Raw genomic sequence first — 72,089 nt, 5'->3', positions numbered from 1 at the left:
GATAACATAGTACATTAAGGACAACAATCATTCATTATATGGTTTATGTTTCTATATCCTAGAGTTCCTTTCATTTAGCGTCCTACTATATGGCCTTTCGTATCAAGGTTTTGCTGTATTGCAAATCTCTGCTAGGAGAGCCCAAGGTTTCTACTGATTATGACAAATGAGGGAAACCATTGAGCCTAAGTTCCTTTGAGTCTGGCTTACAACACTTAATATGATCTTTTCTAAGTCTTTCCATTTCCTAACAAATGGGGCAATGTCATTCTTCCTGACAGCAGCATAGAATTCCATTGTATACAAATACCACATCTTGTTGATCCACTCATCAACTGAGGGACATTTAGGTTGGTTCCATATCTTTGCTATGGCAAATAGTGCTGCAATGAACATTGTTGTGCTGGTGGATTTAGTATGTCTTTGTTTATGGATGATTGGGTAAATGCCAAGTAGTGGAATTGAAGTCCATCCCCCTGCGCCGCCCCCAGACCTGGTAAACAAAGCTGCCCGCGGATCTTTCAGCTTTGTTTTACCAAACAAGCAATCTCATCCGAAAAACCGCAAAGCCAAATAAAAAGAGAAAAAGACTTTGTGAATTGTTTAGATTCCGAATTTAGTAGAGACACAAGTTTCCTAACCTCTCCCCCCATCAAAAAAAAAAAAACCTGAAGAATACCCTTTTTTTTATCTTTTTTTACCCCATTTCATTTGCATTTTTAAACGTTCTTATTTTTTTCTTTGCCATTTAACCTACACCTTTTTTTCTAATGTTATCATTCATTCTTTTTTTTCTTTTTTTCTTTTTTTTCTCCTCTCCTTTCCCGCCATCCTGCTGTCACTGTAGTGGTTCCTAGAAACACAGTGACAGCTCTGGGTACAGTTTGAACAAAAATGATATCCATATTGATACAGTCACCTGCTTTTTAAACTCCAGGTTCTCAACCCTAGTATCTCTTGGGTAAGAACTCAGAACACTGAGGAATCTCCCCCCACCTTTTTTCTTTTTTCTTTTTTTTTGTTTGTTTTTTTTTTTTTGTTTTCATTGTGTGTGTGTGTGTGTGTGTGTGTGTGTTCTGTTTTCTTTTATTTTGTTGCTGTTCTGTTTCTTTTTTCTTTTTTTTTTCTTTCTTAAATTGGTATCATTGAAATCTCCTGTATCAACCTCTCTCTATTCTCTATATATTCTTCTTACGCTTCTTATTTTGATAAGTTTTATCTAATTTCATCTACACTTTCTACACAAATACTCTACCTCTCTATCACCTTAGGTCAGTTATCTTTACACGATACCCTTTCTTCATTACTATAATATTCTTACACCCCTGTATTATTCTTTTCCTACCTCTTTTGTCATCTTTCATATTATTTTTCTATCTCTGGTCCTCTGTTCATCCTTCAAATCTTATAATGCATGGATCTACATTTGATGGTTGTTGAGCAATGCTGTGTATCTAGATGTTCAATTATACTCTAGGTCCAGAGGGACTTAAATATAATAGAGATTGGTTTGAGGGGCTTATTATTTTTGGTCATAAATTGGTCATCTGTGATTGTATTAGATTTGTATGTAAGTGTACGAAAAGAAAGAGAGAGGGATATTACCAATCTAAAAGAGCTAATATCTATTGTCAGCCAACAAAAAAAGGCCTAGGTTGGTTATATCTGAAAAATTATAATCTTTTTTAGTGTTAATCTTGCTCCCATCCTCAAATGGGCAGAAGAAGAAACTCAAGAAAAATGTCAAATCAAGTAATAGCATCTCCCACCCAACATAAACAGGCAATGGAGCAGTCAGTGGCAAATCTAGAGAAGAGCCTTCCAAGTGCTATACAAATGCAATTGATAAACATCAATAATGAAAAATGTGAAAACATAAAGAAAGAGATAAGGGAGGAAGCCACAGCTAAACAAGAGGAAACCATAAACAAGGTGATATGTGAAAACGGGGAAGCCATAAAGGAGGCCATAATAAAGGTTTTTCAAAGAAAAATGGACGAATTTATAGAATCCACGAACAAAAAGGTGACTGAACTCCAACAAATGTCCAAAGAGAATAAAGCTGCTGAGCTAACTACTCAAATGGAAATCAAGGAGCTAAAGAAATCCATACATGACCTAAAACAAGAGAAGCAAGGCATCAAAAATGAGCAATTAGAAGCAAGAGAGATGAAGAATAAAGTAGATAGCTTTGATAGCAGGTTAGACAATGCAGAGGAGAGAATTTCCGGGGTCGAAGATAATTTAGTTGTTATAGAAAAAGAATGGAAAATGAGTCAATTCAAATGTAGGAAATACGAGAGAACGCTACAGGAGGTCCAAGATACAATTAGGAAGCCTAATTTAAGGCTAGTAGGTATTGAGGAGGTCTAGAGAAAGAGGTCAATGGTATTGGAAATATACTTCAGGGAATCATCTCAGAGAACTTCCCAAATATCCAGAAGGGCAGGCCTATCCAGATACAAGAAGCTTTTAGAACCCCAAACAGACCTGACCAGAAAAGGACATCCCACTGCCACATTATAATCCAAAAACTGGATCAATAGAGGCCAAAGATAGGATCCTAAAAGCAGTCAGGTAGAAGAGAACAATCACGTATAAACGCAAACCAATCAGAATAACCCCAGATTTCTCAGCAGAGACCATGCAAGCAAGAAGAGATTAGAACAATATATACCATGCCCTGAAGTCAAATAACTACCAACCAAGAATACTGTACCCAGCTAAGCTCTCATTCATAACTGAGGGAAAAATAAAAACATTCCATTCCAGGGAAAAGCTGCAACAATATGTAGTAACAAAACCAACACTACAGAAAATTCTCAAAGATGTTCTACACATGGAAAACCAACACAAATGTAATACAGAGAAAGACATGGCACCTAAAACTCATAACATCTAAGTACCACAAAAACTATCAAGACACAGGCCCTAATGAAAGCTTGTAAAAATGGCAGGAACTAATAAATATTTCTCAATCCTGATTCTCAATATCAATGGACTTAACTCTCCAATTAAACGGCATATACTATCTAGTTGAATCAAAAAGCAAGATCCATCGATCTGCTTTCTTCAAGAGACACATCTTACCCCAAAAAACAAACACCTTTTGAAAATGAGAGGTTGGAATAAACTCTATCAAGCTAACAGCCCCCATAAACAGACTGGAGTTGCCATCCTCATATCAGATAAAATAGATTTCAAACTAAAATTAGTGAGAAAAGAAAAAGAAGGTTACTACATACTTCTAAAGGGATCTTTCCTCCAGGAGGACATAACCATCCTAAATATCTATACACCGAATCCCAGAGCTCCAAACTTCATCAAGCAAACTTTTCTTTCACTGAAACCATACATAGATCGAAACACAGTGATTGTTGGTGACTTTAACACACCACTCTCACCTTTGGACAGATCAACAAGGCAAAAACTCAACAGAGAAACCTTAGAATTGAACAACTATATAGACCAACAAGATCTAACAGACATCTGCAGATTACTCCACCCAGCAACAACACAATATAGGTTTTTGTCAGCAGCACATGGAACACTTTCCATAATACTACGTTTTTTATATTCATATATACTTTATGCCATTAGTATAAACCTTGGGCTCTCCTAGCAGAGATTTACAATAGAGCAAAACCTAGATACATAAGGTCACATATGATGATGCTAAATGAAATGACCTCCAGGATATAGAAACAAGAGCCATATAATGAGTGATTGTTGTCCTTAATGTACTATGTTATTTCTTATCTCTTGTGTTGTCCCTTGGTTATCTCATATTGTTGCAGTATCTTATGTTGTTATCTGATATATTGTATATATGTTTGTTTATTTGAAATAGGATAGGGAAGGGGGAAAACAAGATAGGAGTGGGCGTTGGGGGGAGGGAAATGGGGACAAAAACATGAGAAGGGATAGCAATGATTGTTAAGTAATGCTCCTTCTATCTGGCAAATATAATGTAATCCTGCTATTAATTACAATAATATATATGTATATACTTTATGCCATATAGTTATCGAGAAATCTTTATCATTTCTTCTGTCTCTTCCATTTTATTACACTGAGTGCTCTCTCTCTCTCTCTCTCTCTCTCTCTCTCTCTCTCTCTCTCTCTCTCTCTCTCCATTCATTGAGCTTGAACTCAGGGCCTGGGCACTAATCCTGAGCTCTTTCTTTGCTCAATGCTGGTCCACTTTGAGGCACGTGGCCACTTCCAGTTTTCTGGTAGTTAATTGGAGATAAAAATCTTACAAGAACTTTCTTGCTGAGCTGGCTTTGAACTGCAATTCTCACATCTCAGCCTCCTGAGTAGATAGTACTACAGGTATGAGCCACCAGTGCCCATATGGCTACTCTCTATTTTGACTTATAATTTTCCTTTCAATTTTAGTATTTCTTTGTACTCATAGTTTTTTGAATCATGGAGCATTCTGTTCTTTACTTCAGCTTCTAAGTCATGGATGTATTTATGTCCAGCATATTTCTCTTCATGAAATAAAGCTTTGTTCTAAGGTCAGATTTTATTTTAGTAATCTCTAGTGATGTTATAAAGCCACTTTACTGAATATGTCCCTTCTTGCTTTACCATGAAGATCTCAATCTCCCTTCCCATTTGTTCAGAGAACCTTTACACATTCACAAAATACATATTCTTCAGTCTCAGCAATAGACTCCTCAATCACCCTTGTCCTAAAAACAGGAGATTGTCTATTCCATAAAATCAGTTTCCTGCATTGCCACTGAAATTCATCTCTCTTTGTCACTAAGGTTTGGGAAAAAATTGCTCATTGGAGCAAAATTCTGCCCTAAACTCACTGATCTCTGAGAATCCCTAAAAGACATTCAAAGTAGGTGTATATGAATCTTTTAACATCAGCTTTCATCCTGTTACCATGCAAAAAATAAAATTTCAATGATACTCAGTGGCAGCAAAACATATCCCTCCTAGTGTTATATAGGTCTGTGTATATATGGCTTCATGATGTGTTAATAGCTTTTCCAGTTCTTTCATTCTCATGTGGAATTGTCAAGCCTTTGACAAATGTCTCCTGGACATGTTACATTAAATATTTACTATATATTTTATCTATTTCCTACAATTTTTCCTCACATAATTTTTCATCTTTATTTTTGGTGTTCATCCTGGAGCCTTGAACTTAGAGCTTAAGCACTTACCCTGAGCTTTTGTGAACCAGGCTCTACCACTTGAGCAACAGCTCTACTTCTAGGTCTTCTGTTAGTAAATTGGAGAGAAATTCTTTCCATGCTAGCTTCAAATTGTGATCCTCAGATCTCACCTCCTGTGAAGCTAGGATCACGAGCATGAGCTACTGGTACCAGGTGAAAACTTCAACTTTTTATCTTATTTTCAATTTCCTCTGTATGACACGAGGTGAACAATGATGGGAACATAGAAGCTGTGTGAATTTTCATAACTTCCTATTAGTTCCAGTTTCTCTACCACAGTTTTTATTTTTCTTCCACAGCCTTCAATGTGCAAGCTGTTCCATGCTGCTGGTCATTCTTATCTGTGTTTAATTGGACATCCTCATACTCTTCAAAAAGTCTTAATTAGAAGCAATAGTTTTCCACTGTATATATAAAACGAATGAATGGCAAATGTAAAATAATGTGAGAACAAGAGGATGGGGTTTTAGCACATCTTTGCACATTTTCAGCCACATCAAAGCATAAGAAGGACCTTAATTGGGAGGACTGCTCTCATCAAACAATATAAATTGGAAATAGATTTTTTTGCAGGTCCTAGGGCTTAAACTCCGGGCCTGGGCACTGTCTTTGAGTCTCTTTGTGCTCAAGGCTAGCACTATACCCCTTGAGCCATAGTATCACTTCCAGCTTTTTCTAAGTTGTTTAATGGAGATAAGTATCTCACAAACTTTTCTTCCTGAGGTGGGTTCAAATGATGATCCTTAGGTCTCAGCTTCCTGAGTAGCATGAGCCACTGGCACCAAGCTGGCAATGGATTTTATATATGCTCCCTAGATTGTCCTGGAGTCTCTGGCTGGATGTATGATTTAGGAAATGAGTAGAAATCATTCTTTGTTTCATAATCCTTTCTCAGTTTTACTTTGATAAATCTGCATAAAACTATCCCTCTGTGCAGCATCTACACTTTCATATATCTAGAAACCACAAGTATTTTTCCATCCCAGTTTTCATTGCTTACAGAATCGCAAGTAAAATGTCATAGGTGTGTCCCTAGCTACATCATATTGAACAGTTCTTTCATCATTTACCTTCTATTATGACTTAATGCCAGTCAGAACGTGACATTTTATATTCAAAAGAACATCACCAAGTTTGAGAGTGGATGTGGATGGAATAAAATGGAAGGACATAATCTATGGCTAATACTAATTTTACAATATATTGCCAATCATTTGAAAGAATATCTTCAGATTTTCTAAACAGTGACAATAAATCATTTCTACCATTCTACCATAGTGTTTTACTACACAAAGTGTTCCTTCTTAAAAGCATGAATATTTCAAGTGTCTTCAAAAATTCTTTTCAAGATGAAAAGCAACATACAAAAATGGAGTGATCATCCACTGAAGATCACAACTCACCACATCAATTTCTCCTTGGATATGAACAATCTCTAGTTTTAAAATAATTTTCTACTTGCTGAATTTTTTCAGAAATTTGTCCAGTGTTTTTCATGTTATTAACACACATAGGAAACATTACTTCTGATTATTTCCGTTGTGTCTTTATTCTTGTTGTAGTTAATCCGCCTCCTAAAAGGTTTAAGAGCACACAAAAATTCATCATATGCATGAGAAACTCAAACACTGGCTCATTACTAACTGTCTGTACTCAGTGCACAGGCAAAAGTTTACACCCATGAGGATCTTTACATTCAGACTATCCTGTCTATATATTATTAAAAAGTTGTTCTGTACCAGGTTCTATTGGCCCATGCCTGTAATCCTAGATACTCTACAGACTGAGATCTGAGGATTACAGTATGAAGCCAGTTTGAGCAAAAAAGTACAGAGAGTCATCTCCAATTAACTACCAGAAGCCAGAAGTAGAGCTGTAGCTTAAGTGGCAGAGCACCAGCCTTGATGGAAAGAAGCTAAAGGACAGCATCCAGGCCCTGAATTAAACTGCCAGGAATGGCACAGAACAAATTGTTCTTCGAGGAAGATTTATCTATTCTCCTGTTTATTTTTAATTTATTCCATAATTTATATCACTATAGACTCTAATACTTATCTGCTAAATTATGGTAATGCACTACTTTATCAAATTTACTTCTTAAATTTCTTATTGGTTCCTATCTTCCTTTCCTATAATGCCTTCTTTTGTGATGATTTTTTAGTATTTTTTGTCACTAGAAAATGATCCATGTTCTACTTGCACATTTGTTGCCCAGTTCTAGAATCAGCGATCTCTCTCAGGAGCTATAGCGTCTTTTATTAGAAAATGGAATTATTTGGGTGTGGATGATTAGTGTACCCATTGCTTCTGCAGTGTAGATACTTTCAGACTTGCTCGGCTTACAAAGCCAGGACATAAATGTGTGTATACTAACCTTTGTATCTTCATATACTGACAGATATTTCTGCACTCATTTATCAGTATCTTTACTAAACTAACCATGATTTTTTGTATGTGTGTGTTGGTTGTGGGGCTTGAACATTGGGCCTGGGTGCTTTCCCTGAGCGCTACCACCCTATCCCTTGAGCCACAGCGTCACTTCCTGTTTTCTAGTGGTTCATTGGAGATAAGAGTTTTACGGATTTTAGTGCCTGGACTGGCTTTGAACCTTGATCCTCAGATCTTAGCCTCCTAATTAACTAGGATTACAGGTGTGAGCCACCACGCCCGGATCCCTAACCATGATTTTTTTTTTATGTTTTGTTTTGCTTCATTCATTTTCTTTTGTTTTGAGGCAAGATCTTACTATGTAATCCAGGCTCACTCTATTTGCTATTATCTCTGCTTCGATTCAAATTCATCATCATCCTGCTTCCACTCTCTGAGTGCTGGGACTGAAGGCATTGGCATCCATGCTTGACTACACATGTATTCATTACGATGCCTTCAATTCTAAACCAGTATTGAATGGATTACTCTACTATTCCTCCTGACCTATTTGTATCCTTGTAACTTCACTGTAAGAATTCTATCATCAGTCTTTATTGAAGTGTTAAATTTGTTTTACATGTAGAATGTTTTTGATAGTGTTATCCTGTAGCACAATGGGAGACAATTTTCCAATGCTGATTTTATTGTTGCTATATAATCTATTTATAAAAATGTATAAAAGATGTTTTAATTCATGATAACCTGTATGTCATGAAATTCATTACATATGTCTAAAACTTTGATGCTTTCATGAAGATTAAAGCATGCATTATAGTCAAAATGATTGACAATTTTAAATTGTTCTAGGAAGTTCGTATAGCAACATCTGAGAGATTAAGTTGAACTATAAAAAGGGCTACTGATTGACTGAAACACAGTGATATATAAATCTTGACAAAATTCCTTGTTGGTTGATAATGCCACTGTCTTTAGTGTCTATATTAGTACCCATGCTGCCTTTCCAATTATTTCCTTTCCAAGTTAGATTCACTTAAGATCTAGTACCTAAAGGGTTAGTCAGCCATAGCCTTAGGGCATCTCAAGGTCCCAAACCATTTATCCATAGCTTTCTTTTACATTGTAGGACCCATTAATGTTAGAAATGCATATCTCATTATTACCCTGTCTCTAGATGAAACATGATTGTGTATCCAAAGAGCACAAGTGACTGTAGTCATAATCACACCAGAGGCATTGTTCAAGGCTACTTGGGATTGCTAATATAGTTGAACAAAAGCTTCCATGTAATTAAAAGAAAAGCTGCCACCAAAAAGTTTTCTCTATTTCTCGCTTAGTACGAAACTTTTGATTAGTACTTGATTTAAATTGCAAACTCAAGACCATGCCAATCAGTGGTTACTCAAAGCCAAGATACACTATCACAGAATTGTTAGTCTTAATCAATGCTTTAATAAAATTTATTAAAATGCTTTAATACAATTTATTAGAATTGTTATTTTTTTGCCAGTCCTGGCTTTAGGCTTAGGGCCTGAACACTGTCCTTGGAATTTTCTCAAGGCAGGTGCTCTACCACTTGAGCCACGGCACCACTTCTAGCTTTTTTCCATGTATGTGATACTGAGGAATCAAACCCGGGTCTTGGCCAAACTCTTGTTATTTTTAAGCTGTTACTAATCATATTTTATAAATTTAAAGGAATTTTAAAGACCTTAAATGTTCAGATAATTTAGTATATGAGTTGAGAGACTCAAAATGACAATTTATACCTTATTCATTGAGAAGTATTTATCATACATTGCAGTACTATTATAACATGAAAGCACTGAAGTTATAATGAAAAAAATTTTAATGTGTGGAACTTATGTAAAACTCATAACTATACTAACTTTTTTCTTTTAGTTTAGTAATATTTTGTCAGTCCTGTGTAAAATCATAAAAACTTTTATTTCATTTTAAACCTTGTGAGTGTCTCCTTAGTATAATCATGAATTTCCACTTACTTAAATAGTGATTACACAATTACAGAACAATTTTAATAAACTGGTGATGCTGAATCAACTTAGTTTAGTTCAAATACATATTGAATATCATAGATAGCCACCAGATTCTGTTATTTACAAGTATTTTATATGTGCATCTTCTTACTGATTTTGAAAGCAATAAGAGCATGTATCACATAGAAGATAACAGCAAAGCATTAAAAGCAAACCACCTGCACTAATTTTGACAATTGCTTAGTAAGAGCAATGTAGGAAAATTGATACTTTCTCTTTAGGGAAATTTCCCTTTACCTCACTATCCTCTTAAATTGATAGTTTCATATTTAGTTTGTTTTAAAGTTTTTATTTCCAGCAGCAAATGTTAGCTCCATTATTTTAAAAGCATATCCCCGGGCCAGGAGTTTGGCCTAGTGGTAAAGTGCTTGACTAGCATGCACGAAGACCCGGGTTCGATTCCTCGGTACCACATACATAGAAAAAAGCCGGAAGTGGTGCTCAGGCTCAAGAGGTAGAGCTCTAGCCTTGAGAAAGACCAAGGACAGTGCTCAGGCCCTGAGCTCAAGCCCAGGACTGGCAAAAAAAAAGTATATCCCATGTACCTGTGAAAGTTCTCTAAGTGCAGTTTTAGCACATAAGTGTTGGTAACTAATGGAATCTGACACCTCAACTTCTTATTGTTCTACAGCGCATTTGTTTATTTACAGCCCAGAGCTAAGTAAATAATTCCATCTATTCTGGAACCCAGTCAAGAACTTTATCATCAAATGTCTTATTGATATTCAATGAATTATAATTGATAACTCGTGAAGTCAACTCTGACCTGAACCTGTGGTACTATCTTTTTGTTTTCAAAAATCCTAGTTAGAATAGGTTTAATTCCAGATATTTCACCACATAACCACTTCTTTTCTTTTATAATGTTACATTAAACAGTCCTGAAATTGTCTAAGAGATAAAATGAAAATAACCCGTAAAAAGTACCTAGAGTATGTTTTAGCTCGCTTGTAGCCTTCTTCTGATACAAGTTCATTATGTAATTTCAAGGAATGGCTTAATGAAAATGAGCTTGCTGTGTTTATATGGGTTCATGTCATCACAGTAGGAGTTCTAGCATTTGCTTACCAGCAGGCTACAGATATGGATGCACATGACACCTTTAATGTCTATTGCCTCAGCTGTGAATTCTTGAGGATTTGCATTAAGATTGTAAGGATAAAATGACCTCCTTAGGAAACATAGCTTACAAATAATTTTTAGCTTAGCTTTATTAGTCATTATGAGGCTGATTGTATTACATTATCAGAGTAATCTACCATATATACAGTGTATACTCTTTGGGGCTTAACACAGTACCATTTATTTTAACATAATCTACATAGCCTTCTGCATACTTAATATTTGACTACTTGTAAAATTTTGTAGTCATCTGTTTCTCTTGTCTCTTATATATATACACCTATTTTGTTCTTTTATTCCAATCCATCCTTTTTCCTTTGAACTAAAATTGTTTTCAAACTTATTTTCAGATGTACGATATATTTTCCAATAATCAACATTAGATCAGAACATTTATTAAGATCAGGAATATATACAACAACATTTCACTCTTTTGACACATGACACATTTTAATACATAAGCATAGTACTTATGGGAAATCAGAAAATATTCTTATGAATTAGCATGCAATTATTTCTCTGATAATGAATGAGGAGATAAACAGCTAGTCTAGATATTTTGCATAATATTTCATATATAGTCAACATATCATTTAACTGTAAAATTGGTCCTTAAAACCATCATATGGCAGGATGCCAATAGCTCAAGTCTTTTATACAAGCTAAACAAGAGGCTGAGATACAGAAAATCTAGTGTCCAATTCAGCCTAACCAAAAGAAAACATGAAATCCCGTCTCAACAGAAAGGTTCAGATGTTATGGTTTATGACAGTAATCTCAACTATGGATGAAAATGTGAAACAGGAATATCACAGTCCATGTCCCCCTTGAACAAAATGGAATGACTGGAATAACTTCTCTCAAAAATAACCATAACAAATATTTTGAAGGCATGGTTCCAATATTAGTGAGTGTGACTAGCAGAACTCAAACCCCAGTACCGCACGCTCTATTGTGCAATTCAAACTTTTGATTGATGTATATTATTTTCTTTTATTAAGCCATTTCCGTATAATTCCCCCTTTTATAGTAGGCAGTGTCTTTCCCCCATAGTCTAGCAATGTAGTCTGTAAGATAGGATTAAGATATCATTTTATGCTTGTGGTTAGGGGAGAAATATGGTGTGTAGGGTGGGACAACATTTGATGCATGTTTGTGTGCATTAACATTAGGAAAGACTGTGTAATACGTGCCATGAAATAAATTTCCATTTTTATATTTGTTCAGTTAAACATTTGAAAATTCTTGGATCAAGTCCTAGTCAGCATCATAATTTCTCCATATCTTCAGAATATACATTCAAGATATCTAGTCAATGCCTGAAATTGCATAGAGAAATCAGCCTCTATACACCTTTTCTCCTATACAATGGCATCATAGTTTATATAATTTATCTATAAAATAATAAATATAAATTTATAACATTTATAAAGGCTCAATAAAATTAACAATAATAACTAACAATATAATGGAATAACAAGTATGTGAGACATACAACCCTAGTTCCAGCTCTTCAGGAGACTTATGAAGATTGAGTCCAGGCATTCATGACCATCCTGAACACTACTTCAAGATTCTGTCTAAAAAAAAGAAAAGAAAAGAAAAAAATGAAACATGTATTCCAATGAATTATATTGCAGTAGTCAAATAAAACTGCAGATTATGAAATTACAAATGATGAAAGACTGTTAAAATACGAGTGGAAACTTTACTCATATTTAACTAATTTCAAGCAAATATGTGCTTCATCTCTTGTAATTTATTTCTACTTAACAAAATGAATGGTGATGAGATATTTATGCATATCACAAAACAGAAAATATTTATAGTTGTCTGGTGAACAATGATGCAAAAAAGGATGTTCATATGGTTCATGGGTTACCTATTTGTCTCAAATGTTTCACTGAAAGAAAATGCTAATATCTCCATACACATATTTAATTAATATTTATGTAGAGACAACAAGGAAGTTTGCTTGAGCCTAGGCATTTAAAAACAGCCTGACACTAGATTTAACAAATTATATAGGTATAAATGAAGCAAACAAATCCATTTTTTTTGCCAGTTGTGGGGCTTGATCTCAGGGCCTGAGCACTGTCCTTGGAGTTTTTTTCTCAAGGCTAGAGCTCTATCACTTGAGCCACAACAACATTTCCAGCTTTTTTCTATGTATATGTTACTGAGGAATTGAACCCAGGTCTTCGTGCATGCTAGGCAAGCATTCTACCACTAGGCCAAACAATTATGTTGTTAATTTATATAATTTTGAACTTCATTTTGAAATCATGTGTTACTGAAGTTATCTGAAATTTATTTGAATTATCATATTTTGACATTTATGAAAGAAGAATAACAGCAACAAAATAGGCTGTCTCAGAAGTTCTAAAAGCACTGTTCATTAATCTTAGTGATCTTAGTATAGTAGAAAACTAAAAATCTCCATTTTGTAAAACCTAGGCCTTATGAACTATGTTATTAAAACCATGGTAATTGAACTATCATCCCAGCTAGGAGTTTATAACATTTATTGAATACTGAGGTATGACAGAAGTCAATAGATTCTTGTCATTAAACCCCGAGCCAAAGTTAGCCAAATGATTTGGTTGAATAAATTAACTCAAACCTGTAACATATTATCTCAGTGCCAGTGGTTCACACCTGTAATCCTAGTTATCCAGGAGGCTGAGATCCAAGGATTGTGGCTTGAGACCAGCAAGGAAGGAAAGCCCATGACACTTAACATCAATAAAATACCAAAAAAACAAAAATAAACATAAACAAACAAACAAACAAAAAACCTGAAAATGGAACTCTGGCTTAATCAGCAAATCTGAGTTAATGAGTAAAAAGTAATATATTTGAAAATAAATATTTTGCATATTTGTGCAGAGATACATCATAATAAAATGTGAAAGTGAGATTAATTCATTAGGAGAAAATAGAGCAATTATATGCTCATTTGTGATTCTAAAAGACTAATAATCTTAAGTAATTCCTTGGAATAATGTAAAGGATTTAATTTTCTGTATACCAAAGAACTGCCTGTATAAACTGAAGAATGATAATAGTTTCTGATTATTTTATTTAAGTGAAGATATATTGGAAATTTTTATTTGTAATAAACACACAAATTGACATTTTCAATTTCTCATAATTTTATAAATGACTGGCTTCTTTTTATCATGTGGTGCTGCTGTCCTTTCCTGTGCTGTTCAGATGGAAGACCTCATTCAGAACGTATTAACCCTGATATCTACTGGCCTATATACTTCAGTGACTAACTTTTTCAGAACTCTGTATTACAACCAAAGGTGGAGAAAAATAATATTGAATGTCTTGTTGAGAGGATTTGTAGAAATAAAATAATGTATATTAAGTGTTCAATTTAGGGGCTGGAATGAAGCGTGAAAGCCTATTGTATTGATCAAAATTTTTACATCAAAGCATCCTTCCTGCTATCAGGAATGTCCATCCTGATTTATGTTCAGTGTAATAATTGGATAGCACTAATGCCCAAAACTTGGCATTTAAATTTCTGGTTATCACTCATATATATAATGTTAGTGTGACTTTTCATTTCACTGAGAATTTTTGTAGTGAAGGCCCTGCCTCTAAATATTTCTATTAGGATCACCACAGGCAATCTATAAATATTATTACCAATGTTTCCTAAACAAAGCACCAAATGTATTTTAAGAAATGTTTTATTTATGAAAACATACAGAATATTACCAGCAACTCTTTTTCTGGTTTAACATATGTTAATATTAATGATGAATAAATTGTACACACATATATGCACATAACTCATATAATTTGTGTTAGAATATGTTCTCATATGAAAATTTAATCATATTTATTTTTGATTATTTAAAATTATTTAAAGTAGTTGTACAAAGGAAGTATAATATAATAAAGCAATTTATTAATGCAATGTTTCTTGATCAGTGTCACCCCTTCTACATTCTCACACCCGTTCGACCCACCACTTCCCTTACTTTTCTTAGTTTTGTAGTATATACAATGAATTCCAGACTACACTCTCCCTCCTTCCTTGTTTGATTCATCTTCCTGTCTCCTCTTGGCTCCACCTCACCTCTTAGAAGTACCAATTTTCTGATGTCAATTTTGTTAGGCTTTGATTTAAGTCTTTCCACAAATTATATTATTTGAGTACTCCATAGAGTCTATTATACTTAAGTTAGTTACTTTGCATCTACTGTACACTACCCAGTATGTTTTCCTTACAGATTTATAGAGACATTACAGCAAGTACAAATAAGAGAGATCATATACTCTTTGTTTCTCTGGGTGTGGCTTACTTCACTTAATATGATTTTTTAAGTGTTTCAAATGGCACAATGCCATTATTTCTAATGGATGAATAAAATTCCACTGTGTATATATACCACATTTTCTTGATCTGTTTGTCCACTGAATGGAAACTGGGCTGATTCTATATTTTGGCTATGGTGAATAGTACTGTAATGAACATGGTTGTTCTGATGGCTTTACTGTAACCTTATTTGTGTTCTATTGGATACATGCCCAGGAGTGAAATTGCTAAGTGACAGGGTAGTTCTATGTTTAGTTTTTTGAGAAACCTCCCATACTGCTTTCCAGAATGGTTGAACAAGCTTACATTCCTGCCAAAAGTATATTAGAGTTCCATTTTGGAAATATTCTTGCCAGCATCTGTTGTCTGTTTTCATGATGATGGCCATTCTTACTGAGGTAAGGTAAAAATCTCAGTTGTTTGTTTGGATTTACATTTTCTTTATAACCAGAGATGTGGTGCATTTCTTCATGTGTCTATTGGCCATTTTTACTTCTGAGAAGTTTCTCTTTAAGTCATTAACCCATTTATTAATTAGGTTGTTGTTTCCTTGAGGGTTTAATTTTTGAAGATTTAATTTTTTGAGCTCTGATCTATAACTGGTTCATATTTATTTTGTCTCTCAAATATCCTTCTCTCAAGTGTATCTGAATCCAATATGATCATTGTTAATGAAGTAATTTTAATAAAACAATTATTGCATTCCCCTTAAAATATGAAAACACTAATTACGTACAAAGAAACATTTGCCCTGTTTCCATAAGCAGAAAATAATATTAATTAGGAATCCTATATCTTTAGCTCATTTAAGCTGACTCTTGACTATAAATTTTAAATTTTAAGTATGGTTCCCTTATTTATAGAAGTCAGGATTTGCCTCCATGCCACCAGTCAATTATCCCAGTGCTTAAAATTAAATGGCATTCTGATGGTTCACCATATCAGCTATGGATAGACCTTCATTACTATTTCAATTAACAACAAAATATGCAATTTAGAGCCAGGCGATGGTGGCTCATGCCTGTAATCCTAGCTACTCACGAGGCTGAGATCTGAGGATCATGATTCACAGCCAGATCAGACACTTAAGTCTATGAGACACTTATCTCCAGTTAACCAACAGAAAACCGGAAGTGATGCTGTGGCTCAAGTGGCAGAGCGATAGCCTTGAGCTGAAGAGCCCCGGGACAACGACCAGGCCCAGAATTCAAGCCCCATGACCGACACACAAAAAAAGTTTAATACAACCAATACATAGCAAAAAAAATGACCTGCTGAATAATTAAAAACTGAAAATTAAATTTGCTAAACATACTGTGAAGGTGAAAAATGTTAAAACTTAAATATTAAATATATGCATGAATATTATTACATTGGGTAATCATTATCTGTCATCACAGTGTCCACTAGATGGAACCAGCATTTCATGTTTTGTTTTGTTTTAAATACCAATTCATTAAATTAAAAAAATAATCACATGTAGTAGTCTTGTTTACCATCTATGATTAGAGATTTCTCATTGAATTCTTTATTTTGCCATCAGTTGGCCATTACTCATATCCCAAACTGCTACAGTTATATATGATAACATCCATTCCAATATGGAGGCCATTAAAATAAGCTTAATTATGTGCTAATTCAAGAGCCCAGTTGTGTTGGCAAGATGCCTCTACGAGACACCATGAATAATCTATCGCATTCCAAAATTAAATTATGACACAGTATAGACTCTTGTTCAGCAGACATTTCAAACATTATTGTTTCTGCATAGATGTTTTGTTTGACCAAAAACCAAATAATGTTCCAATGAGCATTAAAAATCCCAAACTGAAATCTGTGGTTGACATCAGCTAAACCCTTTGCTCTTGTACAATATTATTACATAGAAACTTCATCAAACAGTTCAATATTTATATATTTTAAATACACAAATAAAAATGTAACTTTATGACCTCTGTATATTTATTGAACCCAGTTTTAATAATTAAAACTATGGTGTATTATGGAAATAAAGTTGTTTTTATCATTTAAATATCTACCTTACTTAATTGGTACTGATATGAGAATATAATTCAATTTACTCAAACATAAACCTCATAGCTTAGACATAGAGTCACCAGAAAGTATTCAATAAAATGCAATTTCACACTTTTTATAGGTTGGACAAAAACATAACTTCTGATCATTTCCTATTTTGAAAATTTATCATTGTGTCCTTGTACACATAAAGTTTGAGAACAACTTTCACCAAAGTTGTGGCAACATTGTTTCTCACTGCCTGTTTCCCACATCTACCCTCAGTGAGTTATTCATATTCTCCATAGTTTAGATAGTAATCACGCAAGTCACATAAGAAGCTGGAGCTTCTGTCCCAAACTTCAAAGCATGATAGAAAACTCAGGAGTTCTTGATCACAAGTGTGTTGTATGAAGTAGATACCTAAACAAATTTACTGTTGCTACATTCTTCTCTTAACTGGCCTTAAATTTACTGGTATAATTGTTTTAGTTGAACTTCTGGTTTGGTGGGCCAAATGATGGACTTCAGTCTCATGTCTCTATGCTTTTAGATTTTCCTCTTCAACCTCGCCCAGTTCCAAAGCCATCAGTTTTCTGGTATATTTTATCTATCTTAACAGTATAATATATGTGAAATAAATACATGTTTTATATAAAATATTTATAGATAAAGAAGGTCGTGCAAAGTCTGGAAAAATAAGTATGTTCCCTTCCCCAAGTGTCTATGTAAGAAAATTTAACCTTGATGAAACGTCTTAGCTCTGGAGATGCTGTGAACTTCCTAAGGGAACTAGATTCAAAGAATTGAGTGGATTTGGAAAAATGTCCTTTCCTAACTGCAGGTGGTTTTTAGAGTCATATCTGAATTTTTTTTAAGTTTTCTGTGCTTGAAAAATCTCTAACATAGCTATTTGATTGTTCCCTGTGAAGATAAAAAGACTGTTCATTTAAATTACAACTGCTCATGTGAATTAAAGGGACTTTTTGAGCCTTTCTAGTGTCTGCTCTTATATACTTACCTTTCTTTTTCTAACAGTCCATAGCATTGTATATACAAATAACCCGTTAGTGTTAATATTATTGTTAACATTTTCACTAATTAATACTTTTCACATACTGATTTCTTTTTCAATAGATAACCTATATGATATTGTGTGTTTTATGCAATTCCTTTCATTTCAATTGCAACATTAGATTACTAATTGAAATTTTATCATCCTATAATCATCTGCTCATTGTGAAGGCCGAAAAGTGAGCACTTTGTAATGTTAAGTAGTATATTTAATAAGAGACAGTACTTTAACTTGAATGTACTCTTACTAAAATCTATCATTGGGGGCCTTCTGTTAAAGGAATTCCTATTCTACTCAATAAATTCTTAACAGCTACTTTATTCTATTTCGCTATTATGATGAAACAATCACAATTTTATAAATAGAAAATACTACTGTGAATAGAAAATGTTACTTTCTTCATTGAGCAGCATTTTAAACATATTTGATGAATTTATTATTTTGTACCTTTAATACTAACTGAAACAGAATTTATAAGGTTTGTTAAATACAAATATTCAATGACCATTTGGGACACTGTGATATTCTTTTAGTAATTTCATGTGTTCTTAAAACTAATCTTGGAGTTTCAAATTTATATTCATTTAGTTCTTACAAATATGTCTAATTTTCTATTTCATTGAACCAGAAAGTAACAATTATTTACAAATAAGCTTGCATTTCTTCCAGAGCTGACAAATTATTCCTTTAAATTTCAGCATTAAATATTTGACACAGGTTGTATAAAACTGGAATGCACATGGATAATAGTAGTCTAATATGACTCTCTTATATTATTCTTATACTGTTTTATATCATGATTGTGACTGTCATTCAGTAGATAGTGTGATTAGTTTGAAGCTCAGAAGTAAATTCAGAGAAATGCTGAAGAGACAAAGAGAATGAGACAACATAAAGGCCAACTATCTCAAGTGAACCCAATGCAGAGGAATATGCTTTGATGAAGAAGGCAATAACCATATGCCCTAGAAAATAAAGGATGTAAAAACAGACCAACTTCATGACTTATTCTTTTCCATACAAATAGTATGTATATATATGCTATATATATGCTGTATATATGCTATATATATACATATTGTGTATATGGATATAGAATATATGGGGCCTAGAATATATGGAGGATTCTATTTTAACTACAATTCTGTCTGCTTGAAGTGTGAGTAATAAAAACAACAATATTAATACTAATATTTTTAACATAGATAAGAGTTCTGATTACTATAAAAACAGCTTCATCTCCATTTACTAAGATAAAATGGTCAACATTAAATTTTATGGAAATTATAACCTCCCTATTAACTCCCCATAGACAGAGTGCAGGATTGAAATTAGTATCATTTTTAATACAGTGACATAATTGAAATTGGATGTTCTCTCTTCAAAAGAGTTACACCATTGCAATTCTTGCCTATATATCCAATCCTTAGACAATATGATTATGTATATATGATTATGTCCTTCTGTATGTTTTCTAACACGATTATAATTTAGATCTAACCTCTACATACTAGAAAAACATATACCCTTTGCCTCAATTTGACATTCTTCCCTCAAAATAAATTTTCTATGCATATTCATTTCCTTGCAAATAACACAATTTTCTTTCTGATGGATGAGCAAAATTCTATCATATATCTCACTACATAAATGTATATCAAGAAATTTATGTATACTGTGTATAAGATACACATATGTAATGATATACATATACTTAGTTGTTTGATGGTATTGGTCATTCACATTTTCTTACCCTTATACAAAAGCATAAGTATTGAATTAATTAATTTAAATTTTTTATGTTTTATTTGTGAGGCATGTTATTTTGCATGCTGCTGTGAAATGTAAACTGCTACAGCAGTAAGACAGTATGAAAAGGATAGCTCAGCTACAATAGCATATCACATTTATCATAACATTTTTACAATGTTTTGTTCCTGAACTTTGGATGATGGTCAGATTACGATTCATTCCACTAAGTTAGTAGCAGACTGCGCCTGTAAAATAAGAAGAAAAAATATTTCAAATTTGGATCATTCCTTGTATTAGGATCTTAGAATATCCACTTTTGTCAGAGCATGAACATTTTTTTAAATTTATTTTTTATTGTAATTAATAGAAGGGTTACATTATATTCACCAGACAGAAGGTGTATTACTTCGCAAACATTGATACCCTTTCTCATGACATGGTCCCCATTTCCCTCCCCCTCCCCCTGCTCTTTTTGATTTCCCCCTTCCACATCCTTAATGTACTATGTTATCTCTTATCTTTTTTGCTATCCCTTGGTTATATCATATTGTTACAATATTTCACCTTGTTATCTGATATATTTTATACGTGCTTAATTGGTTATTTGTTGCATATTGAGGGAGCAAAAAATGTTACCAGGAAAAAAAAAACAGGCAAAACAGTAACATGTATACATTTTAAAATGTTCATGCTCCCTCAACATGCAACAAATAAAGATAAATATATATATATATATATATACTTGCTCATTTCATTCATGATTTGGATATTTTAAGTTATTTATATGACTACTAGAGATTAATGTAACTAGAAAGGCAAGTAGAATCATAGTAGAGAAGACTTCTCCCCATCCCAGATATTTGCTTGTTATGCTTTCTTTTCTTTTCTTCCTTCTATTCTTTGCTTTTTAAATTTGCTTTCTCTGTTCAGATACTGGCAATTGAATTCCAGGCCTCTCTGTCTTACTTGATTTTTCTGCTGTGGCTAGAAATCAATCATTTGACTTATACCCCCCTGCTCAGCTTTTTTTTTCTGGTTATTTGGAGATATTCTCTCAGACTTTTTTTGCCCTAGCTGACATTGAATTACAATTATCAGATTTAAATCACTTCAGTAGCTATGATTACAAGCATGAGCCACTGTGCACATAGCTGATATTCTATCTGTCTGTCTGTCTGTCTGTCTGTCTGTCTGTCTATCTATCTATCTATCTATCTATCCATCTGTCAATCTGTCTACTATATTTATTCTAAATTCTTAGTTCCTTCAGAAATACAAGAATGCATGCATCAACCATTTAATCCAGAGAAAATATACACATGAGGAAATGCAGATTCATGAATTAGGAGAGCATAACAGATTAACAAATAAAAACTCTATGTGTGTATGCATACATAAGATGAAGTTTCAGCTAGCTGATACCAAAAAAAAGGAGTACTTGAAATCTGATGGTTTAATGTAACAAAAGATTTGATTATGTATATATCATATAATACATATATATATATATACATATAAATTTGTGTCCATGGTGAAGCTTCAACTCAGGGCCTGGCAACTGCCCCTGAACTATTTTGCTCTAGGCTAGTGCTCTATAACTTCAAGCCACGGGGCCATTTCTGGATTTCTGGTGGTTAGAAATGAGTGAACTATGATCCTCAGAGTAGCAAGGATTACTGGTGTGAGCCATCAGTGCCTGGTTCTTCTCCATATTTTATGGTCAAATCTTAAATGATTTGGAAGTAGATTTTTGCTACAAGATGACACAGGATTCCAGGTTGTTTCTGTGTTTACTTCTAGGTTAATATGTTTTTGTGTTTGATGATGAACATATAATAGTAGCATAATGGCTCTCAAATGCCTTGGCCTGTAAATGATAAACATTGTTCTGCACACATTTTCAGTGGCAAGGGCTAATTGCAAATTAACCTGTCAATGACGTGTTTCCCTGAGTTTGTAAAAGGAGATAAGAAATGTACATGGACATAAGCTGTCTCTCTTATAAACTATTATACAGCTGATAGCCAATGAACTGTTAACAACTTTGTTCTTTTGCTAGTGGAGTTTTTGAGGAAGCCAAATTTCCATGGAAATTTCCTAATTGAGATTCTATTATATTACATGCTTTCTAGTAAAGAATCACATTTATTTTTTTGAAAAAAATGTCTGAAAACTCTATGCATTGTGAACTTGTCATACTTATTCAAGCATCATGCTACCCTGTCCTTTTAGATAATCACTGTAATCATAATATACTGAGAATTTGGGTGCATCAAAAAATATCAACTTAGGATTATCTAATACCTGACTAGAATGCCTAAATAACTGCACCCATACAACTTTATGCACGATAAATATCTATATTAAAATCAATGGACTGATGATTCACTGTGGACTCATATACCAATTCCTAGAATTTCAGATTTAACAGGAATTGAAACACAAGGATATGTGGGGAAAACTGAGGCTAGATCCTTATATATCACCCTGTACCAGAATCAATTTCAAATGGATCAAAGACTTCAAGGTTAAATCACACATCCTGAAAATATTACAGGATAGAATAGTGAAAACACTATGGCTCCTTGGCATAAGCCAAAACTTTCTTAATAGGGACCCAGAGACACAGTGAATCAAAGAAACGTTGTACAAATAGGATTGCATTAAGCTGCAGAGCTTTTGCAAGGGGAAGGACACAGCTGGCAAGACAAATAACACACAGATTAGGAGAAGAGCTTCACTGCCAGACAACAGACAAGGAGTTCATATCTAAAATATACTTAGAGCTCAAAAATTTGAATCCCTCTAAAACAAATCCTCAAAGAAACAAATATACCACTAACAAGTGGGCTAACGACTTAAACAGAGACTTCTTTGTGGAGGAAGAATGGCCAATAGCCGGCAGTTGCTGGTAGCTCACACCTGTAACCATAGCTACTCAATGAGACTGAGATCTGAGGATCACAGTTCAAAGCCAGCACGGGCATGAAAATCCTTGAGACTCTTATCTTCAATCAACCATCAGAAAACCAGAAGTGGTGCTGTGGCTCAAATTGGTCTTGAGTTGAAGAGCTAAGGGACAGCACCCAGGCTCAGAGTTTAAGCCTCATGACAAACAAAAATAAATAAATAAATTAGAATATTTTCTAAAGCTAATACTATAAGATTACTTGGAAAATAAGTTATATTTGTATAGGTTCTAGATATTATTTTACCATTTAATTGAGTATACACAAATGATCAGATGCACCATTATAGAAGGGAAAGAAACAGTAAGCCTGAGGTAAATTTCTTGAAGTGTACCCCTTAAAAATTATAAATAAAATAAGCTTGCCCACACATATATAAATAAAATAAATTTTAAAACATAAGGAAGACAAACATTCATTATTAAAGTTTACTACTGTATGTGAATATAAATATTTTGAAGTTGAGACCTTAAGAAATTGGTTATCATGTACAAGATAATCATATTGACAGAATTTTTCAAATTAACTTTTACACAATAAGTATGTATTATTCAGCTGAGTACCAGTGTTGCATGCCTGTAATCCTAGATACTCAAGAAGGTGAGATCTGAGGATTGTGGTTCAAAGCCAGCACAGGCAAAAAGTCCCTGAGACCCTTATCTCCAATTAACCAAGAGAAAACCAGAAGTGGCGCTGAAATTCAAGCAGTAGAGTGATAGCTTTGAGTTTTAGAGCTCAGGGACTGTGCCCAGGCCCAGTGTCCAAGCCCCACAATCGCAAAAAGAAAAAAATATTATTCAAGAATTATAATAAATGTATAAACAATACTGCAAGAATCATTGACATATTAAAGTTTACCGATCCACTCATCAACTGAGGGACATCTAGGTTGGTTCCATATCTTTGCTATGGTGAATAGTGCTGCAATGAACATTGTTGTGGTATTTGTACACAATGGAATTCTATGCTGCTGTCAGAAAGAATGACATCGCCCCATTTGTTAGGAAATGGAAAGACTTAGAAAAAATCATATTAAGTGAAGTAAGCCAGACTCAAAGGAACTTAGGCTAAATGGTTTCCCTCATTCGTCATAATCAGTAGAAACCTTGGGCTCTACTAGCAGAGATTTGCAGTAGAGCAAAATCTTGATACATAAGGACATATAATGTGAAGCTAATTGAAAGGACCTCCAGGATAGTGAAACAAAAGCCATATAATGAATGATTGTTGTCCTTAATGTACTATGTTGTCTCTCATCTCCTTTGCTGTCCCTTGGTTATCTCATATTGGTATAGTATCTCACTTTGTTATCTGATATATTGAATTTATTTGTATTTGGATATTTGAAATTTGATAGGGAAGGGGGGAAAACCAGGACGGGTGGGGGGTGTGGGGGGGGGAGGGAAACGGGTACCAAGACATGTGAAAGGGTATCAATGTATGTGAATTAATGCACCTTCTATCTGGCAAATATCATGTAACCCTTTTACTAATTACAATAAAAAAATAAAGCAAAAAAAATAAAATTGAATCATTAAATGAAGTGGCGAAAAAAAAAATAAAGTTTACCGAATTTCTAAAACTGACCAGCAAGTTAAAAAAACCAATCCTATAAAAGGTACATTGGGAACCACCATTACTCTTTCCACAAGTTGTATATGGCTCTGTTTTTTTTCTATGCAAATTGTGCTGTTATTGCATAATGCTAAAAAATTACATCAGATCTCTAATATTTGAACAATTTCTCTCCTAAATAGATTTTAGCAAGAGTGAAAGGTTAAAAAAATCTACAGAGAACAATAAAAAAACAAAACTACATTGGGAACTTACAGAAACAAAATAAGAATAATAGATGATACATTTTTAAAAAGGACAAACAAGACCTATATTGTTTTTTCCATATATTTTTATTGTAATTAATAGAAAGGTCACATTATATTCACCAGATAGAAGGTGCATTATTTCACATACATTGATGACCTTTTTCATGTCTAGGTCCCCATTTCCCTCCTCCCACCTATGCCCTCATCTTGATTTTCCCCCTACCATATCCAATTTCAAATAACCAAATACGCATATATCCAATATATCAGATAACAAGGTGAAATGCTGTAACAATATGAGATAACCAAGGGACAGCAAAAGAGATGAGAGATAACATAGTACATTACCAAGATCTGTATTCTTTAAAAATAATAATTATTCTCAGGCCATACATGAAAAATCTAACTTTGATGTCATAGAGGTATAAGAGAACTTGCTGAATTTCATCCAATGTGTTAACTTTTATATCTCATGTGTCCTAAAGTCACAAAAACTAAAATGAATAACAAGTTAAATACTTGAATATTTCTATAGATAATTTTCTATTTCTATTGGCATCAAAGAACTTAACACTGAATTTCTTTCAGTTTACAAAGAAATAGCTATACAAATAACAGGTTATTTTACTCCAGTTCAAACAAAATGAATCCGTTACAATATTTCACAATGCAAGGATAAATTGCATTACTTTACCTAATAAACAGTATTAAGTGTCAGAATGAACTAAAGAGATAAAACTAATCATTTCTAGTTACAAAAAAAATAGAAACAAATGTATGGTATGTTCTGCCAGGGCCTACATTGGTTCAATACTAATACATATCAAGAAGCAACTGTTTGAAGAAACTAAATCTCACTTAGGTGTGAATTTGGTGGCCATGGCACTGGAACCTTCAGCAGACCCAGAACCAGAGCCAGCACTGACTGACATTTGGGAGAGGGCTCTTTCCTGTTCCTCAAGCTGAGCCTCTTCATAGAGAGATGGGAAATCAGTGGGATCAGTCCCGTGGACCTTGGCCATAAACTCTAGGACTTTCATCTTGGTGGTTTCAGCATAGGCTCTTGGGCCCCACAGCAGCTCATACTTCTCAGGATCACTATCAGGCCCCTTCTGGCACACTAGGTACCTTTCCTTCACAAACTCTTGGGTGAAGAGCTGCTTGGGATCGCCAAAGATGAAGTGCTTCCTGTGACAACAGATCTCTGCCTCCTTCATCACTTCCCAGATTTGCTCTTCAGTGGCACGGTGGCCCTTCATGAAGATCACACCCAGGACAAACATCAGCAGACCTGTCTTAGGAATGCCCACTTCTCCACACTGCATGCCATCATAGGTGAGGCCTTCTTTCATGGAGATGGCATAGCAGTGGTGGGTGGCATCCACTTCCTTCACTTCCAGGCCAAAGATAACCTCAAGGCGCAGACAGGCTTTCTCAAAGATTGCAGAATACAGGATCTCATGCTCTCTGATGATCAACTTCATTATATCTTCCTTATCTAAAGTCTCTTTCTGCTGGTAATTGAGCAGCATGAGATTCATCAAGAAAGACACTTTCTTATCCAGAAGAGCCTCCAAGGTACACAGGGTAGACTCATCTTCGCTGCTGGAGCTGTCATTGCACTCACATCCACAGGCACCATGAACACCAGTGGAAGAGAAGCTGGCACGATGAGGACACCCAGGATGACCGGGGGCTCTAGCAACAGGCCTCATTTGCATATTGCTTGGCATCACAGGATTGGAGGGGGACAGTGTTTCCTCCACAGCCTGGGAGACCTGGGCCACCTCTTGGCCCTGGGGCTCATGACCATGCTGAAAACCTCCATCATCGGAACACTGTGGATTCTCCTTATCATGGGGCATGATGACTCTGAGCTTGGCAACAGTGAAGAAAGGCAGACAGGAAAGGTAGAAACCCTGCCTCTGTAGGAAGGGAAGATGTGAGATTACTGAAGTGTGGTCAATTCAATTGCAGTGATCCTGATAGAATCCTCATCAATGCCTCATAGGCCTCCTGTCAATCTATTTTCTGAGTTCCCTAAGTCTTGAATAAGGATATAATCAACTTCCCAACTCATAGGGAACACCACCTAGGACCAAAGCTGGAGTCATAGTGGTGTCTGTGTCACCTTACATTTTCTTCCCCTGAGGAATGTAGTAGTTTTGTACATATAATATCAGACAAAAATTTAATGATTTATTTCCTGTGGGGACTGTCCTACCCTCACAATTACTAATACCTGGTGGATCAAAATGAGGAATAAAGGCTCTTGCCAATTCTGAAAATTTTCCATTGACTAGTTTGGCTCTGTGAAAGAGAATGCAAGAACTGAATTGGAGTAGTCACATCTCCATAATTTAGTATTTCACACAAACTAGGAAATGTATTTCAGGAGGTCATATGATCACCCTGAAGAAAGTTTACCCATTGGTAAAGCACAATGACTTCCCCCCAAATAATCAGGCCATTGCTACCTTATAATGGATTTGAGGCTAGCCGTGGCTCACATCTATATTCCTAGCTACACAGGAGGCTGAGATCTGAGGACTGACGTAAGAAGCCAACTTGGGCAGCAAAGTCCATGAGACTCTTATCTCCAATAAACCAAAAGGTTGGAAGTGGTGCTGTGCCTCAAGTGGTAGAGTCGTATCCTCGAGCAGAAGAAGCACAGGAGTAGCACCCAGGCCCTGAGTTCAAGCCCCAGGAATGGGAAAATAAATATAAAATTAATAAATAAAATGGATTTGACTTCATGGAGATATAATAGCCCTATATGTTGGATAGCAGCTTGTGGGTCTGAGCAATGATTCCTCATTAGTGGTCTTTGCCCTGGTCACTATTCTCCTGCCCTTTTTCCAGCTGGATATGAACTCAGTGCTTCTGGTATTTTGAAAAAAAAAAGCAAACATACTTGGGATATAACCAAATGATGAAAGTCTAGAAAACAGAGTCACACAGCCCAGGCAGCATAAAAAATGTTGATTTTCTCAGTCCACTGCCTCCTTGCCACAGAAATAGTTAGACATAGTAGTGGGAAGTGTGTTCCCACATAAGGGAACATACACCGCAAGGCCTCAGATGTGGGCCTTGACTAAGGCGCTGCCTTTGTTTTTTTTTTAACTATAGATGGTCAAATGTTCCTCTAGAACATCTCCTACTAGAAGAATGAATCTCTTTCACCTGTTGGGTGAAATAATAGAGGAGCTTAGACCCTCAAAGCTTAAGATAAAAAGTCCCTTAATATTGTTCTACACAGAAGCCTTGCTAAATTACCCTCTGAGAGGTAGGCAAGGTAAGCTTAAGGGTGGGATCATCAATTGTAACAGTGTATTTCAACTGGAAAATTTTTGTAAGGGGGAATAAAAATGGACAGAAATAACCAACTCTTTTTCTACCTGAAAGATCATCCTGATTAGATGGAAGATACAGGTTAGACACCCATGCCTGGGTGGCATTATATTCCCCCATGTTTCCATCCCTCCCTGGATGCAGAGACCCTCTCAGTATATAGAACCTGAAGTTTCTCTGGACCCTGCTTTCTGAGTTGGAGGAGTTGTTTTCTATCACAAGAGCACTCCTTGAGTGCCAGGGCCTACTGGCAGCAAATTGGCGTTCCTGAAATAGGGGGCAGGGACTGGAAAAAATAGAAGAGAGACAAACACATCGGGTCCAGGAGGTCTGCAGCCCAGGCAAAAACTGCTGCCCCGTTTATTATCAACTCAAAGCTTATATCCCTTCTTGAGACCAGGGTACTGCCAGGTGTTACATCCAGATGGTTAATCAGGGAACTGTTGGGGGGTACATTCATATGGTAAATCTCAGATCAATTGAACAGGAGAAGGCCAAAAAACAATAAGACAATCAAGCAATTATCTGATGCAAATCAAAGTACAGTTTGATTCCACTCTGGCTCCCAACACTTGAGCTACAACCTTTATGCTCCCTCTCATCCATCCCCAGTAAAGGAAAGCAATATAGGAGGAGGCCCTACCCATGAATGCTCCCCATTTGGGCGGTGCCTCAAGGAAATTTAAGACCCCAGCAACTTCATGGCCCCATCTTTCTGAGTGAATTAAAAGAGCTTAAAAATATTTAGGACTTTCATGACAATTCTGACCATTATGCTCTGGTATTATTTTCTTTCGTTCTTTCTCTTTCTTTCTTTCTTTCTTTCTTTCTTTCTTTCTTTCTTTCTTTCTTTCTTTTTTGGTGGGTCATGGGGCTTGAACTGGGCCTGGGCACTGTCCCTGAGCTCTTCAGCTCAAGGCTACCACCCTACACATGAGCCAAGCCCCATTTCCCATTTTCTAGAGGTTAATTGAAGATAAGAGTCTCAGTTCTTTTGTGCCCAGGCTGGCTTTGAACCTTGATCCTCATATCTCAGCCTCCTGAGTAGCTAGGATTACAGGTGTGAGCCACAGCACTTGGATATGTTCAGGTTTTCAAACAATTAACTCTGTTATATTATCTAGCCTGGAAAGATCTCAGGTTACTACTGGTTCAAACTCTGACTTTTTCAGAGAAATTGGCGTCGGGAGAGGGGAATTTTGGATCAGGCTGTCAGAAGAAGAACCACTACACTACCTCCATGGGCAGGACTAGTGGGCAGAAGAGTGAGATTCATTCATGGGATCAGATCATGTTATCTCTCATCTCTTTTGCTGTCCCTTGGCTATCTCATATTGTTACAGTATGTCACTTTGTTACCTGATATATCAGATATATTTGTATTTGGTTATTTGAAATTGGATAGGGAAAGGGGGAAAACAAGATGAAGGGTGGGGGTGGGGGGAGGGAAATAGGGACCAAGACACGTGAAAGGGTATCAATGTATGGGAATTAATGCACCATCTATCTGGCAAATATCATGTAACTCTTCTATTAATTACAATAAAAAATATATTAAAAAAATGAATGCAAATGGGATCCTGCAGATGGTTGCCATAATTTGGGAAAGAAGTCATTTCAGATACTTTATATTCTACTGGCTAACCAGAGTCTAAGTAAAGTGATAAAATTAATCCCTGATAGTGGATATCCATCAAGGAGACACTTAGGCCCCAGTATCCTTTCACAAAGACTTAAAGATGCTATGAAAAATATATCTGTGCACAACCAGGAACACATAAGGCGATCATCAGTAAAGATAAATGTTTTAGTGTTCATCCTAGGGCTGGAACTAAGGTCCTGAGTATGTACCTAAGGTCTTTTGTTCAAGATTAGTGCTTTACCACTTGAGCTACAGCTCCACTTCTGGCTTTCCAGAAGTTAAGTGGAGATAAGGGTCATATTGACTTTTGTACTATGGCCAGCTCTGAATTACACTCGTCCAATTTCAGTCTCCTGAATGGCTATGATTATAGGTGTGAGCTGGAGAGCCTAGCAAAGATAAATTTTTACCTCATTTGGCCACCTTAATATTCATAGAAAATGTCACAAACTGGCAACCCAGGAGAGCAGGTCCTTAGACCACTGAGTCCAACTGTGGACTGGAAAATGTGTTGAAGAAGCAGAAGTGGAAAAGGTTCTTATCCTATCCACACAAGTAACTCCAAAGGGAGACAAACCCTAATTCCAGGGCATGTTTCACCTACGGGCAGGAAGGCCAATATAAGGGAATACTCCTGGAGGCACATCAGTAAAGGAAACCAATGGAAGGCTCTGTGGTCCTTCCCATAACAATGTAACGGTCTAACTTAACCCCAAACACCCAAAAAGTATTATTTCATGTTTAAAAAGTTGGTTTGATCTAGATATTTTTCTAAAACTATATTTAATAAAATATCTACATAAGAAAAATAAAACGTTTTAAAATGAGCCAGGCACTAGTGGTTGATGCCTACAATCCTAGCTAGTCAGGAGACTGAAATGTCAGGACTGCAGTTCAAAGCCAGATCTAGCAATAAAGTCTGTGACATTCTTACTTCCGTTTAATCACTGAAATGGAGTGGAGCTGTGCCTCAAGTAAAGCACTAGCCTTGAGCAGAAAAGGTCAGGGAGAGTAGCACAAAAAAATTTTTAATTCAAAAGTATAAAGTAATTCCTAAATCTAGTATGTAAAACTGTATATTTGATCTTTTTCTACCTCACTAAATTTGTCAGACCTCACTTATCAAAATGCTTTTGTAACCTTTAAGACCTATGTAAATAAACAACAAAGGGGGAAAGAAGAATATTCTCTACAGATCTAGTAGGTAAAGTTCTATTTAAAAGAAAATTTTTGAACCATTTCTTCAAAAAACATATATGTGGGAAAGGGTATACTTGTGTTCTGTTTCCTATAGGACCTCAGTGGCTACTTGCTAGCTTTGTGAAACCATTTCACAAACTGTCCTCAAAATGACAAAGCTGGAAAAGATGACCTAACAAGACCCTACCAAGTCCAGCTCCCTGGATTCCTAAAAACTTTTAGCTTACAGGATGAGAACATTTTCATCCAAATGGCACAGGCCTCTTTTCATTCCTCTATCTGTGGCAAATCCCCTTTACTGTTACTTTAACTTCATGGTTTTAATATTTATATACTGTTTAATCAGCCTTTTCCTGAATTATTTTTTGCAGAACCACATGATGGCCACTTCAAAAACAACCACCTGTGAAAACCTTAGGACAGTACTCTTGGTACACTCAACTGAGACTCCATGGACCTACTCCCTTCAGGCTATTCCCAGTAGGAATTAGGCTAATAATCAACTCTGTCCCATTTCCCTGTAAGATAATGAGTTTGGAGTGATGAAAACTAGTTAACAATTTCTCAACATACTAAGCCTGATGGGACTAGGGCATATGAGAACTTTCATCATCACAATGTGCCCTAAATTTCATTCTGCAGTAACTGAATCCCAGGAAGAGTCAAGCAGTCATAGTCCCTGATTTCTCCTACAGTCTTGCCACTCTCCTCTGTTCATCCCTTTAAAAACTCTTTGCATGATTCTCTGTCTGTTTTTCTGTCTCTATTTCTGTCTCTTCCCCTCCCCCTCTCCCAAACATGGCCAGGATACTGAAAGGCCCTCGCAGGTTTCTTTTCTAATAAAACCTGTCTTTTGTAAAGATCACTTCTATCTAGATTCTTCTGGTTCACTCTAACCATAAACACTTTCCTTATACTCACAGACAGTTGTCTCTCATTTGTCAGACAGTGTTTCAAACATAATGGATTCTAGTTAAGCCCTGCTGAGAAGCATTTTCTATTGACCTTCGTTGCTTAAAATTTTGAAAAAAAAAGTATATTAGCCCAGACTCCCATGTAACCCATAAGTCATCCCTTGCAACATGGGATCAGATAAGCTGGGACATCTCATCCCAGCAAAAAATAACATTATCTGGAACATTATCCCAGCAACAAGAAAAGTCCTACTGGGACAGACCATAAAAGAATGGATGGTGGCAATCTCTAAGCAGAGTCACTTTGCCATTTCAAAAGAAACTAAAGCTGACAGATCAAAAAGACCTTTCATAAACATAGTCACCTGATGTTTGTGCCTATCTACTCTCTAACTAGAAGTGGCACCTTTGCCTTTTTGTCACCTACTATATCTACAGCTTCAGAAAAAGACAAATGCTCCTTCTTATGTGTGACATATGCAGTCTCTTAAAAGGAAGTCTATTAAATTTATACCCCAATTGATAGGCCTTAAAATTATACCAAACATAATGTCAAAATCAGGAAAGAATATTCCCTCTAGTCTATTCTACAAAAAATTTATCCCTAGAGAAAGCACAGGACTTAAATACCATAGCTCAAACCCTGAGTTGATCTTTTAGGAAAAATCCTTATCAGTGATGGCTTTAAAATTAAAAACTGATGGGAGGAGGCTGTGCCCTGCTGAGGGAATCTACAAAGACTCTCAACTTCAAAGACTGACTATATCCAGGGGTAATTCTCATGGGGAGATGCCGGGTCCAGGCTGTTTTAGTTGCTACCTTTCCTAAGACCTCTATCTGGAATGATACTTCTCTAATAATTCTGTTGCCCATGAATTCAGCCCACTAACCCGTTTTCTTTTGTCTAAAAGCTATTAAGCTCCAGGTAGTTGTGGAAATAGACCCCCTTGGACTGAACATCCCACCTTTCTTGAGGGTTGTGACTGTCCTGTGGTGATACTCCACTTTCTCTCAAAGAACCCAGATGGTTCATGGTCTCATAAATTCTTTCTGTAATAACTATTAGGGTTCCAACTTAGGGTGGGGTGGTGAGGGAGAGGGAGAAAGGGAAAAACTAGGCAAATAAACAGAGACAAGATCTTGGCAGCGATAATGCCCCTACTCTTTCTGAAGACCTTTGGAAGAAGTCATCATTTCAACACAGAAAATTCCTCTTCCTCTTCCTAAAGATGCTGGGAAACAGAAATACTGGCCCTGATGGAAATGAATTCTGTCCTCTTGGAGTGAGGTGCATAGTAACCTATCCAGATAAGCAAACAGCTGAGACTCAGCTAATGGGATATAAAAAAAAAGACCCTATGGGCACTGCAAATGGACTCCCAATTTCATGGCTCACTATAGTCTCAGAAGCCTCCAGACAATGGGCTTAGTAGAAGAGTACTTGCCTAGCATGAATGAAGCCCTGCGTTCCATTTCTCATACCACATAAACAGAAAAGGCACTGTCTCAAGTGGTAGAGTAAGCCTTGAGCAAAAGAATCACAGGGACAGGACCCAGGCCCTGAGTTCAAGCCCCAGGGCAAGCAAAAAAAAAGCCTCCAGACAGGAGGAAATAAATTTACTGAATTGGTTGAGAAAGCAGATATCTATCTCTCCCCATGCCCAAGGAACTGGTGGAAAAGTCCTCATAAAGAATACGGTGGTGGGAGTACATAACTGGGGTTTTAAAACCAATAGCTTGTATTCAACTTCTCTGGCATCTTTTTCTACATTTAATAAACATTGTCTCTGCTCCCACTTTTCCTGGCTCATAATTCTTTATTTGGTGGAGGGATAAAAAGGACACAAGATCCCTATCAAGTATCAACCTAAGTTTTGAAGTGAGTGTTTTTTAAAAAAAAAAAAAAAACAAAAACAATTCCTTACCTTGAATTCTCTTGGCACTGAGATTCCCCCTTAAAGGCCTCACATTCCAGATTCAAAGTCCACTGTGGTCTAAAAGAGAAAAGAGATGAAATGAAATTATCTGATCTGTGCATCTGTGCATACGTTGGAAAAACTCTTCCCAGGACTGACCAAGGAGGCAGAGAAGTGTCCCACGATGGTCTTTATTACAGAATGCCTTGTCTGGATTGGCTTCTGTTATGTCCTTCAGTTCTCACAAAGTCTAAGATTTAACTTTCAGAACAGAGGTTCACTTTTGCAACAAAGTATCCTTTCTAGTAAATACAATGGAGTCATGAAAGAACTCTTTATTGGGGACTTTCTGTCAGGATCTCCCAGGGTCTTTATATAATCTGTAAATGTAGTACATTTTCCCTTCCTACAGAATTCAATCATTTGTTAAGCAAATCCTTCATGACTTTGAGATTTGAGAATGAAGATACACATATATACATATAAATGTATACGTGTGTGTGTATGTGTGTATGCAGCCTGTAATGTCAACTATGGTTCTCCCACATCTAACAAGATGGTAAAGGCCTCTGTGTGTGTGTGTGTGTGTGTGTGTGTGTGTGTGTGTGTGTGTGTGTGTGTGTGTGTGTGTGCTTGAACTGAGTGTATGGGTGCTATCCTTGAGCTTTTCTGCTCAAAGCAATGCTCTATCTAGTGAGTCACAGAGAGCTCTACTTCTGCATTTTGACTTGTTAATTGGAGATAAAATCCCATGGAGATTTCTGTCCAGGCTGGCTTAGAGCTGTAATCCTTAGATCTCAGACTCCTAATTAAGTTTGCCAGTCCTCGGGCTTGAACTTAGGGCCTGAGCACTGTCCTTGGGCTTTCCGTCAAGGATAGTGTTCCACCACTTGAGCCACAGAGCCACTTCCAGCCTTTTTTGTGTATGTAATACCCAGAAATCAAATCCAGCGCTTTATGTATGCTAGGCAAGCACTCTACCACTAGGCCATGCTCCCATCCTCCTAATTGGTTTCAATTACAAAAGTCTGGTACAGACTTTTTAGATCCTTCTTTGTCATTTGCTGTTTATTCTCATTACCCTCAATAACCCCACACTGGAAAGCATTCAATGAAGTGCACTATGCCATCTATTTTATAACTCAGGTTCTAATCATAACCACATATCTGAGGCAGCCCAGAGAGAAGTCTGAAGACCCTGTATACACTGGACATCCAAAACGGGAAACAGGTAAATGATATTGCAGTTTATCTGAGTTCAGGTGCATATAATTTAGGAAACTCTTCAGGACCCCACCTAGTAAACTGTAGGTCCAGAAACTCCATTCATTGCTTATAGAACAGAATATATGAGACCAAGTCCTCTCTATCCCAGAAACAGAAGCAAAATCCACCTCTTTCCCCTTTCCTCCCCTCTTCTCCTACTGCAGCCACAACCATGATTTCAACCCCATGATGTATTGACAACTTTCCTCATCGAACATTTCTGCCCATTCACCATTTCTCCCTTGTTGCTGCCTTAATCCTTCAGCCACTGCCCCAAATTGCCACTGATGCCACCACTCCAGCCACTGCCCCATTCATCTCCCCATGTCTGCTCCCTCTTCCCCTTTCCCCCGTTTTCACCTCCTCATTCCCTGCCGCCCCCTTCCCATGCCCCCTTACTTTCCAATACTTCTTCACGGGACATTTTTTTCCCATTTACCATTTCCTCCCTGAAGCTGTTGCCACCTCTCTGGCATACCTGTTCATGCTGCCATCACTACCAAAATTGGCTTAATTTATGCCTCCGGCCATCTCTGCCCAGCTCTTCAGGAGCCTTTTTCCTGAGGAAGACCGCAGCCACGAGCTCCCAGCCCACCACAGCTGCCTCTGGACAGGGCTAGCGGCCCAGTCGCCATTTTCATTTAGGGTCTTGCTCCATTTTGGACCCGAAGCCCCTCTGTACCCCGAGTCCCCCCTCTGCACCCCGAGGCCCCTCGGTCCTCATGACAGCCTTATCTTAGCTTTGAGCTGCACCTGGGCGATCCTGGTGTCCTCTTGCAGAAATTCATGAAGTGTAAAGCAGAGCCTCAGAGTCCCTAGTGCTGGCGCTCTCTCTCACTCGCTGATGGCCCAGGCCTCTCTGCCACGCCCTGCCTGTCCAGTAGCCACAAGAGAATGGACTCTTTAAGGTACAAACCGTCTTGATAACTTGTGACCACAGCATAGTATCTGGAAACTGGCAGCCAGAAAATACAAAGGATAGCTTCAGATGGAGACACTCAAATAGATGTTTCAGAACCACTTTAATCGGGTAAGAACAAGCAATTCCCCTATATAGCTCTTTATAAACACTGCATGCCAAAGAGAATTTGTTCACAGATCACTGTAAATTATACATACTACAATTCTTTGGTCAAGGCCTGGCGGAATTCAATCCATAGATACTCTTGTCTGTGAAACTTTACTTCATCAACCTTCTGGAAAGAAGGTGGCAAATATTCTATATGGTTGTTAGACTCTGCCTCTCATAGCAATCTGCAAGAACAGCCATTCAGAAAACCAGAGTGCTTCAGAAAACCTGTGGGGCCACTGTTCCTAGAAATGCACAGGCTTTACTTAAACATGTAAGAATACTATCTACAAATTCCAGTAGAAGTGTTAATTTCTTGAGCTACTTGTATGTTTTGGATGTTAGGCCTTTGTCTGGTGCATTGATGGTAAATATTTTCTCCCAGTTTGTTGGCTTTATTCCTAGTTTACAAAACATGTCCTTTATTATGCAGAAACTTTTCAGTTTGATCTAATACCATTTTTCAAGTCTCTGCCTATGCCTATGAGGTCTAGTTTGTCTCTTACTCCTTCTTGCAGTAATTTCAAAGTCTCAGGTCTGACATGGAGGTCTTTGATCCACTTTGAAATGATATTAGTGTATGATGACAAATAGGGATCCACTTTTAGCTTTATTCATATGGATTCCCAGTTTTCCCAAGAATTATTGAAGAGGCTATCATTTTTTGCTTCAAATATTTGGCTTCCTTATGAAATATAAGATAACTGTAAGTGTGTGGTTTTATTTCCAGGTATTCTACTCTGTTCCATTGATTTGGGATCTTTTTTTGTGCCAATACCATGCTGGTTTTGTTATTATAGCTCTGAAGTAGAGATTGAGATCTGGGATTGTGATAGCAATATTACTTTTTTCTCCTATAATTGCTTTGGCTATTCAAAGTCTTTCTGATTTTTGGATTGTTTTCTCTATCTCAGTAAGATTCGGAATTCTATGGGGATTGTATTAAATTTGTATATGTTTGGAAGTATTACAATATAAATTCTATCTATCCATGAACATGGAAGTTCTTTTCATATTCTGATGTCACCTTTGATTTCTGCCTACAAATTTTTATAGTTGTCACTATAAAGGTCTCTTGTTTCTGTGATTAGGTTTATTTCTAGATTTTTTAGGCTATTGAAAATGGTGTTCTTGATTTCCCTGTTTGAGCATTTTTGGTTTACAGACAGCATACTGATTTTTTTGTGCTAATTTTGTATCCAGGTACTTTGCCAAAGTTATCAATAGGCTCTAGGAGCTTGGGGATAGAGTCTTTTATTCCTTTACATAAAAGATCCTATCATCTGAAAATGGGGATACTTTGACTATTTTCATATGTAAACCCATTTTGCATATTTTTCTTGTTTATTGCTCTGGCTATGAATACCAGAACTATATTGAATAATAGTAAGAGTAATGGTCATTCTTGTCTTCTTCTTGATTTTAGAAGTAATGGTTTTAGTTTCCCACCATTCAGTATTCTGTTGGCTGTCGGTCTGACATGTATGGCCCTTAATATTTTGAGGTATCTTCCTTCTATTCCTAGCTTCTCCAGAACTTTTAATATGAATGAATGTTGGATTCTGTCAAAGGTTTTTCTGCATCTATTGAGATGTGATTCTTACCTCTGCCTCTGTTGGTGTGATGTTCTACCTTTATTGTTTTATGTATGTTAAACCAGCCTTGTATTTCTAGGATGAAACCTACCTAATCATAATGTATACTATTTTTTGTTACTTGCTATATTCTGCTATGTAGTATTTTATTGAAGGACTTTCAACTGTGTTCATGAGAGTGACCAGTCTGTGTATTGGTTTCTTTCTTCTTTGGATCCCTACCTGGTTTTGGGATGAGAGTGATACTGGCATCATAAAACAAGTTTAGAATTGATCCTTACTTTTTTCTATTTCAGAGAAAAGTCTGAGGAATAATATTATAACAACTTTAAAAGTCTTACATAATTCAGCTGAGGATCCACTGGGGCCTGGGATTTTCCTTGTTGGAACACTGCTAATGATTTCCTTAGACCTGTTACGTATTATGGACCTGTTTAGTGGTTTATATCTTCTTCAATTTCATAGACAGTTTCAGTCTCTAGGAATTTTATCCATGTCTATTAGATATTCCAACTCTTTTGAGTATAGGTTTTGAAAGTTGTATTTCATAGTATTTCTGGTTTCTTTTATCTTTGTTGTAAATTTTTTGCATCTATTATTTTGTTGTTCTGAAGCTATTCTTTTCTTTATCAATGTAGTCAGTGGCTATCAATCAAAATGATTTTTTTCAAAGAACCAGCCTTTTGTTTCATTGATCTTTTTTTGTTTCATTGATTTTATGTGGAGTTTTTAAAGTCTCTACTTCATTAATTTCTGCCTTAATCTTTACTATCTCTCTCTGCCCAGTAGTTTTGAGTTTGGTTTGTTCCTGTTTTTCTAGCAACATTACTTGTATTATGAGGTTATTTACTTATGCTGTTTCTTTATACATGCTGTTTTCTTTGTATGTGCACTTAGCAATATGAATTTGATTCTCAGTACTGCTTGTGCAGAATGCCAAGGGTTATAGTATAAAGTATTTAATTTTCATTGAATAGTAAGAAATTTCTCATGTCCTCCTTTATTTCTTCTGTGACCCATGTGTTGTTAAGCAGTGGGTTGCTAGGTCTCCATATGTTTGAGTATTATCTGAAGTATGACTCATTATTGGGAAAAAGTTTAATTCCATTGTAATCATGTAGAATACAAGGTGTTATTTTTTTGTATATCTTTTTGTATTTGTTCAAGCTTGTATGTCCTGGGATATGGTGAGTTTTGGAGGATGTCCCATGGGATTCTGGGAAGATAGTGATTATTTGGTTGTTGGGTGAAATATTCTGCAGATGTATATTAAGTCTTTAGGTTACAGTGTCATTTAATTCAGGAGCTTCCTTGCCGATGTTTTGTTTGGTTTTCTATTCTTTGGTGAGAGTGGCATGTTAAATTCTTCCACTATTGTGGGAGAATTATTGTGTTATGGTCTATTCTATTCTGTAAGTCTAACAGTGTTTAACACTCCATTGTTTGGTGGATGCATATTAACGGCTGTGACTTTCTTTTCGTGGATCATTCCCTTTATTAATATGTAATGACATTCTTTGTCTCTTCACACTGATTTTAATAAGTCCATTTTATCAAATACCAGTATGCTTATTCTGCCCTTCTTGCAAGACACATTTGCATGAGAGACTGTTTTCCATCCATTCACTACGAATTTGCGTTTATCTTTGACTGTGACATGAGTTTTTCAAAGACAACAAATGGATGGATTTTGTTTTTGATCCATTTTGCTGCTCTATGTCTTTTGGTTGGAGAGTTGAACATACTGATGCTTAATTTTACTATGAATAAATGTCATGTTTCATTTTATTCTGTAGTGTGCTTCTTTTGTCTTCTTTACTAATCTAGTCTTGTAGTGATTTTATGCAGTTTGAAGGTTTTCTTCAGTTTGTATGTTTCCCTTTAGATTCATTGTAGTGTTGGTTTCGTGTTCATGAATGTCTTTGTTTTTTGATTGTCATGAAAGCTTTTAGTTTCTCTATCAGTTGTGGATCTTAGCTTCACTGGGTATGCCAGTTTGGGTTTGCAATTGTTATTCAGAGATGGAATTATACCATTCCAGGCTCTCTTTACATTCAGAGTGTGGATGCATAATTCTGCAGTATTTTTAATCTTCTTTCCCCTGTAGTAATGTTCCCTCTTTGATTTTGCCGCATTTAATATTAATTGCTTGTTTTTAAGTCCGAAGTTTCCACTACAATGTCTTAGAGGTATTTCTACTCATATCCTGTATTATAGGAGTTCTGTGTGCCTCTATAAGATAGGTGAGGCCCTCTTTTTTGAAATGAGGGAAATTTTCTTTTATTGTTTTGTTAGTTTTTTCAATGCCTTTGGTTTTATTATTTCTCCTCCCATGTCTATCCCAAATATGCACAATTTGATCTTTTTTGCCATTGTGCCAATTCTTGAACATACCTTTCTTATGTTCTGTTTTTTTCCATGCCTTTCATTTTTATTTTGTTTTATCTTCAGCTCCTAATACTCTACCTTTTACTTCCCTTGTTCTGTTGCTTATGCTTCCAACTGTGATTCGCAATAGGGAGATAGATCCATTCCTGTCTCCTAGCTCTTTGCTGTTGTTGATTCTCAGAGTGTTAGTTTCATCTTTCATTTCCTTCAATGATGTGTAATGTTTCTTCTTATCCCAATCTTGCATTTTCTCTATGAATTCTTCCATTTGTATTGGGATCTTCCCTTTTGTTTCACCAGCCAATTCTCTCATCAGTATTTTAATGATTGTTTTTGTTTTCTATCTCTTCTTTGTTCTCATTATAGTCCTTTTCTGAGTTATTGTAATTTTTTGCCAATTGTGGGGCTTGAACTCAACACCTGAGCACTGTCTTTGGAGTTTTCTCAAGGCTAGAGTTCTACCCTTGAGCCACAGCACCACTTCCAGCTTTTTTTTTCTATGTATGTGGTGCCGAGAAATCAAACCCAGATCTTTGTGCATGCTAGACAAGCACTCTACCACTAGGCCAAACTCCGGCCCCAGAGTTATTGGTTTTTGAGAGTGGTAATTGTCTTGATTGCCTATGAATTTTGTGAATTTTTCCATTGCAAAAAACCACATGCATTTGGGTTCCATGTTGGGAGAGGTCATTAGGCTTAAATATTAATTTCAGGATTAATGGATTGTGGTTTTTTAATTCTTTTTTATTGTACTGTATAAAGAGTTTACAGTTATATTTGCCCAATAGAAGGTGCATTACTTTTCACACATTGATGCCCCTCTCATGTTTTTGTCCCCATTTCCCTTCCCCACCCCTCCCAATCATCTTGTTTTCCCTCTTCCCTTTCTTATTTCAAATAAACAAATAAAATGGAAACAAGAGCTTGATCTTCAGTGATTCTTACTCTTAATGTACTATGTTATTTCTCTTGTCTTTTGTTGCCCTTTGTTTAATCTCATTTTGTTACAGTATCTGACTTTGTTACCTGCTATAGTATATATACATTTATTTGTTTATTTGAAATAAGAAAGGTTTGTGGTTTTATACCTTTCTTGTGGACACTGTGTGATTGGTATCCCCCAAGATCCATGGGAAGGCTTTGGGATCCAACTTGGTGTTGTCTCCACCTCCAGTATGTCTGAGGGTGTTGAACACTGGGACACAGAGAAACCTTTTGTGCAAGTTCAACTTGTAGCTCAGTGCTGTGGGCTGAGGTAGCATTGGTATCCCACTAAGATACTTAGGCAGTCTTCTGGGGAAAATGAGCTGAAACAGCCCAACTGGTGCTGTGAGTGAGGGTATTCTGAAAATAAAACACAGATAGGCTTTTGGGGTCAGCTAGGAACAGTCCCTGGTGCTACAATGTGGGAACCTATTTTTCCATTTCTTGTTGACCCCCACCTCCAGTCCTGAATCTCTAGCTTCCAGCTGCATTGACAGAATGCTGTTCACCTGATCCTGACCATCATTATTGTCCAGCAGGTGAAGAATATCCCCTGCCCTTTTGAAATCAACTCACTTGCTTGTGAAACTGCCATCTGTGCATGGTTATCCCCTTTATAAACCTTGCCCAGTTGGGGGCCATGGCTGTTAATTGTGAGACACAGTAGCCCAGGACAAGGTAGTCAACAGCTAGCTGATACAGATGCCTTTGTCACCTTTGACTGTGCCTCCTTAGATTGCTTGGCTTTGAGTTCATTTCAATGGCAAGTACGGATTTTTTGGCTAGCTGTTGAAGCTGTTTGGTGTGCGTGTGTGTGTGTGTGCGTGTGATATACTTGATACTGTGGGTTCTGGCTTCTCATGTGGGGTGTACATGCAGGCTTTTGGGTACCATTGGCATGTAGACCTCCCCCCATCCTGAAGGTGGCACTGTCCTGCTCAGGGGTGTAAGGTCGAGCTTGAGTGGACACTGTTTCTTCGTGATATGAGTGGCTGGCAGTCTCCCTCTTATGGATTCACGACAGGAAAGATTATGGGGATTCACATGTGAGCTTTTCAGAGTCTCACCATCTGTCTTCATTGGTTGGCATTAGAATTTTTACCAAGGCATTTCCCAGGGTCAGAGGCCATTCTCCGTTCTCATGAGTATTAGAGATTTGCTGTTGTTTACATGTTAAGGGACCTGCCAAGATCTTTATGGGGCTAAAGCCCCACTGAGACCAATACTGGGGCTCAAAATTCAGCCTTTCAGCCTTGGTGACTGAGTTCATTGGTAGAGCTTTGAGATTTGGATCTTCCCATCTGGTTTCTTGGTTCCATAAATGTAAGCTGGAGGCTTGATTTTCTCTCAGCCCTAAAGGGCTGAGCTAAAGGGCAAGGAGTCTGATTAGGAGCACCACCCTCTGTTCTTTTCTGTATCTGTTTCTGATAGGACTGGTTGGTATCTGTTTTGGGGGTGGGCTTATCATCTGGAAGCTTGAACCCTGCCTTTTATCTCAGGCCAGCAGGAGGTTAAACATTCTGGTTAAGGTGTTGACCAAAATAGGTGTGATCTCTTTGTAGGAGCCCCAGGCTTTTGTCCTTCTTCCTTGGTTAAACCACAACCAACTTTACCAGTGGCTGAATCTTCTCTTGCCTAGTGCCAGCACAGACCTCTGCTCCCTCTGACTTTCACCAAACTTTGTTGTTTCTTCAGAACTCCCTCAATTGCAGATTCCTCACACAGTCTGGAGGTTATATCCTCACTTTGATAATGGTAAAGCTGAGATCTGCAGCCTGAGTTCTGAGCTCAGAATTTTGTCTCATTTATGCTCCCACCCACATCTTCCTATGTCTTATCCCTGCTTCTAAGCCAGGGGTTGAGCTCTTCACCAGTCCTTCTTGCCGAAGGTGGCAAGTGCACGACTTAGTATTTGGTGCTCAGATGGTCTCCTTCCAGGTTGTTTCTCTGTTGCACTGCAGCTGCTCTCTTGTCATGTGGGCTGCTCCAAGCAGAGATCTTGAGTTGGAGATCTCTTCTCAGCTGAGGGCTGCTTGTGTCAGGTTTCCCAAGTGGAAGTCTAAACTGTATGTGGTTTGGTTCTGAGTAGGGCTCTTCACTGATCAGGTGACCATGCCAAACTGCAAGCCATATAGACTGGTGGGCTACAGCCCTGCAGGCTGCAATGGGACCTAATTACGCTGACTTGTGCTTTTGTCAATTTTTCAACTATTCCTGAGTTTTAAGTTTAATGTTTCTTGATTGGAACTCAGTTCAGACTGCTTTCCTTTCCTACTCTCGAGCATTGTTTCCAGGTTGGAGCTTTGTATTTGTGATTGAGCAGACAAAGATTTGGTATTGCCATTTCTATAGTGTGCCACCTTGGATCAGCCTCCCAGCATAAGACTTTTAAAAACAAACTTTACTACATATAACATGGGTACCTCTTAAGCAGATACAATTACACCAAGCACCATTACTTAAGGAAATAAATAAATTTAAGCCACTGTGAACTGCCATTACCTGTCTAATTGGATTGTGTCAAACTGACAACAATTTCCAAGTACAAATGGGTACATGGAGAATCTTTATATCTCATTGCATTGATCTAGGGTCTGAAACAGACCTTTGCCTTCTGAAAAAGCATTTGAAAATTCCTAATATTGTGAATATTCATTTTTATTTCATGTCAATTATTTCCTAGAGAACTAAAAGTTCCTACTAACTTCCCGAACTGAACATACCTCAATATTTGCAATAACCACTAGAAATGAGGGGGTGGGGGAAGCTTTTCTTCTGGGACAAACAGTAAGATGAATAGGATAGACAGGGAAATTGAATTCTTATAGTCATTCTTCAGCAAAGATAGTATATTTGCTAGTAAAATATTTTTCCTTCTTGGAAAGACTACAGAGATTTTAGTAAAGCAATAAAATTTGCTACACAATGATTTCCACTGCCTCTGGCCTTTCCTGTTATTGATGAATGAGAATTATCCTCAGTTTTTCATAATTTCAACCAAGAAAAAATTGCATTTGTTATTTGAAAAATTGCAGGAAAGACAGTCTATTCTTAAAAACAATATAAACTTTAATTATTGACTGGTTTTAGCAAAGTATTGTACCATCATGGATTTTGTTTAATCTTAGGAAATACTCAGACTTATGCTTTGGAAATTTTTGGCGCTGACATTTATAAAAGTTTATACACTGTTCAATCACATAGCAAAGCTCATTCATGGGCTATAAGTCACAGATAAGGAATCATTTTGAAAACTTAAAACTTACAAAAATTGAACTGGGAATATCTCAGTGGCTTAAAATTTACCTCTTCAGGTGGATGCTGGTGGCTCATGCCTGTAATCCTAGCTATTCCATAGAATGTGAATTGAGGATTGAAGCCAGTGCAGGGAAGATCTGGAGACTTAAGATTTCCAATTAACCATCAGAACACTGGAAGTAGACTGTGGCTCAAAGTGGTAGAGTACTAACCTGAGCTAAAAAGCTCAGTAGAGTGCTAATAACCAAGGGCCTGAATTCAAGGCCCATGGCCTATTTAAAAAAATCTTCAGTCAGGTACCAGTGACTCACACATGTAATTCTTGTTACTGAGGAGTCTAAAATGTGAGAATAATGGTTCAAAGCCAGACCTGAAAGTATGTGAGATTTGTATCTTCAATAACTTACCAAAAAAAAGCCAGAAAGTGAGGCTGTGGCTCAAGTGATGGATTAGTAGCTTTGAGCACAGGGGCAGCAACCATACCCAAACAGAGTTCAAGCCTCAGGACCAGAAAAAAAAGCCTCTTCAACTCCATAAGTCTATCCATCAAATTAACACATACTATAGCGAATGCGATTGCTCTTATCAGATCCCTGAAAAAATATATTTTCAGGAAGTGGTAGACTATCAGGGAAGTCAGGCCTAAATCTCCCTCTCAAATTATGGAAGGAAAGGCAGAAGGAATGTACTGTCAAGGAGCTGGCATGCTCTAATTCAAGTGCAGGGTAAATGATTCCTCAATACTTGTTGCAATGGGAAGAAGGTGCTGCCTTCAGAGGAGAATGCAAAGAAATTCACCAAGCTGGGTTCCTGTTCAGAAAAGTGAACATATTAAGAAAGGTTGCCAAAATGTCAAAAGAATACCACATTGGAAAAGTCTAACACACCCTAGCAGAATGAGCATTTAGGGAACTTGTAGAAATGAGAAGACCTACTCTAGGTAAACAAAGCTCACAGAATACCCCTTGTGTATGTGTTTACCTTTATATTAGCCTTCCTTTATAAAGACATTTTACTTCCATTGTAACCTTATGCTACCTGAGTAGCATTAAGAGTAAGAGAAATAATATAAGAGACAGTTTTAGTGGAAAAGAAAATTGAGTGAGCTGTAGGTGAATGCTCAGAAAAGGTCTAGTCACTGATTTATGTATTCAATACATAAACATGTGTTTTAATAAATCCTAACTTCCAGGAAGGACTATTCTAACATGTTTAGTGACTTCAATGCATATGGGAAATGCATGGGATATTTTAGGACTATAGAGCAGAGTTTGCTCTATGTGCCCTCTCTTGTCTGTCTGTGGTCTAAGTTCAGTGTTTCTTGGGGAAAAAGTGCTTTTAATTATGAAGTATCCAAAGACATAGAAATGCCCCCTACAAGTAAAAGTATGAAATACTTCACTCAGCCTTTGATTTTGTTTGTGGTTTTTGTCCCCAGTAGGTTTCACATTCTATAGAAATTTAAAATTCTCCCATGCACTGCTGCCTTTAAATATAAAAATCCACTTTTTCATTCATTGAGCCTTCATCATATTTTCTCTTGTTCATTGTTTGAAAATTTACCTGGAAAATAGCCTATTGAAATTTTCTCTGGAATTTCTCTTACTGGGTTCTAGTACCTAATCTCAAGGAAAATTCCCAGATATTTTCTGAAAACTCCTTGGAAATGACATAAATAAAACATTTAGTTTAGTTCAAATTATGATGGCATGTAACTTTATTACAGAACTTATGTGGTAGCTTGTGAATTTGAGGTTAGCTAGAGGGACAACATAAATTTAAGGTCAGCCTCAACTGGAATGCAATACCATTTCAGTAATAGAAAGCAAAGCAAAACAACCAAGCAAATCATCCACAACAAAAAAGGCATTGTTCATTAATGAATTGCACAGGAATAAAAATAGAGACTATGCTACAATGTTAAAAGTAATATACTTTAAGTGACAAATGTTACCAGCAGTTTTTCTACTCAAGGCATTTGGATTTAAAAGCTGAAAAACACAGTTTGAGCATTCCTAACCTGTCTCAAATGATTCATCCAGTACCTCTTCAAAATTAACTCAGTGAAGAATTTGAAATGTCTGAAAAAATCCATATTGCCATGGTTCAAACATCCTGATAAGCCACATCAGGTGACTCAATGATGAAAATCTTGCCACTTGGGAAGTGGAGATTGGAAGTGATCGTTGGAAAAATAGTTTACAAAATGCCAACTCTGTGGTTGGGTACAACAGGATATTTCTGTCTTCCCAGAAATAGGAAATTATAATGGCTAAATGGAGTGGTGTACACCTTTCATGACAAGTGATTAGAGGGGCACAAGTTGAAAGATTAGAGATCACGTTCCCTTGCACATAAAGTAGGATACTATCTTGAAAAAAACAATGCAAAAATGGGCTGCAGGCATGGTTCAAGCCGTTAAAAATGCCTACAAACCTCAGGAGAGAGCCTGAATTCAGTATAAAATACAAACAAAAATTAAATATTAAAAAAGCCATCTAGGTGAAGTGTTTAATAAAACACTAGGTGAAATGTCATTCATATACACATTTTGCCTTCACCTAACTATATCCTTTCTTTGCATTTGCTATGTAGATGGTCCATTGCAGAACTGTGACTCTAACCCACATTGATTACTTTTGTAATAAGGTCTGTTTTTGCTTATGATGTGCCTCAAATGTGATCTTTCTATTATAGGCTTCCTATGATAGCATGGAATACTGCAGTGGAAGTGCAAAGCTATGAGTTGAGAAGTGGTTCTCGTGAACCTTTCCCATGCATTGGTTTCAAATTGAGAATCTCCTAAAATGGCTTTCCAGAAAGGGAGAACTGCAAGATAAGCCAACTCCAAATTTCTTTTGAACAGTATGGTGTGTGTGTGTGTGTGTGTGTGTGTGTGTGTGTGTGTGTGTGTGTGTGTGTGTGTTAGTATGAAAGATTGAATTCAGGGCCAGAACATGGTACCGTACCTTTAACCATTCTAAGCTGCTTCTCTTGTCTTGAATCTCAGCTCCATTTCTGTATTTTGGGTTAGTTTTTTCTTTTGGTATATTACTGGAGGTAAGTCATTCATAAACTTCCCTGCCTGGGATAGCTTCCTTCCATAATCCTTGGGAAAGGGTCTCATAAGTAACTATGATTAGAGACCTGAATGACTAGTTATTAGCTATTTAATTTCTTTCATGTATCAGAAGATATGACCATTGTGTCTATAAGGTTTACATCTAAGATAAAATATTTGTGTCCTGCTAATGCAACCTTCAGCCATAACAACAAAATAATTTAGAAAGCAACCATCAAGTTTATTCATATAGACTAAAGGAAGTAGTGAAAATTGAATGTATTAACTTATTTCAAAAAACAAAAAATGAATGAACTATCAAATGTTTGCACTTCATACATTTTAGAGAATACACTAAATAACAAAGGCAAAAAATGCACCCCATAGTTAATTTTCTATTTCTTTTTACTTGCATTAAACATGTTAAAAAGTTAAAATTCTCCCAATTTCAAAAGAATGGGCCATAGAAATAACATGTAATTTCACCCAGTTCAAACAACACAATTTGTTTCACAATGCAAGGAGAAATTGCATTACTTTACCTAACAAAAAGTATTAAATGTCAGAATAATCTAACAGTATTAAATGTCAGAATAAACGATTAAATGTCAGAATGAACTAAAGAGATAAAATCAATCATTTCTAGTTACAAAAAAAATTAGAAACAAATGTATAGTATGTTCTGCCAGGGCCTACATTGGTTCAATACTAATACATATCAAGAAGCAACTGTTTGAAGAAACTAAATCTCACTTAGGTGTGAATTTGGTGGCCATGGCACTGGAACCTTCAGCAGACCCAGAACCAGAGCCAGCACTGACTGACATTTGGGAGAGGGCTCTTTCCTGTTCCTCAAGCTGAGCCTCTTCATAGAGAGATGGGAAATCAGTGGGATCAGTCCCGTGGACCTTGGCCATAAACTCTAGGACTTTCATCTTGGTGGTTTCAGCATAGGCTCTTGGGCCCCACAGCAGCTCATACTTCTCAGGATCACTATCAGGCCCCTTCTGGCACACTAGGTACCTTTCCTTCACAAACTCTTGGGTGAAGAGCTGCTTGGGATCGCCAAAGATGAAGTGCTTCCTGTGACAACAGATCTCTGCCTCCTTCATCACTTCCCAGATGTGCTCTTCAGTGGCACGGTGGCCCTTCATGAAGATCACACCCAGGACAAACATCAGCAGACCTGTCTTAGGAATGCCCACTTCTCCACACTGCATGCCATCATAGGTGAGGCCTTCTTTCATGGAGATGGCATAGCAGTGGTGGGTGGCATCCACTTCCTTCACTTCCAGGCCAAAGATAACCTCAAGGCGCAGACAGGCTTTCTCAAAGATTGCAGAATACAGGATCTCATGCTCTCTGATGATCAACTTCATTATATCTTCCTTATCTAAAGTCTCTTTCTGCTGGTAATTGAGCAGCATGAGATTCATCAAGAAAGACACTTTCTTATCCAGAAGAGCCTCCAAGGTACACAGGGTAGACTCATCTTCTTCGCTGCTGGAGCTGTCATTGCACTCACATCCACAGGCACCATGAACACCAGTGGAAGAGAAGCTGGCACGATGAGGACACCCAGGATGACCGGGGGCTCTAGCAACAGGCCTCATTTGCATATTGCTTGGCATCACAGGATTGGAGGGGGACAGTGTTTCCTCCACAGCCTGGGAGACCTGTGCCACCTCTTGGCCCTGGGGCTCATGGCCATGCTGAAAACCTGTGGAACACTGTGGATTCTCCTTATCATGGGGCATGATGACTCTGAGCTTGGCAACAGTGAAGAAAGGCAGACAGGAAAGGTAGAAACCCTGCTTCTGTAGGAAGGGAAGATGTGAGATTACTGAAGTGTGGTCAATTCAATTTTCAGTGACTGATACAAAGAAAAAGCATTAATAAAGATTCTACCTCCTTCCTTTACCAACTTCCCTCTCCCTCTCTCCTTCTCTCTTCCTTCTCTCTCCTTTCTCTCTCTCTCCTCTCTCTCTCCTCTCTCCTCTCTGTCTCGTCTCTCTCTCCCTCTCCCCCCCTCTCTTCCTCTCTTCTCTCTGTCAGTTGTGGGGCTTGAACTAAGGGCATGGGCATTGTTCCTGAGCTCTTTTCCTCAAGGCTAGCACTCTACTTGAGCACAAAACTACTTCCAGTTTTCTGGTGGGTAACTGGAGTAAGTGTCTCAGGGACTTTTCTTACTTTTGCTGGCTGTGAAACATCATCCTAACATCTCAGCCTACTGACTAGCTTGGAATATGGGTGTGAACCACCAGTGCCCAGTTTCTTAATGCTTTTCTAAGTGTTGTATAAGGCCTCACTGACCTCCTATCTACCTGGGTTCTGATGCCTTAAGACCTATATGAGGATTTAAAAAAACTTCCTAAGTATAGCACCAACCAACTCAATAGAAGAATTACCAGAGCTCAAAAAACAGTCAGTCTTGAGCTCTGTGTTATCTACCCTATTTTTGTCTGAGCAAAGTTGTGTTTTCCTTTCATGACCATAAGTATTTGAAACTTAAGTGCCATCTTCCCTGTCTACAATGTTAAGCTGTCCACAAAGACAAAGCCCACAAACTCTAAAATACAAAGATGGCACTGCTAAATCAATCTGTTAATTTGTGTACAAACACAGAGCAGATATAAACTTGTCTACAAACACAGAACAGCTACTTGACACAGTGAAGAAATGAAGGACTGTTTATCACAATGCAGTTTTCTTGGGATAATGTGAAAAAGTAAACACTATGGAGTTTCATTTGATCTAGCATAGTTATTTCTCTTAGCCCTCATTCAGGATCTTATGCCTCTCTTGACAGCCTTTACTCTTGGGTACTACACTGATATGCAACATACAGGAGTCAAGAACACATATGTCAAAAACTCTAAGAAGAACACAATGGAAAACTTGCCTAGAGATCCTTGGCAATGACTCTCTGGAGAAAGAAAGTATGAAGAGATCTTTTACGATCCTATATCCTGTATGTGTTCTTTTGAGACCTTACTCTACATCTCTATAGAAGCTCCTGACAGGGCCAGGAGTTTGGCCTTGAAGTACAGTGCTTACCCAGCATGCATAAAGACCTGGGTTCCATTCCTCAGTAACACATTCCTAGCAAAAGCTGGAAGTGGTTCTGTGGCTCAAGTGTCAAAGCTCTGGCCCTGAGTTCAAACCCCAGGACCCACAAAAAAGAAGAAAAAAGAACTTCCTGACAATTTCTTGGCTTAGATTTCCCTGTTAATACTTTTGAAGACTAAGAATACCACCGCAAAAGAAAACTGTGCATGCAATGTGCCACTGAGACTTATGGTTGTCTTTTGTTGATTCTCTCAAAGTATGCCTATAGGAAGCAGGAAAGTACTGATGTGTCCTATCTACACTTAAGGCAAATGCACAATCCTTAGTTATATACCAAGGATATTTATGTGTGGCTTCTTCCTTTTGCTGGCCTGATCTCATTTTCCATCCTTTCTTTCCTAGCACAGTTACAATCCCTTCCTGCTTCTGGCCTGATATCTCCTAGAGTAAACACTCAAGAAGGTTTAGAGGGATTACTTCACAGGAATATACCAGCATCTCAATACTGAAAATATAATTGACTATTCACTCACTTGTATTCTCAGGTGAGTGTTTCTTCATTATTTACATATTTCTTACCTTGAATTTTAGAAGTATTTGGAAATGGCTGTCAAATGTTGTCAATCTTGTCAAACTCTTACCACAAATGCCCACTGGTCTGGAAAAAAATAGGTGGTATGATGTTTCATGTCAGGTTAAAACGATTCCAAGAACTTACCAAGGAGGCATGAAAGGGACCTTCAAGGAGCTAGTAGGCAGAATACAGCCTGAATACTCTTTTGTTTGCCATTTTCAATCCTCAGAATGTCTAAGCCTAAACTTTGAACGGAGTTTCACACTTGCAACAATATATCTTTTCTAGTATAGAATGGAGTCATGAAAGAACTCTTTCTTGGAGACTTTTCCTCAGAATCTCCCAAGGTTACCATATAAATTGTAAATGTAGTACATTTTCCCTTCAGGCAGAATTCAATAACTTGTTCAGCAAGGAAAACTTCATGACTGAGATTCCAGAATGAAAAAAAATGTGTGTATACACACATACATACATACACACACACACACATATATATATATATATATATATATATTTACAGCCTGCCATGTCTGTTGTCCTGCCATGTCTATTGTGCTTCTCCCAGACCTGACAAGATGGTACAGGCTTTCTTTTTTGCACCAGTCATGGGCTTGAACATTTCTTCTCAAACTATCACTCTACCTATTGATCCAAAAAGAACTTCACTTCTGCATTATTAGTGGCAAATTGAAGATGAGTCTCAAGAAGTTTCTTCTCCAAGCTGGCTTAGAAATGTAATACTTGGCCTAGTAATTAGTTTTAATTACAGGTATGAAATACTTGGTGCCAGGAAGGTACAGAGCATTCTTTGTCATTTGTTTCTTGTTCTCATTTACATCAATTGCAGTCTCCATCCTGGAAAGCTTTCAAAAGTCTACTATGAACACAGGGTGCCAGTGAGACTTCAGGCTATATTTTTGGGTCTCTGAGCTTATGACTACAGTAGCAGAAAAGTTTTGAGGTGTTATAATTACCCTTAAAACAGATGAAAAACCATTTGCTTAGTAAAGTTGTATACCAAGGATATTCATGTTTTGTTATATTTATTTTTGTCAGTTGTGAACTCAGGGACTATCCTTGAGATTTTACAAGGCCACAGCACCACTTACAGATTTTTCTGTGTATGTGGTAACAAGGAATTGAACCCAGGACTTCCTGCAGGCTAGGCAAGCACTCTACCACTAGGGCACAGTTCTGGCCCATCAGTGATATTTACTTACATACTTTATATTCCTTCTACTGATTTGTCTAAACAGTCTCTCTAAGCATTGTTAACATTCCTTCCGGCTACTGTCTTGACATCCTGCTTCTGGCTTGATATTCTCTATATTAAATACTCATCCTATTAAGCAACAGAAGGACTAGAAGGATTACTTTAAATACATATATATGACTCTCGTATTCTCAGGTGAGTATACCTTTCATTAATTTTTTTACCCTGAATTTCAGATGGACTGGGAATTTTCTCTCAAATGATCTTTTCTAAGTCTCCCAGTGCCAAATCCCCACTTGTCTGGAAAAAAGAAAAGAGATGACATGTTATATGACCAAGGCATACCTGGTTTAGAAGATTCGCAAAACTTACCAACCAGACAGGGAAGGAACCCACAAGCAGCTGTTAGGCAGAATGCAGCCTGAACACTCTTCCCTTCTTGTCCTTCAATCCTCACAGAGCCCAGTATTAACTCTAGGGGAGATTTTAACATTTGCAACAATATATCCTTTCTGGTAAACACAGTGGGGACATTAGTGGCTGTCTCTACTGAGTGATTTTCCTCGGGTTCTCTTAAAGGTTTCATATAATCTAAGAATTTAAATATAGTTCATTTTCCTCTCCTCTACATAATTCAATGTACCTGCAAAACAGATTAAAAACTTTGTATCTGTGAAATGTTAGGACAGGGAAAGTATTCACAGCCCGATACCCCTTTTGTGTGCCTTCTAAAGCTGACAAAATGGCAAGGGACTACAATTTGTCATTTGTTGGTTACTCTCATTACATTGTATTGGAAACACTACATGAGACCAAGATGTCTCCATTCCAGAGATAAAAGCAAAATTCACCACCACACCTAAAAGACATTAAGCGGATGTGTCATTTATGTTGCAAGCAAACGTTCCAGTACTACTTCATGGAACATTTCTGCCTATCCACCATTTCCCCCTGCTGCTGCCTCTATCCGTGGGGCAAGTGCCCCTATTCTATGCCCACTGCCAACTCTGTAGCCCTCCTCACTTGTTCTCAGCGGCATTGAGTGCATCTGCCATATTTACGTTGCCAGCAAACTTGCCAATATTTCTTTACAGGACATTTTATTTCCCCATTTGCCCTGTTTCTTCATAGAACATTTAAGTATTTCTTCATGGAGCATTTTCTTTCCACGTTTCCCATTTCTGACGTGCACCTGCGACCACCGCCACAGCAGCTGAGTCATTAATGCCACCCCCGTCTCCCACCACCCCAATGAGTGGGCTCATCCGCCACATTCATTCGGGCAGCAAACTTTACAATGTTTCCTCATGAGTTACTTTCTTTGCTCATTCCCCATTCCCGCCCTGTGCCGCCCCATGTAATCCCATAGTACCATCTGCCCTACCTCATCCCCATCAGAGGCAAGGGCTGATTCACTGTATTTATTCTACTGGCGAACTTGGCAGTATTTCATCAAAGCACATTTTATTTTCCCATTTCTTCCCTGCTGATGCTCCTTAATCTATCATCCCACCCCATGCCCTGGCCACAGCCCCAGCCTCAGCCCCAGCCCCGCCGTATTAATCTGCTAGTCAGTGTTGCATTATTTCTTCATGGAACACTTTCTTTCCCCCATTCCTGCCTGCACCACCCCCATCAGACACCATCCCCCTAGCCCACACCACTGCCGCCTCCACAGCCACCTGCACAGCCCTCTCTTGTCCGGCCCTGCTCTCTCCCGACTCCCCCTCTCCTCCACCACCAGTCCAGGGTCACTGCATTCTCCAAAGCTACCTGCAAATCCCCCACTCCCCGACACCCCCCTCAAAGCTCCCTCAACCCCACCATCTCCCCTCTGCCATCTCTCCCCTTCCCCCTGCCAACTCTCCCTCTCCCCCTTTACTCCCCCTCCCCCCTCCTCAGAGGCTGGGGCTGGTTAGCCTAATTTATGCCTCAGGCCATCTCTGCCCAGCTCCTCAGGAGCCTTTTTCCTGAGGAAGATGGCAGCCATGAGCTCCCGGCCCCAGAGCTGCCTCCGGACAGGGCTAGCAGCACAGTCGCCATTTTCATTTAGGGTCTTGCTCCATTTTGGACCCAAAGCCCCCACCACTATACCTCGAGTCCCCCCTCTGCACCCCGAGGCCCCTCGGACCTCATTACAGCACCTGGGCACTCCTGGTGTCCTCTGGCCGAAATTCATGAAGCGCAAGGCAGAGCCTCAGAATCCCCAGCCGCTGGCTCTTTCACTGATGGCCCAGGCCTCTCTGCCACGCCCAGCCAACATCCAGCCACTCAGTGATCACCCCGATCACTCAGCCTGGGGTCAGCCAAGCCTGACTGCAAAATCAGGTGTACTCTGCGCATGCTCCTGACTTCCTTACGCCGAGGTGGAGCTCTTGTGGCTCGAGAACTCCTCTGATGCTCTTGGTGTTCCAGAATCAATTGCTTTGATGCCGGCCACTGGAATTGTCCTTGACCCTTCACTTACCGCGTTCCTTTCCTCAGTCCACATTCATATATTCATAGCGGTCCCCATTTTGATGCTTTAATCATTTTTTAAAATTTATTTCTGTCCCGAGGCCTGTTTTAGCTATCTCTGAAGCATTTTTATCAAGGCTAACACTGTAACATTTGAGCCACAGCTCCACTTTTGCTATTTTGGCAGTTAATTGGAGATTAGAACCACACAGACTTTTTTCTTTTTTTTTTCTAATGTTATATTTGACCTGTGATCCTCAAATACCAACCTCATTAGTAACTATAATACAGAACCATAGACACCCACTTTCTTCATTTTTTTCCCCTTGCCTCTGTGATGGTTTGAATTCAAGTCTTTGGGACTATTTTTTTAAGTTAATTTTGCTGAAGTCTCGCGCTTTGTCACTGTAACCATTGTTCTATTTCCTGCTTTTTTGCTGCCTAATGAGAGATGTGTTTCTCATGGATATTTTTGTGTGTTTGCTTTTGTATCTCAAACGTAGTCTTGTGTTCTCCAGAATAATTACAATAACTAACCTCAGACACCAGCACCCAATCAGCTATTTTTCTCCTTGATTTATGGATTCTGTGTAAATGTCACTTCTAAATTTCAAGAAATTGCAAGCAATTTATATTACTCATTTACTTTTGTTTTTCTGATCATGAGTGTCGAACCCTGTCCCTGGTTGCTATCCCTGATCTCTTGCTCTCTTGTTCTAACAGATAACACTCTATCTCTTACATCAGAGCTCCAGTTCTGGCTTTTTTTTTAATTTAGTGAAATCTCCTGACTGGATTGGCTTAAAACCATTATCTAAGCCTCCTGAGTAGATGGGATTACTACAGATGTGAGCCAATGTCGTCTGACTTTTATTTTTATTGTAACACCTGCAGAAGTTACTTTTGTGACTCTGTCTAAGCCTTTATGTTTGACTGGATGAATTAGAAACTAGAAAATGACTAGTATAGATGACAGGAAATATGGGAAAATAACACACTTTTACATACCAAGCCTTAGCATCTTATGAAACTTTTGTTTTGAAAAATGTTAATTCATGGAAGACTCCAACTGTAATGATATTGTGATCCTCTCTAGGTAATTGATATAATATATACATGTATTAACATGATGATGCATATTATCTCTTATTTTCATAAATGCCAGTTGTATAGCTGTTCTTTTTACTTTTTTATTTTGTGGCCTTGTTTTGAATAGTGGTGCAAATTTACTCAGACTTATTTTCTTCTTGACTTTTTCATATCTCTTTTTGTTTGCGGGGAAATAAACTTGTTAATCTGTATGGATTATTCCTAAATCATTTAGCTGTTTTTGTGAATTTACATGTGGTACTGATTAAGTGACCAGATTATAGGTGAAGTTGACTTCTAAATCTAGAGGCTCCAGAGATATTTTCATAATGACTGTAGGTGACTGTTTCAGATTAAACTTTTAAACCAAAATTTTCAGACTCTTAATTGGCCTATTTATATTTGGCTGAAAATTATTTCCCTTAATTTGCATGTTTAAACATACATGATTTTTGCTTGTACTGGAGCTTAAACTCAGAGTCTGAACACACATTTTTATATTTTTCATCCAAGGCTGGTATTTTATCACTTGAACCACAGTTCCACTTCTGGCTTTATCTTACTTAATGTCTTGTGTATCATGAAACAGCAATCCAATGATCTCAAGCCTCGTGAGTAGGTAAAATTGCTGTGAAGATATTCAGGCACCAGACAAAATTTTTGAATATTTTTTATTAAAAAATCTCAGAGTTTGGGGCCAGGAGTTTGGCCTAGTGGTAAAATGCTTGCCTAGTATGCACAAAGACCCAGGGGTTCAATTCCTTCGTACCACATACATAGAAAAAAGCCAGAAATGGTGTTGTGACTCAAGCAGAAGTTATCTTTTCTTCAACATGTTTTGTCATCATTTCCCAAATCTGATAGCTATTATGATATGAATTTATTTTGCACTCTTCTAATTAACGCATTACATTTATAAATACTTCTATTTTTTACCAGTATCAGGCTGTTTTTTTTCTTACTATATTTTATTGTTGGGGTAGTGTATAGAGGGGTTACAGTTACCTTTGTCAGGTAGTGGGTACATTCTTAAATATTAATCCCCTTCTGTGTTTTTCTCTCACTTTCCCTCTCCCTGCTTCCTCCCAATCATCTTGTTTTTCTCTAACTTAAATAAACGTATATACAATATACCAGATACAGTAAGGTATATACAATATACCAGATAGAGTAACAACACGAGGTAAACAGTAAGGGGGAAAAAAAGAGAAAAGAAATAACTTCACATAGAATATTAAGCACCATAACCACAAAGATAAACCTCTTGTTTTTCCATATCCTGGAGTTCATTTCACCTAGCCTCATCCTATATGGCCAAATGCAGAGTTTTTGAGCTATTGTGATCAACTGCTAAGAGAATCCTTAGGATTACAAACGAGGGAAACCGTGGAACATATGTTCCAGTGCTTACTTCACTTAATATGATTTTTTCCAAGTCTTTCCATTTCCTTAAAAATGGAGTGATATAATTCTTTCTAATGGCAGCATAGAATTCCATTGTGTATAAATACCACATCTTCATGATCCATTCATCTACTGAGGGGCATCTTGGTAAGTTCCTTATCTCAGGTATGATAATGTTGCAGCAAATAAGGTTGTCCTGTTGATTGGTTTTACTTTATAGGTGATTGTTCTTTTCTCCCTGGCAGCTTTAAGAATCCTTTCCTTGGTCTCTATTGATCCTGTATGGAGTATAATGTTGTGGTGGCATGTCCTGTTCTGGTCTTCTGGTGTTTTGGTGGGTTCTCAAACTTCTTATATCTGGATTGGCCTGTCCTTTTGGATATTTTGGGAACCAGCTGATTTCATTGCTGTGACACAGTCTTACAATTTGAAGTCATGTAATATGGTACTTCTAGGCTACTATAAGCTACAAAACAGTACAATAAATGGTAAATTAAGCATTCAACATAGCATTCATTAATTAGTACAAACAAAAATTTGATCAGATAAGTACTTTTTCCATTATTCATTTTTTCTTGTCTAAATAACTCCAGAACTGATGTCTCATACTTCCATTAGGAGATAGACAACATTTGTTGTGGCAGGAAATTTTCTGCTGCTATGCCAAAACACCTGAGTTAAGCAGCTGAAAATCTGGAATCTATATTTGGCTCAAACTTCAGAGGCTTTATTCTATTGCACCTAGGCACTGTTGATTCAGGGTTGGTGGCAAAATAGTATACTAGAGCAGCATCATATGGTATAGATAACCTTTTTCATCCATGGTAGCAGAGAAGCAGCAAAAGACAGATACTGAGTTTGGTCTCAAAATGTCTTAGGTGGCACTTCTCCATTCACCTAGGTCTTAAAGGTTCCACCACTATAAGATCAGAGGTGGAAACAAACTTTAGCCCATGAGCCTTTGGGAGCACATCCGAGAACATAGATTTTTGTGTGTCATCTTATGATAGATCTTGGAAATCTGATATGAATGACCAATCGAAATTGTAGACATTAAAAATAATGGTTTAATTTTGCGTTTTTTTCTCATTTGATTACATCAGATTCTATAGGTACAAATTTTTCCTTGGCTAACTGTGCTTTATCCTGAAAGAAAAAAAAGTTAAAATGTTGCTCAAGCTGGACATCAATGTCTCATGCCTATAATCCTAGCTAATCATAAGGCTGAGATCTGTGGACCATTGTTCAAATCCAGCCCAGGTAGGAAAGTGCATAAAACTCTTATCTCCAATTAACCACCAAAAAGCTAAAAGTAGAGACAGGAATCAAATTGTGAAGCACTAGACATAAGCCCAGGAAAAGCAAGCAGTTCCTGACTTTAAGATAAAAAAAACTACACTAAGACAGATAAAAAAATATTCTTCTTGGCTTTCTCAGTATTTTATGAAATACTGCTTAATAGCACTTGTTTCTGTTTCTTTGCTTCATAATTAACATGAAAAAAATCACAAGACTTTCAAGAACTATTTAATTTCAGGCTGGCCTCTCACTGTGATCTCTAATATCCACTATTCAGAAAACTAGGTTTACAGAGCTGAGAAAGCAGAAGTGACACATAAGACTTTGAGAGCTTCTGCAAATTTCAAGTTCTTCACTAAAACTTATTTTTATAATAAGTTCCTTTTCTGGGTCATATGTGACTGAGGACTTGGATGCTCAAACTATTTATCCCAAGCTTTAAATGCAGAATCCTTGAGCTGGGAAATTGTTGATAGCTATTTCTTGCTGATACCTTGCTGCTTGTAGAAATGCAATATGTTCTCCCTTTTGACTCCTGTGCAATTCAACCATGAATAATGCTTTGTTTGGTACTTAAGTTTTATTTTCATTTTGTTTCTTATTTTGAAACAATCTCTTTTGTAGCCCAGACCAGCTTTGAGTTCACTTTGTTCTACTAGCTAGCCCCAAATTCACAATCTACCTACCTCCACTTCTCACATCCTAGAATTAAAAGTGTGTACCACCATGTCTTGAACTAAAATAAGCATTTTGTACATGTATCTCACAAGTTCTCAAAATAGAAGCATGATTTTCTTAGGGACTAGAATCCAATAGGTCAGTAGGGAAACTATCAGTTCCTAGAAAAACTACTAGTAACTTAATTCCATGGAAGATTTCAGTAAGTTAATTTCAAGGTGTGCTTCAAAAAATGGACAAGAGGAAATATTGGATGTCTGTGCTGTGAGTGAAAAAGTAAATCTTATAATTGAAGGCAGCAATGCATGAAAAAAGTTAATGTTTTATCATTTGTGTATCAACTCTGCTGAAGAAGACAGCTTTAATCCCAAATGAACAACCATTGAAATATGTTATATAGTTTTATTTACTGAAAGACTGTATTTGGAAATTCCAATACTAAACACATTTTGTTTGCTATGAACACTAGGTTTAGACAATATACATACAGGTGAAGGTTAATGGATATGGGATTATATTAGAGCAAAACATGATATTATTAAGTAGTCCTGAAATAAGTATCCCATGTGTTTTTCATTTAAATTATATTTAGTGGACATGTTGAATAATTGTAGAAGTTAGGATTGATTAATACATGTGCCACACTTCAGTTACCTAGAGTTATTTTGTGGTACAGGATTCCTTGAAAACTTACTCTGATTTGGGTGTAGAATAATTATTCAATATGAAATTCTTGTGTAATTTTAACATATTTTCCTAGGCTTTTCCAATATGCTTGCTTTTCTGAACAGGAACCTGGTCTGTTGGAAGTTCTATGCATTCTCCTCTGAAGGATGCACCTTGTTCTCATCACAACAAGAAGTACTGCAGAATCACCTGTCCTGCTTCATCACATATCCGTGTGTGTGTGTGTGTGTGTGTGTGTGTGTGTGTGTGTGTGTGTGTGTGTGTGTGTATGTGTGCGTTTGATAATTTAAAAAGAAAATATTTCTGCCTGGGGTATGCCTGAATTGTGATCTTCCTATTATATGCCTCTCATGTCAACTTTGAATACTGGAATATAACACTGTGTTCAGCAATATCTTGAGAAGGGGATCAAACAAACTTTTTTTCATGTGCTTGTCAAAGATTGAGTATCTCTACCTATATAGGAATGCAGGATAAGCCACCCCAAATTTTTTTCTCTGAATTTCCTGGTTTTTCTTTTGTACATATGCCATCTTTTTCAAGTCAAGGCTTAACTGTCTACAACTTGTGGCTCAGCACTACTTAGGTTTCCTTTTGGTTGCTGTTACTGTTAATAAGAGTCCCATGGACTTTCCTGCCTGGAATGGCTTCACCACAATTTTTAGGACTAGGCCTCCTAAGTAGTTAGGATTAGAGACCCGAATCACACTTAACTTTAGGTATCAATAAAAGGCCTCCCAAAGAAAATTACTTGGAAACATGGTCACATACAAGGAAAAGGAATTTAATGTCAGCAAACTGACAGGCTACCACAAGCATTGAGACTAGCAGCCAGAGGAGACTACAAACACAGTTATGTGGGGTCTGATTACTGTGAACATTAAGAGACATGTCATGAGTGATGTGAGAACAGGGGTCTCCATTATGTAGAGGCTAAGATCTATGGTTGAAGCTGCATGATCAGGAAATTGCTTCATGGTGGATCTCTTCTTACCATTTATGGTTCTAGCTGCACAAACGAGATACTGCTTCAAGGTGGAGGGGCTGGTATTATTGGTTGCAGCTACTTGCTTCCAAAGGCCCTATATCTGGTAAGGTTGGGGAAGTTCCACACTTTACTTCAAGGCAATTATAGCTTGAGAAGGGGTTCTTGTGAATTTTTTGCCTAGTCTGACCTCAAAATGAGTTCCCACAGAAATTAGCGTACAAAGTACTTAGAAATATAGGATAAGCCAAATTGTCCAACCTAAGCCATCTTTTTCATTTATCTGTTAAGTATCAAAAGGTTGTATAATTATGAGTACAAGGCTGTACTCCTACACTACAGTTCCTATAGTCTGTTAATTCTACATTCATCGTGTCTAAAGAGTCTTTGGGGAGGAAAATACAAAATCATTAAGGTCAAAAAATGAACTAATGAGAATGTGATCTAATTTATTAAGATTTTTCACACACAATAAAATAAACCATGACAATTTATAATTCACATTTTATAGAACATAACAAAATGAATAACACAGGTAACAACTGAATGCAGTACATAATATTCTATTTCTTTCTATAGCATCAAAGATTTTAAGGCTGAAAATCTCCCAATTTCCAGACAGCTGGGTAGAGAAATGCCATGCTATCTTACTTCAGTTCAAACAATAAAATGAATCTTTTACAATTTGCTTCACAAAAGGATTTGCATTACAGTACTACACCAGATTATTGTATATAAGACTATACTGAATTGATAGTTTGAGACTTAGATGTTAATAACTTCTCTTAGAATTCAGAGCCTTTCAAAACACATACTGAAAGGTATAGTATCTTATCTGTAAAACTTGCATAAAAGGAGGAAACAAAAGTATGATACATTCTGCTAGATCTACATTCTTTTAACACCAACATCTCTCATGCAGCAGCTCCTGAAGAAACTACCTCTACTTAACTTAGGTGTGTGTAAATTTGGTGGCGGTGGCACTAGAACTTTCAGTGGCCACAGAATTGGAGCTAGCACTGACTGACATTCAGGTGTGAGCTCTCTCTTGTTCCTCAAGCTGAGCCTCTTCATAGAGAGATGGGAAAGCAGGGGGATCAGTCCCGTGGACCTTGGCCATAAACTCTAGGACTTTCATCTTGGTGGTTTCAGCATAGGCTCTTGGGCCCCACAGCAGCTCATACTTCTCAGGATCACTATCAGGCCCCTTCTGGCACACTAGGTACCTTTCCTTCACAAACTCTTGGGTGAAGAGCTGCTTGGGATCGCCAAAGATGAAGTGCTTCCTGTGACAACAGATCCCTGTCTGCTTCATCACTTCCCAGATGTGCTCTTCAGTGGCACGGTGGCCCTTCATGAAGATCACACCCAGGACAAACATCAGGAGGCCGATCTTGGGAATTCCCAATTCTCCACAATGTATGCCATCATAGGTGAAGCCTTCTTTCATGGAGATGGCATAGCAGTGGTTGGTGGCATCCACTTCCTTCACTTCCAGGCCAAAGATAACCTCCAGGCACCGACAGGTCTTCCTGAAGATTGAAGAATACAGGGCCTCGTGCTCTCTGATGACAAACTTCACCATATCTGCTTTGCTTATTGACTCTTTCCGATGATAATACACCAACAGGATATTCATCAAGAAAGACACTTTCTTATCCAGAAGAGCCTCTAGGGCAGATCGGTTAGCCTCTTCTTTGCTACTGGAGCTGTCATCACATTGGCCTTCACAGGGACTAGGAACGCCAGTGGAAGAGAAGCTGGCACAATGAGGAAATCCAGCAATGATGGGGCCTGTAGCAACAGGAACCACCTGCATATTGCTTGGCATCACAGGATTGGGGGAGGACAGTGTTTCCTCCACAGCCTGGGAGACCTGGGCCGCCTCTTGGCCCTGGGGCTCATGGCCATGCTGAAGATCTCCGTCATGGGAACACTGTGGATGCTCCTTATCATGGGGCATGGTGACTCAGAGTGGAAAGGAAGTCAGGAAAGGTAGAATCACTGCTTTGGGGATAAAAGAAACATGTGAGATTACTGGAAGGTGATAAATTCAATTGTGATGCCTCTGATACAATCCTCTGACAAAGTGTCCTATCAATGTGGCCATGCTAAGACCTGAATGAAGATATAAGATCCCTTCTGAGTATATTGCAGGGGCTCAGGAAACAGAATTCCAGTGGGGTACTGTGTCATCTGCCCCATTTTGTCTGAACAATGCAGTGTTTACCTCTTATGATCACAAATCTCATCAACTTTGACGATGATAGGGGGAGAGCCATCTTCTCTATAATCCAAAGTTCTCCACAAATTCCAAGTACAAAAATTACTGAAGAGGAACTGCCAAATTCCCTCTTTTGTCTTACTCCTCTGGAGAGTCACAAAAGAGAAAACAAAAACTTACTTCCTAGGGACATTTTCAATTTGGTTAGATACTATTAGATATTTCATTACCCTTATTTTGAATGCAGGCAGGAGCTAGGAACGCTTTGTGGATGAGCTTTGATGTGTACTACAAATTGTCTGGCACTTGAATGCTGTGGAGAACAGTTTGGTTACCCCTCCCACTTAAAGCTTTCCTAATATCCTCTGAATGAGAACAATAATGAATGAATTCACTGTGATACCTGAACATTTTCAGTGGGCAGCCTGTTAGATTTAGCTCCCATAAAACTTGCCTGTGTTGAGGTGGTGCCTGACTCTGTTACTGTGCTCAGGTATTCCACAAGCCTTTTCTAAACTCACAAATCAGATTCTCGACATATCTGAGAGTTCAATGAAAAGTCTTTATCCATTTACCACACATTTCTTACAGCATGAAGTTTCCTTTTATCTAGAGCAGGCATGTCCCTTCACCCTCACTCTGAAAAAAATGCCTTTCTCTTCTCAGAATATTCCTTCATATATACTGAACTGTTATATAACAGCATGGAACAAGTCAAGAACACACATAGCAAAAACTACAGGAAGAAAATAATGGAAAACTTGTCAGGAGATCCCTAGCAATCTTTCCCAGGGTTATAAAAGTTCTCAGGAAACTTTAATAACCCTATATACTGTGTGGATTCTCTTCATTCATTAGTTTACTTCTCCAGAGTCTCCTGTTACTTATTGACATACATTTCACTGCTTATTATATGTTCTTTAGAGATCAAGAATACCACCTCTATACTATGCATGCAGGGTGTCACTGAAAATTTCCACCTATCTTTTGTTGAGTCTGAGGGTATGACTACAATGGTCGAAAGTTTTGGAGATGTCTTGTTCATAATCATTTGCGTGCACTAGTTGCACACTAAGGATATTTATGTGTTGTAGTTTCTTTCTGCTGAGGTTATCACATTGTTTAAGCATTCTCTCTTAGCATTCTTAACACTCCTTCCTGCTACTGTCTTGACACCCTGCTTCTGGCCTGATATCCCCTTTATTAAATACTCATCCTACTAAGCAACAGAAGGACTAAAGGATTATTTTATATATATATATATATATATATATATATATATATATAAGATCTCAATACTGAAAACACAGATGACTGTATTCATTCACTTGTGTTTTCAGGTGAGTGTATCTTTAATTTTTTAAACTATTTACCCAGAATTTCAGATGGACTTGGGAATTTTCTCTCAAATGATCTTTTCTAAGTCTCCCAGTGCCAAATCCCCACTTGTCTGGAAAAAAGAAAAGAGATGACATGTTATATGACCACTGCATACCTGGTTCAGAAGATTCCCAGAATTTACCATCCAGACAGGGAAGGGACCCACAAGCAGATGTTAGGCAGAAAGCAGCCTGAACACTCTTCCCTTCCGGTCCTTCATTCTTCACAGAGCCCAGTATTAACTCTAGGGAGAGAATTTAACATTTGCAACAATATATCCTTTCTGGCAAACTCAGTGGGGTCATTAGTGGCTATCTCTACTGGGTGATTTTCCTCGGGTTCTCTTAAAGGTTTCATATAATCTAAGAATTTAAATATAGTTCATTTTCCTCTCCTCTACATAATTCAATGTACCTGCAAAACAGATTAAAAACTTTGTATCTGTGAAATGTTAGGACAGGGAAAGTATTCACAGCCCGATACCCCTTTTGTGTGCCTTCTAAAGCTGACAAAATGGCAAGGGACTACAATTTGTCATTTGTTGGTTACTCTCATTACATTGTATTGGAAACACTACATGAGACCAAGATGTCTCCATTCCAGAGATAAAAGCAAAATTCACCACCACACCTAAAAGACATTAAGCGGATGTGTCATTTATGTTGCAAGCAAACGTTCCAGTACTACTTCATGGAACATTTCTGCCTATCCACCATTTCCCCCTGCTGCTGCCTCTATCCGTGGGGCAAGTGCCCCTATTCTATGCCCACTGCCACCTCTGTAGCCCTCCTCACTTGTTCTCAGCAGCATTGAGTGCATCTGTCATATTTATGCTGTTAGCAAACTTTGTAATATTTCTTGATAGAATGTTTTCTTTCCCCATTCTCCATTTCTGTCCTGCTGTCGTTCCCCTTCTGTGCAGCTGCGGCCACCATCGTACCAGCTGCACCACTAAGGCTTCCCCCACGGGGCTGATCCCCCATATTTATTCTGCCGGAAAATATTTCAATGATTCTTCATGGAACATTTTCTTTCCCCATTTCTGACCTGCATTGATATCTGAACAGATGCTACACTCTGCTGCCATGACAGTGGCTACCACAGCTGCTCTGCCGGCCCACCCCTGCTGCCCCTCAGGGGCGAGGGCTCACCCGCCGTATTTATTCCACTGCTGAACTTTACAATGTTACTTCAGCAGTCACCTTTTTTAACCCCATTCCCACCCTGTACCACTGCGTTTAAGATGTAAGTGAGAAACCCCCATCCTATGCTACTGCCGCTGCCTCCAAATCCTCTGTTTTCCCTCACACCCCCTGCCCCTCAGAGGCTGGGGTCCTCTGCCATATTTATGCCTCTGGCCATCTCTGCGGAGCTCTAAGGAGCCTTTTTCCCCAGGAAGACCTGGTCGGTCTGGGCATGCTTCCCCACACACACATAGCCACAGAGGCCCCACGAGGAAGAGCGGCCACGAGCTCCCAGCCCCACAGCTGCCTCTGGACAGGGCTAGCGGCCCGGTCGCCATTTTCATTTAGGGCCTTGCTCCATTTTGGACCCAAAGCCCCTCTGTACCCCGAGTCCCCCCTCTGCACCCCGAGGCCCCTTGGTCCTCGTGACAGCCTTATCTTAGCTTTGGGCCGCACCTGGGCGGCTACTACTGTCCTCTGGCCAAAATTCATGAAGCGCAAGGCAGAGTCTCGGAGAGAGTCGCTTGCTGCTGGCTCTCTCTCTGGCTGCCGAGGCGTCTCTGCCACATGCAGCCAACATCCGGGTGCCTCTATGTGGGATTACCCATGCCTAACTGTGCTCTGCGCATGCTCCTGACTTGCTTACGCCGAGGTGGAGCTCTTGTGGCTCGAGAACTCCTCTGATGCTCTTGGTGTTCCAGAATCAATTGCTTTGACGCCGGGCGCTGGAATTGTCCTTGACCCTTCGCTTACCGCGTTCCTTTCCTCAGTCCACATTCATAGGGATCCCCGTTTTGGCTGTTCCGTCTTTTTGTAACTGTTTCTGCATATCTTGTGCCCTGAAATCAGGGCCTGGGATGTGTTGTGTTTTTGTTCAAGTCTAGCGTTCTATCATTTGAATCTGTCTGTACTTTCTGCTTTTTGCAGTGTAAAGAGGTTAGTGTTTCATGGATGTTTCTGCATGGGCTAGCATTGACCCCTCAGTTCTCAGCTTCCTGAGTGGTTACACTTACCAGTGGCCAATCATCTCCTTTCTTTCTGATAAATTAATTCCCTATGATGTAACCTCCATCTTACATGATTAATTTACATGGTCAGTTTTCTTACTATTTCTTGTAAGTACAACTGATCCTACCATTGTGTCTTGGCTTAAATCTTCTAGTTTGACTGGCATGTGTTATGACCAGGTAGATAGTAACAAATGTAGGTGAGGGAAAGTCAGAGGAAAAAACATTGTTTTTTTCTTAACCACTTAGTATCTTCTTCTTGTTTTCTTCTAAATTTTATTTTTTATTCATGGAAGACACCAAGTATAGTGGCCCTCTCTTAGTTTAGGTCATTTATATAGTATATGCAACTGTCATAGGATGATGATTCTTATTTGTTTCATTTTCGTACATGACATTTCTTTAGCTATTCTTGATCTTCTTTTCGAGCTTAGTTTTCAAGAGTGGAACAAATTGACTCTGTATTCATTTCTTGAGTTCTCATATGTTTTTTTTTCCTCTAGTAAAATGAACTTTATTCATTTAAACAGACTGTCCTCCAATAATTTTTTGATTTATATGTATTAATATATAATATTAATTTATTGGTTTGTAGATGCACCTGACTTCTAACCTTCAGGACCCAGGGTATTTCCATTATACCTACAGATTATTTCAGATTATATGTTGTCTATCAAATATTCTAAATGGAATTCTATTATTCATTTATATTTGCTAAAATTTATTTTACATCCCTTACATATTCAAACTTAAGATTTTTATGCCAGTACTAAGCCTTGATCTCAATCTTCGTGGTTGTTTTTTAAATTTTTTTTGTGTTTTTTAGAATTTTTTCACTCAAGCCTAGTGTTACCCCATTTGAGACATAGTCCCACTTCTGTTTTTTAAAAAAAATTCTCCTAATTGTTGATAAGCATCTAATGGGCTTTTCTACCTTGGTTGGCTTCAAATAGAATTCATTTGAATTCAGCCTTTTGAGTAACCAGGATTACAAGCATGAAATGCTACCATTCATCATAATTAAAAAATAATTTATGCCAAGATTTTATTTTGATATTTTTATGTGTGCATAGTGTGCACTTGGTTTACCTGCCAGCTCCTTCCAGTAGATACAATAATGGTGAATGATTATCCATGCATGAAATTTATATTAATATTTTAATATCACCATGGGAAGCAAGGAAGGAGTCTAATTAACAAAATGATTAAAGTCAAGAATCTTCTCTGTCTTCTGATTATAATGGTGAGAAGATGTACTTTTGCCTGGAGTAGTTTTGATCATAGACCAAAGAGCACATTATATGCAGCAGTTAACAGGATATCAGGAAGCAGTGAGTCAATATACATAGCCATTCTTCTTTTCTTTTGACAGGCTCAATGTACAATGTCAAACACTCAGAATTATGTGTCTTACTCAGGCACAAGTTAAGGCAGTCACACAACTGGCAGTTTCCACTGGTACCAGATATTCTCCACTCAGTGTCAACTCATAGTTCCTGTACTCAGTTTCCTTAGTCATCTGGGGTTCCCACATCTCCTCCAGGTCTTATGTTTTAAAGTAGACATCTGTTGTTTTGAAGGAACTATCATGATGGTCTTCATTCTGGTCTGTTCCTTTTGGGAGATAGCTCTGTGCATTAATCACAAAAGTTACATAATAAAAGGAACAATTATTCCCATAGCAAATCATCCCTATGTGTGAGTGTTGAAACCAGAAAACCATAGTTTGGGTTTAATCCAATTGAGACTGTTTTTGAATTCCTTAACACAGAGTAGTTAGCAAATTCTTATTGCTCATGTAGTTAATAATCATTGGGAATGGAAGTTTTCCACATTCTGTTGGAAGGAAACAAAGAAAGGATCATGAAGGGATGTTTTCACTTTTTACCAATCATGTTGAAGTAAATTATAAGGTAGAAGAGTGAAATAATTTTTGAAATATATAGATTGAGAAAAATATTTTAAGGTCCATATTTGACACATGGATTGTTTTCTAAATTAAAAAATGTTCTAAATTCATGAGTAAGAAACAAAATATATAATTGGAAAATAGCTTAATAATTTATCACATGTTTATTATATACAGTGTATGGATCTCAAATGATCAGATACAAAATATGCTAAATATTATGTAAGGAATATAATGTGCTTTAAAACACTGCAACTGCTATTATATACCTTTCAACTTGGGTGCAGGATTCTAAGAAAAACCATGTTTGGGTGAATATGTGGAGAAGCTGGACATCTATCTCATTATACTGATTTTGAGAATAAAACTCCCTTCAAATTCATAATACAGTGAATATGCACTTACAATTTCTTATCTCCCTATTGTATATTTTTGAGAGAAACAGAAGTTTCATTTTTCTTCTCTCCCCTCCTCTGTCCTATCTCCTTTTCACCCTCTCAGATCTCCGCTACTTCTCTCCCCTCTCCAAACCACTCCCCACTATGCTCCTCCACTCTCCTATTTATTCTCTTCCCATCTACTACTTCCCCTCCCACTAACTATCCCTTTCTCTATGCTCCTCTCCACCCCCTCATCTGAGTCCCACTCAGCTGCTCCTAAGTTCTCCTCCCCTCCACTTCTCTCCCTTCCCCTTCCGTCATCTTTGCTGGTCTTTCCCTTAAATCTTTTTCTATATATTTTTTATTGTAATTAATAAAAGGGTTACATGATATTTGCCAGATAGAAGGTGCATTAATTCACATATATTGATACCCTTTCACATGTCTTGGTCCCCATTACCCTCTCCTCCACCCCGCCCCCGTCTTGGTTTTTCCCCCTTCCCTATCCAATTTCAAATAACCAAATACAAATAAATACAATATATCAGATAACAAAGTGAGATACTGTAACAATATGAGATAACCAAGGGACAGCAAAAGAGATGAGAGATAACATAGTACATTAAGGACAACAATTATTCATTATATTGCTTTTGTTTCAATATCCTGGAGGTCTTTTCAATTAGGTTCATACTATATGGCCTTATGTATCAAGGTTTTGCTCGATTGCAGATCTCTGCTAGTAGAGCCCAAGGTTTCTACTGATTATGACTAATGAGGGAAACCATTGAGCCTAAGTTCTTTCAGTCTGGCTTACTTCACTTAATATGATTTTTTTCCAAGTCTTTCCATTTCCTGACAAATAGGGCGATGTCAGTCTTTCTGACAGCAGCATAGAATTCCATTGAGAACAAATGCTACATATTGTTGATCCACTCATCAACTGAGGGATATCTGGGTTGGTTCCATATCTTTGCTATGGTAAATAGTGCTGCAATGAACATCATTGTGCTAGTGGATTTAGTATGTCCTTGTTTCTGGACAATTGGGTAAATGCCAAATTTGGAATTACTGGGTCATAGTGGAGCTCTATGTTTAGTCTTTTGAGAAACTGCCATACTGCTTTCCATAGTGGTTGAAAGAGTTTGCACTCCCACCAACAATGTAGTAGTGATCCCTCCTGGCCACATCAACTCCAGCATCTGTTGTTATTAGATTTCTTGATCCTGGCCATTCTAACTGGAGTGAGGTGGAATCTTAGAGTTGTTTTGATTTGCAATTCCTTTATGACCAGAGATGTTGAGCATTTCTTCATGTGTCTATAGGCCATTTTTGTTTCTTCTTCAGAAAAGACTCTCTTTAAGTCTCTGGCCCATTTTTTAATGGGATGGTTGTTACTTTGGAGGTTAGTTTTGGAGTGATAGACTCAAAGAAAATAAAGTACCTAGAAATTAGCTTAACTAAGAATGTAAAGGACCTTTTTGATGAAAACTTTAAAACGCTAAAAAAGGAAATTAAAGCAGAACTAAGGAAATGGAAAAACCTCCCATGCTCCTGGATTGGAAGAATCAACATTGTGAAAATGACAATCTTGCCAAGGGCTATCTACAAATTCAATGCAATACCCATCAATATCCCAATGGCATTCTTTAAAGAAATAGAAGAAGCAATCCAAAATTTCATATGGAATATTAAAAGACCCTGTATAGCAAAACACTTCTTAGCAGAAAGAACAGCGCTGGAGGAATTTCAATTCCAAACTATTACAGAGCTATAATAATCAAAACAGCCTGGTACTGGCACAAGAACAGGCCTGAAGACCAATGGAATAGAACTGAAGACCCAGATATTAAACCACAGACCTATGGCCACCTAATCTTTGACAAGGGAGCCAAAAAAATAGAATGGAAGAAAGACAGCCTTTTCAACAAGTTGTGCTGGAAGAACTGGTTAAGCACCTACAGAAAAATCAAATTGGGTCCTTCTTTGTCACCCTGCACTAGAATTAACTCCAAATGGATCAAAGTCCTGAAGGTAAAAGCTGGCACACTGAAAACTTTACAAGAAAGAATAGGCCTCCTTGGCACAGGTTGAAACTTTCTTAATAAGGACCAAGAAACACAACAAATCAGAGAAAGGCTGGAGAAGTGGGACCGCATTAAACTGCAGAGCTTTTGTATGGCAAAGTATATAGCTAGTAAATTAATTAGGAAGCGTAAAAATTGGGGAAATTCTTCACCCACCATACAATGGACAAAGGCCTCATGTCTAAAATATATCAACAGCTCAAAAAATTGAATCACTCCAAAACTAATCTCCAAAGTAACACCCACCCCATTAAAAGATGGGCCAAATACTTCCAGAGTCTTCTCTGAAGAAGAAATAAAAATGGCCTATAGACACAAGAAGAAATGCTCAACATTTCTGGTCATAAAAGAAATGCAAATCAAAACAACTCTAAGATTCCACCTCACTCCAGTTAGAATGGCCAGGATCAAGAAATCTAATAACAACAGATGCTGGAGGGGATGTGGCCAGGAGGGATCACTACTACATTGTTGGTGGGAGTGCAAACGCTTTCAACCACTATGGAAAGCAGTATGGCAGTTTCTCAAAAGACTAAACATAGAGCTCCACTATGACCCAGTAATTCCAAATTTGGCATTTACCCAATTGTTCAGAAACAAGGACATACTAAATCCACTAGCACAATGATGTTCATTGCAGCACTATTTGCCATAACAAAGATATGGAACCAACCCAGATATCCCTCAGTTGATGAGTGGATCAACAATATGTAGCATTTGTTCTCAATGGAATTCTATGCTGCTGTCAGAAAGACTGACATCGCCCTATTTGTCAGGAAATGGAAAGACTTAGAAAAAATCATATTAAGTGAAGTAAGCCAGACTCAAAGGAACATAAGCTCAATGGTTTCCCTCATTTGTCATAATCAGTAGAAACCTTGGGCTCTCATAGCAGAGATTTGCAATAGAGGAAAACCTAGAATCATAAGGCCATATTCTATGACACTAAATGAAAGGACCTCTAGGATATAGACATAAAAACCATATAAGGGGTTATTGTTGTCCTTAATGTACTAAGTTATTTCTCATCTCTTTTGCTGTCCCTTTGTTTTCTCGTATTGTTACAGTATCTCACTTTGT

General features: G+C 37.6%; 1 protein-coding gene and 2 pseudogenes across 3 annotated transcripts; all 3 read right to left on the bottom strand.

Annotated features, from left to right (window-relative positions):
* Positions 1 to 25,529: 25,529 nt before the first annotated feature.
* Positions 25,530 to 51,105, bottom strand: LOC150040554 (melanoma-associated antigen B16-like). Its single transcript, XM_090326119.1, has 2 exons — positions 51,029 to 51,105; positions 25,530 to 26,661 (listed from the first exon to the last, which is right to left on the bottom strand). The coding sequence occupies exon 2, from the start codon at positions 26,599 to 26,601 to the stop codon at positions 25,591 to 25,593; it is 1,011 nt and encodes a 336-aa protein (XP_090182245.1). The 5' UTR covers positions 26,602 to 26,661; positions 51,029 to 51,105; the 3' UTR covers positions 25,530 to 25,590.
* On the bottom strand, positions 44,148 to 51,063 carry LOC150040555 (melanoma-associated antigen B16 pseudogene; annotated as a pseudogene). Its single transcript, XR_016533767.1, has 2 exons — positions 51,029 to 51,063; positions 44,148 to 49,197 (listed from the first exon to the last, which is right to left on the bottom strand). The product of XR_016533767.1 is annotated as a melanoma-associated antigen B16 pseudogene (transcript).
* A 10,213-nt stretch (positions 51,106 to 61,318) lies between the features above and the next one.
* Positions 61,319 to 64,611, bottom strand: LOC150040553 (melanoma-associated antigen B16 pseudogene; annotated as a pseudogene). The gene is made up of 2 exons (XR_016533768.1): positions 64,558 to 64,611; positions 61,319 to 62,845 (listed from the first exon to the last, which is right to left on the bottom strand). The product of XR_016533768.1 is annotated as a melanoma-associated antigen B16 pseudogene (transcript).
* Positions 64,612 to 72,089: the final 7,478 nt, after the last annotated feature.

The sequence above is a fragment of the Megascapheus bottae genome, chromosome X, assembly GCF_031878675.1.
Source record: "Megascapheus bottae isolate mThoBot1 chromosome X, mThoBot2.hap1, whole genome shotgun sequence".
NCBI lineage: Eukaryota > Metazoa > Chordata > Mammalia > Rodentia > Geomyidae > Megascapheus > Megascapheus bottae.
Note: the sequence above shows the minus strand (reverse complement) of the source record. Positions and strands in the feature narration are given on the sequence as shown.

Coding starts and splice junctions, on each gene's coding strand:
- LOC150040554 (XM_090326119.1), bottom strand. CDS start 26,601: ATGCCCCATGATAAGGAGAATCCACAGTGTTCCGATGATGGAGGTTTT.